This window comes from Dipodomys merriami, unplaced genomic scaffold, assembly GCF_024711535.1.
Source record: "Dipodomys merriami isolate MVZ:Mamm:240054 unplaced genomic scaffold, mDipMer1.0.p SCAF_45, whole genome shotgun sequence".
Classification (NCBI taxonomy): Eukaryota; Metazoa; Chordata; class Mammalia; order Rodentia; family Heteromyidae; genus Dipodomys; species Dipodomys merriami.
The window spans coordinates 8709819-8780095 of record NW_027206013.1 but is presented as its reverse complement, the minus strand read 5'-3'; the positions used below and the strand labels follow the sequence as shown (position 1 = coordinate 8780095).

Genomic DNA, 70277 nt, shown 5'->3' with positions numbered 1-70277 from the left:
CTGCGTCTTTGAACCCCGACCCTCAGATCTCAGCCTCCGGGATTACAGGCGTGAGCAGTGTTCCACTGGACTCCGCGGCTTTGTTGCTATGGTCTTCCCGTCTCTGGCGTAGACAAGGGTACCTGTGGCCCTCTGTAGAGCTTTGTGTGCTCTGTTCCTCCTGCAGATGCCCTTCCAGCCCCTCCAGCCCCCCTCCCACTCCAGCTCCTGCAGGGGTCTCTCCCCTGCCCCCTCCTCCAGCCTGCCCAGCTAATCTACGCACCTGTCCTCCTCCATCACTCAGTGCCCCACCCCCACCCCGGGGCAACGCCGGAGTTGGGGTGTTCCGAACTCCCTGCAGGCCCTGGGGTCCCAGGGGAGTCATCCCAGAAGCCTGGCCCGGGCCTGCTCCCCGCCTCCCCCCCTGCACCTGCTGTTTGCTGTCTAAAGAGACCCCACGGAGTCCAGTTCTCTAGGGTCCCTGCACAACCTGCAGGGGGAGACAAGGTTGAGATGACCAGAGAAGTGGAGATTCTTGCTTAAAGTCACCCAGCAGGATGGACCAAACCGGCAGACTGGGGCTCAGACCTCCCCTCTTTCGGGCACACGGATGAGGGGCCGAGAAAAGGAGAGGAGGGATGAGCATCTATCCAGAATGTGGAGGGGACCCTCCTTTACCCCTCCAAGGCTGGGTGAGGGAGGGAGGGTCTAACCCAGGTCTGTGGAATTCCCAGCCCAAACTGGCCCTGTGTGAGTTGAGCAAGAAAACACTAGAAATACCAACCACTGGTTTGAGGTAGTTGCTCAATTAACTCATGCAAAAGGAGGAGGAGAAAGGGAGGCAGAGAGGGAGGGAGGAAGGGAAGGAGAGAGATCAGGAGGGAGGGAGAGAGGGCTGGAGAAGGAGGGAGGGAAGGAGCAACTGCTCCCTGTCTTGGGATCAGGTCCCTGGTTTAAGGTTCAAAACCCCACTGGACAGAGGCCTGCCCACGCCCCCACCCACCCACCCCGCCCCAAAGCTGCCCCCTTCTTCTCTGGGCCTTCTGGCCTGGTGACCCCTGAGCAGAATGGGATGTTCGAGGCCCCGTTGGCCTCCAAGCAAGCCCTGGGCCTTGAGGACCCCAGCTCCAGCGAGGATGGGCGGCTCCGGGGAAGCGGGTGACCTTTCAACTGGACATAAAGGCCGTGTCTACACGCAGACAAACGACTTCCGGGCACAGGGCAGGGCCTGGGCCGTGGCCGGCCGGGCGGCATGGCGGCCATTCAGCCAGACCGGCCGGGATGGGCGGGGATGGCCGAGCATCAATCACAGCCGGGTGTGTTTGCAGAAGGGCGTGTGTGGCTGTGTCAGCCTGGGGTCCCCCCCCAACCCCCGGGCCCCTGGGGACACGTGTCACCATCCTGCAGGGCTGAGACTCCCAGGCCAGGGACAGGACAGGGTCCAGCCCCAGTCCCGGGACGCTGCCGTCCTGGGAAGCCCCTGATTTCATGAGCCAAGGTGGGGTCCGTGCACTGGGGAGGAAGGGGAGGCCGAGGCTGAGCTTCAGGCCTGGCCTGGAGTGTTTCTAGCTGCTCAACCCCTCCACCAAATTTGTTCTATGTGGTTCCGGCATCTGGTAGTGGCACGGTAAATGTGTCAGCCAGGTGTGGTGGCTTTATGCCTGTCATCCCAGCTACGCTGGAGACTGGGATCTGAGGATCACGGTTCAAAGCCAGTCTGGGGATAAAAAAAAGTCTGGGAGAGTCTTTATGTCCAACTCACCAGCAAAAGGCTGGACTGGAGGCATGGCTCAAGTGTTAGAGCCCTAGCAGATGGTAGATGATGGATAGATAAGAGAAAGAGATAGATGATTACTAGATGATAGATAGATAGACAGACAGACAGACAGACAGACTATAGACCGAGGACGCATGGATGGATGATGGGTGGGTGGGTAGATGGGTGGAAGGTTTAGCAATGCCTTATGCGGAGGGCTGGAGGGGCAGGGGGTCTCCATGAGGGATTCAAGTTTCCCAGGGAGTGCTCTCTTGCCAGTAAGGGCGGTTCTAGCTAGCAATCAGTGCCTTTTCCAAGACAGGAGTGAAACCGGGTGCCGGTGGCTCACACCTGTCATCCTAGCTACTCAGGAGGCGGAGAGCTGAGGATTGTGGTTCCAAGCCAGCCCGGGAAGTCCGTGAGCCACCAAAAAGCTAGAAGTGGTGCTGTGGCTCAAAGTGGTAGAGCGCTAGCCTTGAGCACAAATACTCCAGGACAGCGCCCAGGCCCTGAGTTCAAGCCCCAGGACCAGTGCAAAAAAAAGGAGGGAGGATTTGGGTGGAAGGACAGGGAACGGGCCCTGGGAAGGAGGCTAGAGGATGGACGCACTCCCCTGTGGCCTGGCCTGGCTCTGGATGCCAGCAGGAACAGTGCCAGGGAGTCTTTCCTGTAATCCCCACACCCTCCCGCTGCTCCCCCGCTCCGCTCCAGGCCAGATGGGGGCAGAGGTCAAGTTCTCTGTTACCCCTGGTACTTGACCCCCTGCTGGTACGGTCCCTGGGGTCATTGTGACCCCATTACCTAGATTTATCCCACCATGAGTCGGCTCACACGCTAGCCAGCTCACAGTGATTTCATCTCTCTCTCTCTCCCTCTCTCTCCCTCTCTTTCTCTCTCCCTCCCTCCCCCCCCCCCCCCTTCTATCAAATAGGAAATCCTCTATGAACCTGCCCAGGCTGGCTCCACTCCTCCATCTCTCCTCCAGGGAACCCTACAGGGAGCAGGAGCTGGGGTCCAGCCCTTCCTGCTCCCCGGGCCAGGGGCTGGAAGAGCAGAGCCCTCCTCACGCCCAGCCCACCCCAGGGTCTGGCTCCACCGTCCCCGGAATCTGCTCATTTTAGGCGAACGAGGCGATTTCCAGGTTTCCTGATCTTGTTAGCGCACAGGCCATAAAAACCACTTGAAATACTCCTGGCTGGTGTTCCGGTCTATTTTCTACTGCTAGAATGGAATGCCCGAGGGTGGGAAGTTTATAAAGAAAATAAGTGTATTGGGGCTTTGGGTTCTGGGGAGTGGGAATTACAGGAACACGCAGCGTCCGGCTGGTGTCCAGGGAGCAGGGCGGGGCTAACCCAGTCCTGAGGGCCACACTCCCCTCCCTCACCCAGACTCTTCCCACTGGACACCCCCACCCACCCCTGCTGCCTACAGGAATTACAGTGCCCACATATGTGTTTTAGGGGGACACACAATGCACACAAGCTAGACCCCAAGTCCTCTCTCATCTCCAAGTGGCTGTAAATCTGGCTCTACCTCAGGACCTTTGCTCCAGCTGTCCCCAGCCTGGAATACCCCTCTGAATGTCTCAGCCTGGCCAGCCTCTTTGCTCCTCCAATTTCAGGACAGACTGTTCCTTCGTAAGAGGAGGTGACCCCAGTACCTGCCCGAAGAATGGATGAATGGATGAGTGTATGTATGTATGTATGTATGTATGTATGTATATATGGATGGATGGATGGATGGATACTGGATGCATAGATGGATGGATAGATGGGTGGGTGGGTAGATGGATGAATGGATGGATTCATGGATGGATGGATGGTTGGATGTGTGGGTGGATGGGTGGATGGATGGATGTTGGATGTGTAGATGGATGGACAGATGGATGGATGGGTGGATGGGTAGATGGATGGATGGATGAATGGTTGGGTGGGTGGGTGGACGGATGGATGGATGGATGGGTGTTGGATGCATAGATGAATGGATGCTGGATGCATAGATGGATGGATAGATGGGTGGGTGGCTGGCTGGCTGGATGAATGGATGATGGATGGATGGATGGATGGGTGGGTGGGTGGATGAATGGATGGATTCATGAATGGATGATGGATGGTGGGTGGGTAGGTGGATGGATGGGTGGGTAGGTGGGTAGGTGGATGGATGGATGGATGAATGGGTGGGTGGGTGGATGAATGGGTGGGTGGGTAGGTGGATGGATGGATGGAAGCTGGATGTGTAGATGGATGGACAGATGGGTGGGTGGGTGGATGGATGGATGATGGATGGATGGATGATGGATGGATGGATGATGGATGGATGGATGGGTGGGTGGATGAATGGATGGATTCATGGATGGATGATGGATGAATGGGTGGGTGTGTGGATGGGTGGGTAGGTGGATGGATGGGTGGATGGGTGGGTGGATGGATAAATGGGTGGGTGGGTAGATGGATGGATGAATGGGTGGGTGGGTGGATGGATGGATGGATGGATGCTGGATGTGTAGATGGATCGACAGATGGGTGGTGGGTGGATGGATGGATGATGGATTCATAGATTCATGGATGGATGGATGGATGTGTATGGTTGAAAGCATTTCTCACCTTCCAATTGAAGATCTATAAACCTCCAGCCATGGTGCCCGCCCACCCCCTGCAGGTATGGGGCAACTGAGTCAGGGGTTCGGAACTGGAAGTGCTTGGCCCAGGATGGACAGCACTGGCGAGCTGCGGGGCCTGGATGGAAGCAGCCCAGACATCTGGGCTTTTCAAGGTTGCCCACAAGGCAGCTCCCGCCCTGCAGAGAGGAGAATGGAATCCATTTGCTGGGCGGCCTCACGCTGGGCTCGCCACAGCTCACTGAAGGATTGGGATGGGGGGGAGTACGGTTGGGGGAGCTTAGCCTCACTGACATGGGGAAGTGTTCATTTAGCACTTACTTTCTCCACAAATAGGGGCTGGGGCCCTGGGTGTGTGGGGTCCGGGGCCTGGTTCACCCTGAGCGCCATGAGCCTTCTCGCTCACACGTCCACGCTGTGCCAAGGTATTTACCGGGTTAGGCAACATGGCGGTGGGTGCGGAGGGGCTGCGTGCGGGGGCCAGGCCGGTGGCGGCCACCAGACAGTCCAGGGCTGCCAGGCCACGGCCACAGAACCATGAGTGCAGGCGTGGCGGGGCAGGGTGGAAAGCCAGGGCCGGATTCCACACTTCTTGAACTCAAATCCCAAGATAGAGTTTCCAGACCTGGGTTCCCCCCCTCCCTCCCCCAGGACACATCCAGCCCTGTGGCCCGGGGCTGTCCTGAGCCTGGGGTCCCCTTCCATGCCCCTCATTCTCTCTCTCTCTGATACTGGGACGTCTTGAAACAGTATCACAGAGACGAAGGGCAGACACAACTGGGGTAAGGCTGACCGCAGGACTGGGGGCGCTGGTATCAGAAGCCTGCCGCTGGGAATGGAGAAAGCTGACTAGATGGGCACATAGAACATTCTAGAAGCAGACTCTCACTGAGTGCCTGAACTGGGGATGAAATCCTCGTGCTTCAGCATATACAGGCCTTCGTTCCTTTCCACCCAGTTGAATTTCGTGGCGTGCTCACACATCAGTAATGCACGCGATGAAGGGTCTCTGTGTCCTGAGCCGGGGGACCAGAGCCTGGCCACCAGCACCCCCTCAACCCTCCCAAAATGTGCGGGAGCACGGGAGAAGATGCCCAGTTTAGACACGCAGCCCTGGCTCTGGGGAGGAGGGCCGGGGGACCCCCCATGTCCTCCTCCAGAGGCCAAGGGCACCCGGGACATGGAAATTAAAAAGGAGGAGGCTGGGCCCAGCATATTAACCTGCTTAATCTTTCATTTCTGACATAGATTGCGGTCCCTCATTTCAAAGAATTTCCAGCTAATGTCTGCAGGGCAGAAAAATCTATTTCCCAATACGCAGCCGCCCTTCCTCCTACAATCAGCTGGCATTGATTTTTTCCCCCTTTTTTCTCCCCCCTCCCTCTCTCTCTTTTAATGCTAAAGCATCATCCAAAAATCTATCAATACAAACAACATCTTTGGAGAAAATGCCAGCAGGCTCCTCATTAACCCCCAAGCTGCTGGGCTGAGATGGGGATCCCTCAAGGACACCCCCATCTCGGGTGGAGGAAAATCCAGGTCTCTTCCTTCCTTCCTGGCGTGGCCTGTTTAGAAATCTCTAGAACTAGGGCCACGGAGGTTATGCAAATGTAACTTAATTAACTTGAGAGACAATTAAGAATTCAAACCAGGTCTAGTGGCTCGAGTTTGTAATCTTAGGGACTTAAGAGGGAGAGACAGGGTTCAAGGCCAGCCCAGGCCCCTCACCTGCAAAAAAGTTGTTTTTAAGGTTTGGGAGACTCCATCTTAACCAACAGCTAGATTCAGTAGTGCAGCTCTGTCATCCTAGCAAAGGAGGGAAGCAAAACAGGAGGATCACGGTCTGCACTGATGTGGACCTAAAGTGAGACTCTCCCTCAGAAATAACCAAACCAAAAGGGACATAAGGCGTGGCTCAAGCCGTAGAGAGCCAGCCTAGTGAACACAAGGCCCCGAGTTCAAACCTCAGTACAGGCAAATACTTTAATTGAGTTCCCTCTTAATACTGAGTGTGGCTTACAGCTCTTCTAAGTTCAGCAAAGGCCTGGACCATCCTCATCCTCACAGAAAGTTCCAGAGATGGCAACTGCTTTAGAACAGATCTCTGCAAACTATCTCAGTAAAGGGACAGATTTTTTTTCCTTTGGGGGAAATGGGAATGGAATCCAGGGCCTCATGCATGCTAGACAGACACTCTACCACTGAGCTACATCCCAGGGGTTTAACTTTACCCATACACAGTCTCCGTCAAACCCCTCAAGTTCGGCCATTGTAACGCAAGTAGCCGCACATATGCCATGTAAACTCACAGGCCTGTCTGCATTCCAATAAAACTTTATTGACAAATAAACAAACACACCCAGCTCCCCACCTCCACCTGAATTATTTGTAAGGGTTCTATTGGTTCACAGAACCTAGTACGCACAAAGCCCTGAGTTCAAATCCAGCTACGACCAGCACCACCAAGAAAAAGTGAGAATCAGAAAACGAGGCAAGAGGAGAAGATCAGCAATCAGAGGAGAGAGAAGGCCAGCTCCTTCTTGGAGTCTGCCAGCCTCTGCACTGAGTCTTCCAGTACTTCAGCCCAGTGCGAGCAAGCAGGACAGACAGCCAGGGCCAGGTTCTAGGGCCTGAGGACCCGGTTTGCTGCTCAGCTCTGGGGTAGCTGATACGCTGGGCTGTCCCAGGCTTCTTGGTGCCTCAGTCACTCTCTCTGTGATCTGAGGGTTGTACCCAGGCCCCGCCTCATAGGATGTGTGTTGCTAAAGTAAAAAGACCATAATCAGCCAGGCACAGTGACTCAGCCCCATCAACCCTGCTGTTTGGGTGGCAGAAATCTGGGGACCACAGTTCAGGTAGCCAGCGTGGGCATAAACGTTCTCAAAAGCTCCATCTCAACCAAATGGCCCAGCATGGTGGTGCACACCTGTCGTCCCAGCACAATGGCTGGGCATAGCGGTGTGGTATCCTGCCATCCCCAGTGACCCAGGATGGGGACGCGGGGAGGAGCGCAAACAGGAGAATCGGAGCCCAGGAGGAAAGCGAGACTCTACCTCAAAAAGCAACCAAATTGAAAAAGGACTGGAGGCGTGGCTCAGGCGGCAGAGAGCCTGCCCAACAAGCAGGAAGCCCTTGAGTTCAATTCCCAGAAAGAAAAAGAAAAATAGCCTTGGGTCTGTCTAGGGAACGCCCCACCCACCCAATGTGCATCGCTCCTATGCTTTCCTGCGCTGGGTAAGACCTTGGAGAATACACCCCTTGGCGCCTCTCTCTCTCTCTCTCTCTCTCTCTCTCTCTCTCTCTCTCTCTCTCTCTCTCTCTCTCTCTCTCTCCCTCCCTCAGTGCACAGGTGCCAACCATCCAAGAGTGGGCAGAATAGGAGCAGGTGCAGTCAGGGAGGGCTTCCTGGAGGGGGTGATCATTACTCAGAGGCCTGATGGCTGGGAAGGACCCAGACATAGGCCGCTGTGGGCACGAGGCATTCTGGACAGACAGAGGGACACGGGGAGAGTGAGCTGGAGAAGGAGAGAGCCCAGAGCCCTGGAGCTGAGAAGAGCCGCAGCCCACAGACACACCACACTCTTCCACCAAGAACGCGGGGGCCGGCCCTGGCCGGTGTCTGGGTTCCAATCCGGTTTCAACCTCCCTCCTAGCTGAGCAACCTTCACAAAGGTCAGCCCTCCTGGGCCTCAGTTTCCCCAGGGCGGGGGTGGGAGAGGGACAGAGGGTCCGGTGACATTTTCCAAGAGGGCAGAGCAGCGCAGGCGTGCAGAGAGCCCAGCTTGGCGGCCAGCGCGCCGGGCGGCCTCACCTGAGGTCAGCCGGGACAGCAAATCCACCGGCCCTGACGCCAGGCAAGGCCTAATAATAGACGTGCAGAGATCATCGTCCCCTCCACCCCTTGTGACCAGGACAAGGGCCAAGGGAGCCTGGCAATGAGAGAGCTCTGTGGCCACACCGTCTCTGTCCCCGGCTGGCCACGCCCTGTCCACCTCTGGTCTGGCAGAGTCTAGCCGCCAACTGAGGGAGCAAGCAAGAGTCAGGCCAATGAGGAGCCAGAGACAGGAGTCTCGGGTTCCCTGTCTGCTAAATGGGGCCTTCTGTGGGGCCGGCTTTCTGGAGCTTTGAGAAGAGCAAAGGAGGGGGGTAGGGGGGAGGCCCAGTCCCCACAGCTCCCCCTCCACACCCCCAGGACCACAGATGTGAGGCAGATGCGTCTCCCTTGGGGCCAGCTTGCTTCTGTTCAATGAATACCTCTTACCAGGTCTTTCGATGTGGGTGGGGCGGACTCGGTCGGTGTGAAACCCCACCAACTCAGGACACCCCACCACGGCTCCCAGGACCTTACAGAGGATGCGGGGACCTGTTGGATCAAACAGGAAGTTCCAGAAAGAGCCACCCCCCATCCCTCAGGGCCTGAAACAGCCAGCCCAGCCTGCAGGCCCTGGGGCCTAGAAATTAGCCGGGGACACAGCTCCGAAAAGAGGACCCTGGAAAGGGCCTCCAACATGAGCCCCTTCACCTCGAGATCGGAGTTCAAGTCCCGCATCTCCCCGTTTCTTCCCTCAGAGTCTCGGGCAGAGCCTGGCACGATGGAAGGGCCTCAGTTTCTCCCGCACGACCTCAGGAAGGGCATGAAGACAAAAGGCTATTGCCACGGCGATGGCGGGTGGACAAGCTGCCTTTGTCATCATCCGTGGGGCACGGGGGGGGGGCCCAGCGCCTGCCCCCCCCACACTCATGGGGGAGACACAATCTCTGCACGTGGCACACTCAGACCCACAAGGTGACCGAGTGCACGGTGCTCACATCGCTTAGCCGGTGTGTCCCGCCCCGTGACACCCCATCTTCCAGCCGAATGGAGGACATCGAGGTTGAAGACAGAGGCGCCTGGGGACCCAAATGGCCCTGTAGAGGCCCCAGCGGGGAAGGGGGGGGTCTGCGGCATCGGTGGAGATAAACGCACTCCGTGCGCATGCGCGCGCGACCTGGCAATGTCAGTTGTCTGTGTCGGATCTGCCATCGCCCGGTCACCAGGAGATGGCTTAGGGCAGCTCCTTCCAGGATGCTTTCAGCTTCAGAACATTCCAGATCTACCTCCTACCCCCCTGCCCTGCAGCACCTGCTGTGTGCCAGGGCCCAGGCCCCGCCCCTAGGATGTGAGGAAGTGGAGGAGGGGCGGTAATACTGGAACTTGAACTCAGAGCCTTGCACTTGCTAGGCAGATGCTCCACGGCTGAGCCAGGCTTCCAGTCCTGTTCTGCACTGGTTATTTTTGTTGTTGGTGGTGGTGATGATGGTGGCATCTGTCCTGGGGTTTGAACTCAAGGCCGGAGAGCTGTCCCTCAGCTCTTCAGCTCAAGGTGAGCGCTCTACCACTTGAGCCACAGCGCCACTTCCAGCTTTCAGGTGGTTCCTTGGAGATAAGAGTCTCATAGACTTTCCTGCCCAGACTGGCTTTGAACTGTGCTCCTCAGCAAGCAGCCTCCTGAGTAGCTAGGATGACAGGCGTGAGCCACTGGTGCCAGGTTCTTTTTGACTTGGTGGGGGCTGAGGGAAGGGGGGGGGTCTGTCACTTTTTCCTGCACTGAAAGATTCTCCTACCTGTAACTCACACCAGGGCAGAGGGCAGACACGTATCACCATCCCCAGCTTGTTGGTTAAGATGATGCTCGCTGACTCCTGACCCCCTCACCCCTCACCCCCCTCCCACAAGCTAGCCTGGAGCTGGGGTCCTCCGAAGCAGGTCCAGGATTTCTCATCCTTCTTGGTGTCACAACCTCTTGCTTTGGGTCAGTGTGAGACTGGACCTCATCTTTTGCCAGCTTCTCATTCTACATGGCCCCACTCCCTGGGTACCACCATGACTGACCAGGATGTGGAGACTCCCAGGGAAGGCTGTGTAGCATCTGTGGCCACCACTAACTCCATGACCATGGTGTGGGGTGTCTCTCCTCTCCCTCCACCTGTGCTCCACACTCAGCCATGCAAGTAGTTCCCAGAAACAGTTGGTGGGGGTGGGGAGGAAGAGGATTGAAGCGGGGTCCTAGCTGGTGAGGGCCAGCTCACACATTCTGGAACGAGCTTATCAATATCAGAGTGAGGCAGGGCGCGGCGGCTCACGCCTGTAATCTCAGCTAGAGGTCTGGGATCTCAGTTAGAGGCTAGCCCTGGGTGGAGGGTGAGGGGGGGGGCAGGGAGAATGAGACCCTATCTGAAACTGAACGAAAGCGAAAAGAGGCTGGAGGTGTGGTGGACGTGGTAGAGTGCCTGGCTAAGCAAGAGAGAGGCTCTGGGTTCAAATCCCAGCACTGCCAAAAATAAATAGGGGGAAGGAAGAGACAGCAAAACAGGAACAGATGAGCTGTCATGGACAAGTTTTCTTCCAGCCGAAGTCCCCGGTCCATGCTTTCTGGGTCTCTGTCCCAGCGTCCCTCCCTCTGCACACCTTCCCTTTATATCTCAGCCCCACCCAGCCGGTCAGGAGTCCTCTCCACTGCACACCTGCGCAGTGCTGATCCCTCTTCTGTGCCCTGCCCTCCAGGATGGTCGGTGGGGGGCGAGCGGTGAGCCCGCAGCTCAGAGCCCCCTTCTCCTCCTGTCCTTCCCGACCTCCCGGGAGGAGCGGCCCCGCCCAGCTCCCCGCTCCACAACCTCATACCACTCCGGTCAAGACACCAAAACAAGAACTTGTCCTCCAGCCAGGGGACAGCTGTCCCCGGAGTCACGGCAGCCGTGAAAGCTGAGCCCCCGGTGGCGTGGGCTCCCCCATGCTGGGACAGGACAGGGTGAGGTTCCCCCAAGTTCCCGGCACCAGCCTGGGTGACGTGTGCAATCCCTACTCCAGGGATGGGGAAACTGAGACCGGAACGGGACGTCACCCATCCAGAGACTTCCAGGTGGGACATGGCAGGGCCACCGGTCTGGGTGGAGGGGGGGGGAAGGGGAAGAGCGTGGGTTTAGGGAAACGGAGCAATGAACATCTTTTTTCCTAACTCCCTAACAGCTGGCGCTGGACGGGTAAGGCTCTGGCTGGCCAGACAGACATTGTCAGCACAAGGCCTTTCAATGTCACCCCAGCCGGCCACCTCCTCGTCCTTCACTCCCAGCCTCTTTACCCAGCATGATTCCCCCATCCTGACACCTTTCCTCCAACCTGAGGCTCAGAGGACAGTCACCCAAGGTCACGTAGCAAGGTGTCCCACCTAGCCCAGCCTCCCCACCCCACAACCTCTCTCTCTCCCCCCAGCTGGAAGAGGCTAGAGGAGCCCCACCTCCACCAGCTCCCAGGTTCCCCCACCACTGGGGAGGGCGGGCGGCCTGCAGCCCTGCACCAGCCCATACATAACCCGCTCCCCACATTAATAAATGGGGAACCGAGGGCTCATAAATCCCGGGGCTGCCAATGTCCCCGGGACCAGCTCTTTCTCTGGCCACGCACTACTACTTTTTACAACCCATTAATTAGTCCCTCTAATAAAGTTTGACAAAATGATAACTTGCCCATGAAAAGTGTTGTAATAAATACATTTTCCCTAACTCCGACCACTGGAGCATAGCCACGTAATAAACCCTCCGCCACGGTTCACCGCCTTATTGTCTGTCTATATTTCTCCATCGCCGTGCAAGTTCAGGGCCTGGGGCCTCATGGATGCAGGGCAGACCTAAGACGCGAACTCTGGGTACCCAGCACCTCCAGGGAGCCAGCCACAGACGGTGCCTCCCCTGCTCCAGAACCTTCCATGGTTCCCAACTCCTCCAACGATTCTCAGATCCAGTCTGTCTTTCAGAATCCTGTCGGATCCACTGGGCAACAGAAGGAACTATTTCTAGAGACTACGTTTCCTTCAAATCTATTCCCTCCTGTAAAGACATTTAGCAACGAATTATATCACTGCAGGAAACAAAAATTAAACACAAAAGGAACTCCAAAAGGATGTCACTTCATTCCAGATGACCAGGGTGGCCGCTCCAAGCCTCAAGTCTCTATAGGAAGTCATCCTGGGATAGGCAGATGGGGAAAGATGTTAAGGATGTGACTGGACACCAGGTCCCTGAGTCCCACCCAATCAGTTGGGTCTGGGGGTGTGGCTTGGGAATGGGCGTGGCCTCAACCAGAAGCTCCAGGTGCAGGTTTAGCACCTTGGGAAACTGAAACAGATCTCCCCCAACACACACACACACACACACACACACACACACACACACACACACCTTTTACAGGAAGTTCCCCAAAATGAGCATTCTCCAGGAGGCAGAGGAAGAACTCGAGAATGATTTGTGGAGGTGCAAGTGGGGGCGTGTCACAGTTCCCTTCCAGCCCCCCTCAAATCATTTGTTTCTCCTTCTCCCCATTTTTAGCCTGACACCTGGGCAGCTCTGATCTCCCAGGCCCCGCATCTCAGCGCTGCTGTCTGCTGCTTCACCCCAGCTGCAAGACCAAGGCCTGGCCCCACTGTTGCCCACGGTGTCTGGTGTCCCCCCCCTCGCTCAGCCTGTGGTCCTCCCCACAACCTGTAGAGAAGGGGCCACGGTCAGACAGTCAGATCTTGGGAATCAGCAGGTGAACAGGTATCAAATGTCCGGTGACAGATAAGGAGACCACATTTCCAGGGAGTCCCCAGCAAAGCCCAGACCCTCCTGGGCTGCTCCCGCATCTGGCTTGAGGCTCTCTCTACTACAGCCACGAAAGCCACTAGGGTGTTTTGGCCCTGATTGCAGCCCAAGTGTGGTCGAAGGCAGTTGCCTGGAACCTGTATGGACAGCCCTGGTCCTGACCAATCATGTTCAGTCCTGGCCCCAGCCAATCACGTACAAGTTATGCTCCCAACCAATCACACCCAAGCCCTAGTCCCACCCAATCATGTGCTGGGATGACTAAAAGGGGTGGAGCCTCTTCTTGCCTCTTCTGGCTTCTCATTGGCCTCAGGGCCTTGTGGGGTTTGTGACTACTTTGTCCCAGCTTCTGCCATGTTCTTTTTCCTTCTTCTTTTAAAAATATTTGGCTGGGCACCCGTGGCTCACACCTGTAATCCTAACGACTCAGAAGACTGAGATCTGAGGATCAAGGTTGGAAGCCAGCCTGGACAGGGCAGGAAAGTCCTTGAGACTTTTATCTCTCCAATGAACCACCAAAAAAGCCAAAAGTGGAGGCATGGCTCAAGTGCTAGAGTGCTAGCGTTGAGAAACAAACAAACAAACAAACGAAAGGTTCAAGGACAGCATGCAGGCCCTAAGTTCAAGTCCCAGAACTAGCAAAAATAAAAATAAAAAGACATTTGAAGTATCCTCGGATTGAGAGCCCCTTAGTCCCCGATGGTCCCATCTCCCAATCACTAACTAGCTTTCAAAATAGTCACACCCAAAGACATCTTTTTTAGGGTCACTATGTACCCCGCTACTCTTGCTATTCATACCAGGGCTGAGGATGTAGATTCCTGCTGTGTCTTACTCAGGCTAGCACCCACCTGCTGCCGGTACCACCTGGGTGGCCTCTGGTAGGCCCTTGTGCTTGGGGCCAGCAGGCTCCCATGAGTTGCCCCCCCACACCCCGGCTTTCAGGATCTCTGTCCACTTTAATCAGGATGGAAGCCTGAATCTGCTCTGTGCTACAAGGCATCGGCACCTGCCAAGGGGGGGCTCATCATCTCTTTGAAGGGATTTATGGCCATCATTTAGTGAGTGAATTATGCCTGCTGGCATGGGAATTACCAGGGCACATTAAAGTCACCCGTTCTTGATGCTGAAGCCCCTAGCGGAGCCTGCAAATGGGGATGGCTAAGAAAGGGGGTCCCCGGGGAGCAGAGTGTGGGAGAGCAGAGGCCGGGCTGGCTGTCCAACGCGGCCTTGCTGGGGACTCCTGGCGCCAGCCTCTCCACAGTGCCAGGGTGGCCAGGGACCAGCAGCATTAGCATTCATGGGCAGTGGATAGAAACGCACTTTCAGAAACCCGTGGGGCCCAGCTGTGTGTTCCCAGCCCTCCTCCAGGGATATGTGGTCGGTCACACAGGCGGGAAGTACAGGACAGAGCCCCATCTTGATCCACTGGGGCTGCTGCGGTACGATCTTACACACTGCTTATGAACAACAGGAATTCACAGCTCAGGGCCAGGCATGGTGGGGTACTGCTGTAATCCCAGCTCCTGGGGAAGCAGAGGTAGGGCAACGGAGGGCTGCGGCTGGTCCCTGGGCAACAGCGAGATTGGGTTGCAGAACGAAAGCAAAACAGGATGTGTGTGTGTGTGTGTGTGTGCGCCCACGCGCACACATGTGGTTCAGATGTCAGAACTCCTGCCTAGCCCGTACAAGGCTCTGATTGCACTACCCAAACAATAATAATAAATCCACAGCAACTCAAGCTGCAGAAGCCAAGAAAGTCCTAGGTTGGGATTCTGAGGGACTCGGAGTCTGTTGAGTGATGCCTTCCTCCCCAGCCAGGGTGAGGTCTAGAGATGTCCTTCGTGAGGCTGGTGTGTACCCCATCCTGCCCTTCCCCACCCCATGGGAGCCCCAATGCCTCTGGGGAGATAGGTTGTTTGGAATTCTTCACCGATGCAATTAGCAGGTCCCAAACTGTTAATTGTGCATCCTGAGGCCTGTGCACACAGAGGGGATCGATGGGCTCTGGGATGTCAGTTAATTGGCAGCTTGTATCCTGGAAGGTGGGGGCAGAGGGGCAGGGAGGAGGTGGCTTGGGTCCCGAGAGATCTTTGGGGTCCCTTCCCCTCCCCCCCCAACCTGGCCTCACCAGCTGTGGGTCTTTGGTGGGCAGTGAGATCTCAGGCCAGAAGCACCTGGGCCAGTTCGCTGGGCGTGGGGGTGGGGAGCAGAGTTCTAGCATTGAAGGGTTGAGGTGCAGGTGTCCCAGATCTGCACGTGGCCCAGGTGTGGAAGATGAAGGCCGGGTGGGGGAGGGAGGAACAGTAGAAACAAGGGCCCCAGGCTGGATGGGGCTCACGCATGCAATCCCAGCTACTCAGGAGGCTGAGAGCTGAGGATCATAGTTCAAAGCCAGCCTGGGCAGGAAAGTCTGTGAGAAAGTCTCTTATCTTCAATACACTGCCATAAAGCTGGAAGTGGAGTTCTCAGGTAGAAGACTGCTAACCTTGAACAGAAGAACTCAGATACAGTGCCCAGAGCCCTAAGTTCAAGCCCCAGGACCAGCACAAAAAAGAAAAAGAAAAAGAAATAATTGTCCTCCTTCTACAGGCTGGAAAGGTTAATGCCAAGGCACCTGCTGACAGAGATCACAGCTGCTGTGACCTCTCACAGAGAAGACAGAGCCCTGAGCCTTCTTCCTACTTGGCTCACCCTGCCAGAGGCTCCACCCTCCTTATTGAGACTCTGCCCACCTGAGTGAGACTCCGCCCTCCTGACTGAGTCTCCACCCTCCTGAGTGAGACTCCACCTACCTGAGTGAGTGTCCGCCCTCCTGACTGAGTCTCCACCCTCCTGACTGAGTCTCCGCCCTCCTGACTGAGTCTCCGCCCTCCCGACTCATCTCTGCCTTCCCTCAGTTCAGAGTCTGAGAATCATGCCCATGTGTGACTTGTGGAAGGCGGGGTAGGGCCCAGAGGGGAGGGGAGGAGGGCAGCACTCTGATCGCTGCTGGTGACGGTGTAGATGCCCGGCCCTCAGCTGTGGGAGGGTCCCTGAGCCCTGGTGTTCATTCAGTGTGGTCCCAGGACACGCTGCACATTAGATGTGCTAGGAGCAGGTGTCACTGCCCCACAGAGCCTTCCCTCCCCTCTGTCTGGCAGGGGGAGGTGGGCAGGGAGGGAGCAGAAGCCTCACCCAGCTCTGCACATGCAAAACTTGTACGGGAAAGATGCTCTGAGCCCTGTGTGCTGCTGAGCTGGGTATGCTTGCTAGCACGGCATAGCTCGGCCTGGCCTGACCCCTGACTCAGCCTGTCTCTCTGAGTTAGAATCCTGTCCTCCCTCTGGGGCTGGGGGAAGGGGGGAGCTTTCTGGGACACAAGTTCTCTGTGGCTGGCAGCTCCAGGGTCTGTAACTGTGGCCATGGCTGTGTCCCTGGGTGGCTTTTGCTAGCCATGCTTTTGAGTGACAGACAAACATCAAGGTTTCTTCTCCTCATTCCTGAGGTCTTCTCTCTCAGCCCTAATTTCTTCCTACATTATCTCAAAGGAAAGAAAGAAAAGAAAAGAAAAAGTGCAGCCAGGTACCTGTCAATGCTAGCTACTCAGGAGGCTAAGATCTGCAGAGCGTGGTTCAAAACTAGTCTGGGTAGGAAAGTCTATGGGATCTTTTTGTCCAATTAACCACCAGAAAACCACAAGTGGAGCTGTGGCTCAAAGTGGTAGAGTGCTAGAGCCTTGAGCAAAAGAAGCTCAAGGACAGAGCCCAGGCCCTGAGTTCAAGCCCCAGGACCAGGAAAAAAAGAAAAGAAAAGAAACAAAAAGAAAAGACAAGAATGAAAGAAAGAGAGAGGGGGGGAAGGAAGGGAAGGAGGAAGGGAGGAAGGGAGGTACACAGAAAGAGAAGGAAAGAAGGAAAGAAGAAAGGAAGGAAGGAAGGAAGGAAGGAAGAAAAGAAGGAAAAAGTATAATCCATCCTTTGCAGATTCTGCATCTGCAGATTCCACAAACCAACGGATTGGAACTATTGGAAGAAAAGAATAACATCTTTAAGGAACATGAGCAGTGTGACTTGTCCTGTGGTAGACAGGATACCTGGCGAAGACAGTCCGCATGACTTGTGTTGCACTTAGCTTCTTTGTGAGCCCCGTAACCTAGAGAAGGAAATTGTCCCGGAAAGGGGGCTAGTTAGTCAGCAATTATTGACCGCTGAAGTTAGTAGGTGATTTTTAACGTACACATTGATGGAAGACCTTGGAGATCTGAGCCATAGATAGCACTCAGGTCCCCAGCAGCCATCCTGCACACATGGCAGACATCACTAATTGATCACTGCATGAGTCCCTGGAGTTCTGATTTCAGGCTTTTTTAAATTCTCAAGTTGACCACGCAGACCTCCTTCTTCAATCACCATGGGGACAGGCAAGTTCAGCCTGTCTAACATACAGGTGAGAACATGGGCGCAAAAAACTGTGATCCTTGGGGGAGTTCATATGGACCGGGTCCATGCTTTCCGGCTGCCTTCTCTCTCCATCATTTCTGGAGACGCCATGGTCTCTCTGGGTGGACAGGAGGGTGCTGGGGGGAGGGAGGGATGGGGGAACGCGGCTGAGGCGCTGGCAGGGGCCCAGCCCACCCCCGATGCCCACTCAGGAAGTCACCACCTCCTCTGAGCCCAACCCGCCCGCTGCCCACAGCTGCTCTTTGGAGACCCTGGTGTGAGAAGTCTTCGTCCCCTTTCAGGCTGCGTCCTCCCCGGCTTAATTAACGGTATTGTCAATGTGGGGGGGGGGGAGTCACCAGAGCCACTGGGACCGTGACGGGGGCTCAGGACGGAGGGACAGAGGGACAGAGGGGCTGTGGACCACATGGGGAGGAAGCAAGGCTGGTATCCTCCCACACTGCGCCTCTCTGCCCCAGCCCAGCTCCGGGTCTTCGTTCATGGCTGACAGCGGCCGGGCCGCGTGGGTTGAGCCGATTGGCCGGCTCAGCAGGAGCCAAGGACAGTGAGACCTTGGGAGGGTTTCCAGTGAGGGAGGACCATCATCACCTGCTGGGTGCTCCGTCACCAACCCACGCCCTCCCGGCCTAGCCTGGAACTGTGATCCTCCTACCTGAGGTTTCCTGCAGGGCTGGGATTACCGGCATGAGTCGCCAGGCCCAGCGTGTTGGTTGATATGGGGTTCTCATTGGTTGTTGTTGTTTTTGCTCAGGCTGGCCTCAAACTCTGATCTTCTTATCTCCACCTCCAGGTTAGAGTCTTTTGAAGAGGGAATTGGCCATGGTGGGGGTGAGGGGGTGGGGGGAAGGCTAGACTACAGGAGTTCCGTTCTTCCCAAAGGCAGGGGAGAGGTAGAACTCTGGGTGCTCTGCGGGGGGGGGGGGGCTGCCCCCTAGTCCCAGGTTGGGAGGCCAAGTGGAGGGTCAAAGGTCATGCTCCCCAATCAACACCCGCAGGCCAGTTCCCAGTTCCCGGGGGGGCCTCAGGGCCGGGGTGGGGTGACGTAGCCTGACACCCGCTCAGACTCCCCTCCTCCGCTTCCCCGGCAGCCTTGACGCGACTCTTACGTGGTGACTTTGACATGGACGTGTTTCCACTATAAAAAGCAGGTTTAAAAATAGCCACCCCTGTCATGAGGTCCGGGGAAGAGAGAGACACCCCCTCCCCAGGCTCAGGAGCGAGGAGGGGCGTCACCGGGCTTCCGGGAGCCACACCCGTCACCACCCACCCACCCCCCAGCCCACGGGTCCCACGCGGCTTCGTGCTCATTTGCTGCAGCCTGCCAGCTTCCGTCCCCCTCCATCCACGCCCCCCGCCCCCCAGGCTCAGCAGGCCTGAGCACAGCTGCTCCGGCTTTCTAGGAGACAGCGGCTGCCTGCTGGGCAGGGCTGATAGACCGGCTGCAGACCCCCGGTGCTTTGAGTTCAAATCCTCTCCTTCTTCCTTCCTTGCTGTGCAACCTTCAGTGAGTGGCTGGATCTCTCTGGGCCTTAGTTCCCATAGCTGCAAATTGAAGCCCAGAACACGGGGAGAACTGGGGGCGGTGGGGGAGGGAGGGGTCCCCTGGATCCCCTGCTGAGATCCTGTGCTGAGGGCCACGGGGGGGGGGGGGGAAGATGGGGGGAGCAGCCCAGGCTCTCCACAAGGCTCTGTAGATGATGCAATGAATCACTTGTTCCCGCAAAGCCCCCTGGGATTGGGCTAAGCCTGCAGCTCCAAGGGGCTGGACTCGATCTCACGTCCAGGGCTTGCTGCTTGCTGATCTAGGTTGCTCGGCCGGAGGCTCCCAATGTTTTGGCCCCATCCCACAAGCCTACTGTCTACCAGCAGGGTAGCAGAGGCAGGGAGAGAGACAGGCTGGAAGAGAGAGAGCAAGAGAGAGACAGACAAACAGGAAGAGAAAAAAGAGACAGAAGACAGGAAGCGAGAGGAGAAAAACAGACAGCTAAAGAAGAGAGAGACAGACAGACAAGAAGCAAAAGATAGATATCCAGAGACAGACTGGAAGAGAGACGGACTGATAGATATCAAGAGGCAGTAAGGGTCAGCCAATGCTGCCTGCTGAGTACTATTCAGCCAGGATCAAGGACAAGAACCTGTTAAGTAAAAATAAACCAGGAGCAGCAATCGTACACGTGGAATATACATAAGTCGCTCTTGTAGAGCTTAAGGTAGCACGGTGGCTGGTGGAGGCGGAGGGAGGGAGGAGGAAAGCATACACACACAACATGACGAGTTAAGGAGGTAGATTTGCTTCGCCTGACTTAAATACAACACCATGTATGCATGAATAGAAGCAGCACCCCCACCCCCCATAAACATCTACAACCTTTATCTCTGCGTGGACGTGTTCAAAATTAACGATGTATGTATGTCTTTATTTTTGAAAAAAGAAGAAAATGTCACAATGGAAACGCATCAAACCCCGCCCACCCTCAGAGTACCCCAGCTGAGCCATGTAGCACCCCTGTCGAGTCTCAGCTCTTTCCTTCTGGTGACTGAAAAGCTGACTGAAAGCATTTCTGGAGTAGGCAGGACTGCGTAGCCCTCAGCCCCGGGACCGAGGATCAAAACTTGCACAGTTGAAGGCTTGGTTCTACACGTGGTATCTTGCTCTCCTATTTGCCACCAAGTAAAAAAAAAATAAAAAGCAAAAATAAAACGTAAGGCAAACCTTCCCGAGTTGGGGCGCACTTGGAGATCTGGGCTGGGGTCATGAAACACACAGGTACCTCTGTGAAGCCCCGAGCCATTGGCCTACCTCTTGGTCCTCCATACTGCCTACCTAGAGAAGGAAGATGGGGCTTGTCCGGCTTCCCAGACAAGAAAAGCCTTTCTTATACAGGGATTAGGACTGTCAGCGAGAGAGAACCACGGGCCACACAAAAGCCGGGAAAGCGGCAGCCCTCAGGGCCACGCCAGGCTGGAACCCCAGGCTGCGTGTTTTGCTGTCACAGCCTCTCTGCTGGTCTCAAGCTCATTAGGAGATTACGGCCCACCCACCAGGGAGGAGCTGGTGGATGGCGGGTGCTGAGTCTCCCCTAAGTTGTACCCTCTGGCAGGGGTGAACTCCCTTTCTGTTGTCTGTGTTTAGGGTTTTTTTTTTAATGCCAGTCCTGGGGCTTGAACTCAGGGCCTGGGCACAGTCCCTGAGCTTTTTAGCTCAAGGCTAGCACTCTACCGCTTGAGCCACAGCTCCCTTTCCAGCTTTTCTGGTGGTTCATGGAAGACAGGAGTCTCGTGAACTTTCCTGCCCGGGCTGGCTTTGAACCACGATCCTCAGATCTCAGCCTCGTGAGTGGCTAGGATGACAGGCGTGAGCCATGGATGCCAGCTTTTTCTTTTCTTTTCTTTCCTTTTTTTTGATCCAAGACCGAGACTTGAACTCTCTACCTGATGTTTGCTTCTGCTCATTGGCTGGTAGTGCTCTACCCCCTGAACCACACCTCCAACCCCCTTTTCTGATTCTTGCCGCCAACACCAGCCAGCGGAAGCTCTGAGGATCGTCCATGGTAGGTAGGGACGCTGTATGGGTTGCTGTTCTATGGGTGATGAACCTGAGGCTGGAGCAGGAAGCGTGGGGGGCCGGCAGCAGAACCAGGGCCAGGCTGTACCTCAGAGGGCTCCCCCCGGGCCTCCCCCCAGGGAGACCTCAGGTCTGAGCGTCCACAGGGATGCTCTCGTGAGAAGCCCAGAGGTCCGGGTGTTAACACGGTGGTCCATGTCCAAACCCCCTCTGTGCTGGTTACCATGTGACTCCAGCGTTCTTTCCAGCTACACCCCTGCCCTCGCCTGTCCCCTGGCCTGACTCTCCTTCCCCAAACCGCTCAGCGACGCCCTCTGCCCCCAAGGACCGCTCTGTCCCAGCTCGGCCAGCCTGTTTAGAGGTTTCTACCGTCTTCATGGGGTGTGTGCGTGTGAGTGTGAGTGCGTGTGTGAGTGTGTGTGCGCGTGTGTGCGCGTGTGAGTGTGTGCATGTGAGTGTGAGTGCGCGCGTGTGTGTGTGAGTGTGTGTGTGCGTATGTGAGTGTGAGTGTGAGTGTGTGCGTGTGTGTACGTGTGTATGTGAGTGTGTATGTGTGCGTGTGAGTGTGTGCATGTGAGTGTGAGTGCGTGTGTGTGCACGTGTGTGTGCGTGTGTGCGTGTGTGAGTATGTGTGCGTGTGAGTGTGTGCATGTGAGTGCGTGTGTGTGTGCGCGTGTGTTTGCGCGTGTGAGTGTGTGTGTGCGCGTGTGAGTGAGTGTGTGCGCATGTGTGTGCGTGTGAGTGTGTGTTTGCGCGTGTGAGTGAGTGTGTGTGTGGGTGTGTGTGCGTGTGTGTGTGTGCGTGTGTGTGAGTGTGTTTGGGTGTGGGTGTGTGTGCGTGTGTGTGTGTGCGTGCGTGTGTGTGTGTGTGTGTACCTGTGCGTGCGTCTTGCTCAGCCCCTCTCCCGGCCTGTACTTGTGGCCCAGCCACACTAGGGGCTGCGGGAGCCTAGAGCCGCTGGGCTGTGGAGCCGGGTCCTGGAAGCCATTGCCCACACAGTTTTGGCTGTGCCGGGCAGCGCCGTTGGCTGTGCACACCCAGGGAGATTGGATCCATATGCACCGAGTTCCACACTCAGCTCACAGGGGCCAGGCCCTGGCACAGAAGAGCTGCGGGCTGTGGACAGGCTTCTCCTCCCTCCCGGGACCGGAGCGCGCTGCCCGTGCCAAGGGGATGACAGCCCTGGCTGCGGGGCGAGCGGGGCCTTCGGAGGCCCAGCCGCGGGGTCAGCGCAGGACAAGGCCGGGGAAGGAGAGCGGGCCGGCCTCGGGGCGCCGGGGCCCGAGGGGAGGCGTCCTGGCACAGCTTCTGCCAGGCACTTGTTGGGGAGCTATGGCTCAGTCTGTTCCCTCACCCCGACTCTGCCTTTTCCTGGCTGTTTAGCAATGGGCAGGCCTCAGTTTACTCATGTGAAATCTGTGCCAAGTCCTGTGGGCAAGTGTCCTCACCGCACCCCGTGGAGATGAAGGGCAATGCTGGCTGGTACCGGGCTGTCCTTTGAGCCTTTACCCGCTCCGGGTTTCGTTGCTGGGAGCACGCTGGTGAGCAGGGGTCCACCTCAGGGTAGCAAGGTTGCTCGGGCCCCCAAGCCCATCCAGGCCGCAGCCGGGAGGGCGTGGCCCGGCCGTGCGGCGGGGCTGGGGGAGAGATCGTGGTGCTGACCGGCTCTCTCCACTGCTCTCTTTTGTTACCCCTGGGGGCCCGGCCTGCGGGATGGGGCTGCCCACATTCAGGGTGGTCTCCCCCCCGCCCCCCTGCCCTGCACCCCCTCCATAGTTAATTGTCTGGAAAACGTCCCCAGACACACCCACTGGAGTGCTTGCCAATGTCCTAGGCACTTCTCAATCACGGCGACAGGGACAAACATCAAACATCACCACCACCACCATGATCGTTACCAACCCCTGAACTGCGGTCCTTCTGATCACAGTCCCAGAGCCTGGTGGAGTGGAGCAATCTTCCCCGCCTCCTTCCTCCTCTAGCCTCCCTCCCTCCCTTGCTCCTATCAGAGCCTCCTGCGCCCCACAAGGTAAACCCCAAGCCCTCGTGTGGGTCCCGGCACCCTTCTCCTGGGGCTCTCTTCCTCCCCGCCATGCCGGGTCCCCTCGGGCTCCCTCCCTGTGGTCTGCAGGGCTGGCCGCAGGCACGCAGCTGAACCCCACATGCGTGCTGCCTGCAGAATGTTCTGCTGCTGCGGAGGGAGGCGAAGCTGGCGTGGGGGCGCGTGCCTGTAGTTCCAGCCACTCGGGACGTACATGCAGAGTGGAAGTAGGTTTAACATCAGCCGGGGCCAAGTTCACAAGACTTGTATTTCAAAACTACCCACAAAAGGGCCGAGGGCGTGGTTCAAATGGTAGAGGCCCCGAGTTCTAGAAACTCCAGTACTGAAATGGGAGGGGGTGGAGCCCCCCCAAGGGTCTTGCCTGCCTGCAGAGGAACTGGAAGAAGCCCTGTGTCTCTCGTGGGAAGTGAGGATGGAGACCTGGAGGGTTGGGCTGGGGCTCGGTGGTAGGGGGCTGCAGGAGACCTGTGTGCTAACCCCAACCCCTCCTAAAACAAGAAGCAAACGAGACTCAAACGCTGGCGAGCATGGGAGCCCTCCCTTCGGGCCACCATGCCCAGCATGCCTAGGACTGCTGCCCCTCTGTCCCCTCTGAGCAGGGCCGGCCTTCTAAGAGGTCCAGTCTCCACGGGTGGAAGTGACATCATTTGTCCTTGGCAGCAGACATTCCCGCCCCGCCCCGCCCCTTCCTGTCTGTGGGCAGGACTCAGTTTCCATGGCTGGTTGTGCTGAAGGACCTCTGGAGAGTCCTCCCGTGTCCCTAGCAGGAGCCTGCCCCGCAGGGTGGACAGTGTTCCCCCTGCCCCCTGTCCTCCCACCCCAGGAATCTGGGGATGGGAAGTAAAACCATGGGGTTCATTCAGTGCAGCGATCACACCACGCCACACAGCGCCACACAGCACCGGCTTGTTTAGAACTCGCTCCTTTTGTGCCTGTGAGGCTGGTGATTCCACTCAAGAGGAAAACATGGGGGTTCTGTGTACTTTTGGGGGGAAGGAGAGAGCTGAGCACTGCACACACGCCCCTGAGCAGTGCATGCATCCACGCTTCATCTTTCTTCACAAAAGACGAACACATGCAGGGGAACCTGCAGAAGCAAAACATAAAAAGTGAGATCTCAGCCTCTCTTTTCATTGTTTTCTTCCTTTAATTCAGCGCTGGGATTTGCATTCCAGGCGGGCGCTCTGCCCTGGACACCACGTTTCCACACCAGCCGCTCACACTTGAGTGGGGTTTGAAACAGGGCCTCGGACGGAGGTTTACCCAGGACCCTCCTTCAGGACCAGTGCTGGCCATGACCTGGAGCTCCTACGTCTGCTGCTTCCTGAGCTGGGATTACAGGCGTGAGCCACCTATCCCGGCATTTTCTCTGAACTGGACTCGGCACACCCTGCAGCCAGCCGGCCCTGAGATGTCAGAAGCCTGGTGTGGCGGGTGAGCCGTCCCTCCCTGCTCGCAGTCCAGGCTCACAGGCCCTGGGTGGGAGGGCCACCACCAGCCCCCTCAGGCTAGGATTCCAGACCCCACATCCAGCAGCTGGAGCCAAAGCCTTGGGGTGTGTGTGGGGGTGTGGCCTCTAACCCTACGCCCCCAGCCCTTTGGGGGAGCCCTGCTTCAAAGCTGAGAGAGGAAGCTACTTCCTTCCCAGCGCCCCATAGCTATTGGCCTTGGCTCCTTCCAGGAGGCATCTGAGGGGGTTCTCTGGTCCCACTGAGGCCCTCAGAAGCAATCTGGCTTCTTCTAGCTCCCACCGGGAGCAGCAGGTCAGGCAGGATTCGAACCGAGGTCTGTCCAGCCTGCAGCACCCACCCCTGCAACAGTGTCAATAGCAGTCAAGACACCACCCCCCCCCCCGCCCCGCCATGTGATCATCAAGGTCATAGCCTGCGTCGGGGAGCTCACGGTGCAGCATCACAGGTGGATAAACTGAGGTAAGGTCCTGGCACCCCGTGCAGAGGGAGAGAGGGAGCAGGTTTCCCCTCCCACCCTCCCCCACCCGTGGCAGCTTGGTCAGCTGTCAATCATGGCGCCCTTCCCGCCCCTCCCCCTCCAGGCCTGACTCCTCAATGAGCCCTTTGTCCTGCAAGCAACTGGGAGCTCCTGGGGGTCCCTCCCTGAGACAAAGGGGTAGGGGGGGCCCTGAGGGGGCCTGAGGTGCCCAGCAGGGCTTGCGGAGACTTTGATGCAAGCAATGTGTTCCTGGGGCCAGGAGTTCCACAGATAAGACTCCAGCCTGCTGGGAGGAGAGGGGGAGGGGAGGAAGGGGAAGGGGCCCCAGCCACACCTGGAGGAGGAGCCTGGTGGGGGGGCGGGGAAAAGGCCCCCAGGAGGTCCCAGCAGGCAAGGGCTACAGGTGCACCTGGCCCAGGTCCAGCCCTGGCCCCCTCCCCTCCTCCCCGCTGAAAGGAATAGCACAGGGCCGGCCCAGCCTGGCTGGCCTCGCTGTATGTAAGGTGTAGCGCAGGGCCGGAGAACAGGGATGTTGGTCCTTACACAGAGAAAAGCTCTCAGCCCTGGGCCCTGGGCAAGCAATGGTGGTCTCTGAGGTCTACCAGATGCCATTATGTTACAGCATTGAGCTTTTGAAAGGAGCTTAGGATCTTGAGACATCAGCTTCCTGGATGGCGTAAATGCCTTTCTCAAGAGTCTGCCCAGACAGGGTTAGGTGACTCAAGCCTGTAATCCCTGCTACTGGGGAGACACAGACAGATTTGGGAGGATTAAGGTCCAAGCCCAGCCTGGACTTCATCTCAATCAACAGCTGGGCTTGGTGGGGTAACGCATGAACAGAAAGATCACAGTCCAGACATGCTGGGGGAGGGGGGCGGTGGAAGGAGGGATGGGGAAAATCCATCTCAAAAGTGACAAAAGCAAAAAGGATCAGAGGCATAGCTCCAGCGGTAAAGCTCCAGCCTGGCAAGTGCCAGGACCTTGATTTCAAGCCCCAGGAGAGCCGGAATTTAGAAGAGAAAGGAGAGAAAGAGAGAGCGAGACTGTGTCAGATCTTAGACTGGACTGGGTTTCAGGACTCTTAGGTACAGATGCAAAATGAGATCCATGTGCCCAGCTTCCTCACAAGGTCCACGCCAGAGGCCAAGCAGATGAGGCTGCTGGGTATTGTTTGGTTTTGGCAGCCCGGGGTAGGGGTGGGGTGGGGGGGTGTTGAACTTCTCCCTGGCTTCTCCATGCTAGGCAGGTGCTCAACATCTAGCCACGCCCCCGACACCAGAGCCATGCCCAACACCAGAGCCACACCCACACCACCGGGCCACACCCCATTACCAGAGCCACGCCCCTGCAGCCGGGCCAGGCCTTCAGCTGGGATCTTTGAACCTTAGCTCTAGCTTGGTGAGCTAAATAAACCTCTTTATATAAAAAGTTATGACCTCTGGCGTTTTGTAAATAACAGAAAACCGAGAAACAGCCAGAGAGAACGAATGAGCACGTTTGTTTGTTTTTATCCCAAGATGAAAACAAATACAAATGAATTCTTTTCCTTGTATGTTGAAAAAATGTTAAATATATATATGTTAAAAATATATCCAAGTGATCGTTGTAGCCTGTAATCATTAAGCAAAATTCTAATCTTCATTAGTTCTTAATATTTTTTAGTTTCCCATACTAAACTTTCAAAAGCCCAGTGCGTGTTTTACACTTAGAAAACATCTAGCTGGGTGCCGGTGGCTCACACCTGTCATCCTAGCTACTCAGGAGGCTGAGAGCTGAGGATCGTGGTTCAAAGCCAGCCCAGGCAGGAAACTTCCGTGAGACTCTTATCTCCAATAAACCACTAGAAAACTGGAAGTGACGCTGTGGCACAAGCAGTAGAGCGCTCACTCACCTTGAGCTGAGGAGCTGAGGGACAGCACCTCAGACCAAACAAACAAATCTCCATTGGGACCAGCCAACTTCTCTCAGACTTGAGACTCAGGTGGCCAGGGGTGACAGGATTGAAAGTCCTATGGACTCTTCTGGCCCCAGCAAGCGTGAGGCCCAGAGTTCAAATCTCAGTGCAGGAAGGAAGGAAGGAAGGAAGGAAAGGAGGGAGGGAGGGAGGAAGGAAGGAAGGAAGGAAGGAAGGAAGGAAGGAAGGAAGGAAGGAAGGAAGGAAGGAAGGAAGGCCCACCTCACCCACAAACATACCAGTCACCATTTACGTCATATTTATTGTTATTTAGCTGCTCAGGAAAACATATACAGGTATATACAATATGCATGAATACAGAAGACTGCACTTTACATATTTTTTAAAAAAGGAAAAGAAAAAAAATAACACTCAATTTTGAGCTATTGTCACAGTCTTCCAACCAAGCATTTCAGAAATGAATTTCTTTTTTTTAAAGAGTCAAAAAAGATGACAGGATTGCTTAACACACAGCAGAGTTAAGTTTCCGTATTTTTACATGTGCAATAACGTTGCTTTTTTTGTGTTTTTTTTTTGTTTTTTTGTTTTTTTTTTGTTTGTTTTTATTTTTTTCTCTCCCCAGACTTAATGCAGTAATGATCACCAGTGTTTTGGAAGTCTGGCAAGTTAGACACGGTTCTCATTTGCATTTATGTTTTTCATTCAACCAAATTTAATGAAATTACAACCTCTTTGCTTAAGGCTATTTTAAAAGCTGTTCGATTCTGGGGTCATGGGGAGCAGAGAAACACTTGGAAAATAAAAATAAAATAAAACAACTTCAGGGGCTTCCAAAGTTTAACCAAAGCCGCAAGTCCATGGCCAAGCTGGGAAATTTCAAAGACCCAAGTTAAAGAAGACACGTTGCTGGGCCTTGTTTCTGTGTAGATGGAGACAGCCGTTAGGCTGCAGGATCTGAGGGGTGGGGTGTAGGGGGTGGAGTGTTGCTGGGATTGTAATGTTCGGGACGGGCGGGGGGGGGGGGTGTAAATGTGTGCCCTGCTCTCTGTCACAAGGCCCAACACAAGGTGGCCTGCTGTTGTCCCCTGTGGGGGCTCGGCCCCTGAGGAGGTGGGACCCACCCGCGGGCATCCTGGGGGTGGGGGGCTCTGGTCTCAGCCCAAAGGATCAGCCAAAGGGAAAAGGAGGGAGAGGCGGAGAACAAGGCCTTTCTGGATGTGTCTATCTCTTGGCTGAGAAGTTCCTTAAAATAAACAACATGGGCCCGGTGGAGTGAGCCCCAAACCTGCAGGTTACTTGCTATTAAAACATAAAATAAAAAGTCTAGGCACCGGGGAAGGGCTGGCTCAGTGACACACGCTGTACCCCAAACATGGAAGCGAAATGAGTCGCTGACTTCCACGCCTTGCCTGACCCATTCAGCTGGAGGGGCCTGCCCCTGCGCACCCCCAATCATTCCCTGCTGCCCGGTTCCATCTTTTCAATCGTAGTGAGATCGAATCAAAAGAGCAGGAAGAGAAAGACGGGGAATGGAGCTCCCTCCTTCCCTTCTTTCCCAGCGCTCGGGGCGGTCTAAGCTAGAGTCCTGGGGAGACGCGCCAGGTGGGAGAAGGGGGGACCCCCCTCAATCCCCCTCTCCCCTCCCCATCAGGACTCTGGCCCCCACCCGAAGAGCCGGGGCTGAAGCACCTTCCTCCCCTGTCCCCCTCCCTTTGGCTGCAGCTCAGGCCAGCACCTCATGTCCCCCAAAAGGAGGGCAAAGCTCCCCGGCTAATGAGGGGCCCTTCTCTCCAAGGCTGGTTTACCGGCAGGAGGAAAGAGAACGGAGGCCCAGGGCAGGCTGGATGGAAGCAGAAATAACAGGTCTTATTTTCTTCATGAACAGACAAAACAAAACAGAACACCAACCCAGCAGCAGGCGGAAGGCAGGGGTATTCCCTCGCACCCCTCACCTGCCTGGACTGAGGGCTTTGGGGTATCGATGTAGATCCCGGGATAGTAACATGGCGCTCACCCGCTGGTATTCCACGAAAACTCTTCTTCTCCAGAATTCCCATTTTTTTTTTAATAAGAAAAAAAGAGGGGGGGAGGGAGGAGAGGGAGAAAAGAGGAAGAGAATTTTAAAAGAGAGAGAGAGAGAGAGAAAGACGCCGCTCTTGTCTCATTATGAATTAAGAAATACTTGGACATAGGAGGAGCCTGAAACTTAAAAACACGTCAAGAAAGAGGTGGTCTAAAAATGTACACAGGCCGGGCGCTGGTGGCTCACACCTGTAATCCTAGCTACTCAGGAGGCTGAGATCTGAGGATCGCGGTTCAAAGCCAGCCCGGGCAGGAGAGACCGTGAGACTCCTATCTCCAATAAAACCACCAGAAAACCGGAAGTGGCGCTGTAGCTCAAGTGGTAGAGTGCTCGCCTTGAGCTGAAGAGCTGAGGGACAGCGCTCAGGCCCAGAGTTCAAGCCCCACGACCGACAAAAAAAAAAAAAATAAAAAAAAAAAATAAAAAAATAAAAATGTACACAGGCCAAGATTCTAGAAAAAAAAAAAAGCAAACAAACAAACGAACGAAAGAAGGAAAACAAAACCACAGGAGACGGGAGAGAATTCTCTAGCGGGAAAATGGATTCAGCACGTTTGCTAACACTTGCGGCACTTGCAGACCGGTGGGACTGGGTTGTCTGGTGGTGGTGGTGGTGGTGACAATGGTGGTGTTGTCATCTTCCTCCCTGCCCCTTGAAATTAACCCTTTCCCGTCCAAATGCCACTATGCAGGTTCCGACCTAGACCCAATTTTTTAAAAAAAGAAGAAAAGAAAAGAAACTATCATCCACGCCGCCACAGAGGCCCTTTCCAAGGAGTCGTGGGAGTTGGGGCCGGGTGGAGGGGGGGGGAACTAAGAAGGGGGACAGGAGGGCCTGATGGGGGAGGGGCGGTGGTTCTTGTCCCTTCAAGTCAGAGCTGCCACGAACGTCCCGAAGCGGCTGGAGATGTCCGAGTGCAGGGACCGCCAGGTGGGCACGGGGGCGCGGGCCTTGGCCTCTCCCACGTCGTCCGTGCAGTGGACAGACAGGCACTGCAAGTGGCTGCCGGGCTGTGGGGCTGAGGCCTTGCTGGCTGTGAGGTCGTGGGCTGTGGAGAGAGAAGGGTAGATTAGTGGCAGGTTGGGCATCATGGCTGCCGAAGCCCCTCTACCCATGCTCCCCGCCCCCGTCTCTGGGCTTCAGTTTCCCCCTCCCTCCCCCTTTGGGAAAGCAGGGCTTAGCCTAGCTGGGAAGGATTCGTTACCTATGAAAAATAACCAGACATGAGGTCAGGTTTGCAAAGGTGTCTACGCTGGGGCATTCACGGATGCATAGGAGTTCACCGGATACACAGAAAGATGGAGGGGAGGACTGCCCAGACCGGTTCTTAGGATGCTCTAGACAAACTTGCGGAGAGCCTACTATGTGCTCATGGGGCCCTACTACGTATCAGCCCCAGGAAATAAAGACAGCTGTGCCACTACATCATAGCCAAGAAAACAGGCCCAGAGAGGGAGACAGGCTGACTCGGGTCACACAGGAGACAATGAGCAGCTGGCTGGGGAAACCCACAGTTCCCCAGCCCCTCCCCCTCCCCCCCCACCCCATGCCCTCTTCCCACCTTAGTGTGTGGGAGGGGAGGGCAGTGAGGCAGGGGCCTTCTGGAGACCCGTGTCTCCCCATTGTGTTACAGAGGAGTCCGCATCTCAGAGAGGCACAGACACTTGCCCGCAGACACACAGAGCCAACAGGGACGCATCAGAGCCTGAACTTCTAAGGGGCAGCCAGGTGGAGTCCTTGCCCGCCCCCCCCCCCCACGGGAAGTGAATGAGAGTTCCAGGCTCCCCGGGCCTCCACAGGGAGGTCACTGCGCCAACCCAAAACTGCTGTCCCCCAAAGGGCAGAAGGAGGTTTTGCCTTCCTCCTAGAAGGTCCACTGGGCCCCACCCGGCTCAGCCCCCCAGATCAACACCACCACCACCATCCTGCCTGATGACAGAGGGGCCGGGAAACCACTCATACCCGAGTATGAACTAGAACCCAAGTCCCCAGGAAACGGAAGGAAAAGAAGGGAGAGGCGGGAGGTGGATCGGAAGCGGAGCTGGCGGGAGTTTCTAAGTTGGCATTCACAGGGGTGCACACCCAGATACTGAACTCCAGCACCCGCCCCGCCCCCTCCCCCGAACCCTCGGGGAAGCTGGGGTTCAGGCCTGCCTCACCCACTCCCCCGGGGATTACGGGGGGGCCTCCCTCCGGGAAGCCAGGCCCCAGCCTGCAGAAAAAATGGAGGGGCACAGATGGAGGGCGGGGTGGGGGTGAGCTACACCCCCAGCCCCGGAGGAGGAGGAAGACATTGAGGTTCACCAGGCCCCCCACCCCAGATCTGCCAGGTGATGTTTACAGACCAACCCTTCCGCATGAATCCACCAGCGCCTGCCAAACTCCAGCCCAGCAGTCCCGCGGACGAGTCCAGGGGCCCAGCACAGGCCGGCAGCCCCTTCCCCGCCCCAGGCTCCCAGAGAGCCAGGGGTTCGCCCCAGATCACACAGCCCAGCCACGGGCCTGACTCCCCAGCCCTGGTTTGGGCTCACTACAGGGCAGGCTTTTGGTGTGCGCCCCCCCTACCAAGGCAGATGAAGTCTGTAGCGTTTGACAACCAGAGCAAGACCGAACGCATCCCTTCCCCGGATTCCTTCCAGCCGCGGGGACCCGACACACCCGTAGATCAATCAGCCCTTGGAAGCCACTCACGTCCCAGCCTGTCCATGGCCAGAGAGGCCCCCGCAGCCTCTGGGGGACCCCACCCCCACCCCCAAGGAGTGACAGGGCCCCTCGCTGAGCCCAGGGGCTGGAGGACGTGGGGAGGGGCGGCTACTCAGCACCGGCCCTGCCTGGGATGCAAATCTCCAGCTGACCCCACCTGACACTGAGAGCCTCCTGTTCATGCTTCCCGGGTAGCTGGGACGGCAGGCAGGCACCCATAAGCCCAGCCTAGGCCCAGGCATCCGTGCCCGATCCTATCTGAGAAATAAGGAGCAGCAGAGAGGGCTGGGAAACGGCTTGGCGGCAGAAGCCTGGGGCCACAAGTTCAAACCCCAGTTCGGCAAGCAACATCCTCACGCCGTGTCCCCCCGTCACGCTGCATCCTGTCCGTTGAGATGCGGAAGGGAGTCCCCCATCCCTCCTTGGGGCTGACCTCCACCTCTGATCCTCCTGAGCCCTGCCTCTGCAGCAGCTGGGATTACAGGCATGAGCCACGATGCTTGGCTGTTTTTTCTTTCCTTCTTAAAGTCCTAAAGGGATCGGGGCAGACAGTCCTGCTTGCTGGCCTGGAGCAGAGCAACTGTGCCAACTCAGAGCGGGGCCTGGACCAGCTGGGAACCTCACCTGGCTTCTCTGAGAATCTATAAGAAAAGGGGTCCCCCCCCCGTCCCTGGGGAAAGCTGGAGGCTCCTAACCGGCTACTCGCAGCAGCCACGCTCGGGGAGCTGGGGCGGGGGCTGGAGCCCCAGCTCTGCGTCCGTCCTTCGTGTCCGTCAGTCCATCCGTGGGTGGGTCCCGGGGCTCCCCGCTTCCTGCCTGCCCGAGGCAGGCGTGGGTTGAGGAGGGTTTCCTGGGTTATTTTTAACTCCCGGCTTATGTAAGCCGTGTGGGCCCCGAGGTTCACCTTGCAGGCTCCGCACGGAGGCGGGTGTATTTTGGGGGTTCCTTTATTTGGACCCCGGAGCAGTGGGGAAGGAGACACCAGCCTGGAGGCAGCCGTCCATCAGCAGAGCAGAGGCCGGTCGGACAGCCGCGGGGCTCTGTCCTCACCCGGGTGTCCCTGGGCCTGGAGAAGGGCCTGGGGCCGGGGGCGCCTGCGGCCCAGCCCTGCCTGGTGGGGAGGCCTTGGGCACCAGTCATGGCTGCCCCAAGTCTCCGGGGCTTTCTCCTCTGGGAGATGATGATGCTGGCACCGGGGCACGCTGGGGGCTCAGGAGACTGACAGCCTTGTCCTCAGGGCAAGTCATGGGGCTTGAACTCTGGGCCTGGGTGCTGTCCCTCAGCTCCTCAGCTCAAGCCGAGCGCTCTGCCACTTGAGCCACAGCGCCACTTCTGGTTTTCTGGTGGTTCATGGGAGATAAGAGTCTCATAGACTTTCCTGCCCGGGCTGGCTTTGAACTGCGATCCTCAGACCTCAGGCTCCTGAGTAGCTGGGATTACAGGCGTGAGCCCCTGTGTCTAGCACAAAACTTGGTTCATAGAGTGCTCAGACCTGTGCCCCAAAGCCTGCTGCAGGGCTGCAGGGGACCTGTGGTCAGCTCCCCCAACCCAGCAGGACCCCCTCCAAGGAGACCCCCCCCCCGGCCCCGGCCTCACAGTCAACCCTCGGTCCTGGGAACTCCTCTACCCTGGCTTCAGAGGCAGGGGGACAGAAAGAGGCCCAGAGAACCGGCAAGGCGGCCTCTGCCCTGTCACCCGGAACACACACCACACACACACTCAGCAGTATGGGACAGCCCAGGGCCTGAATTCAGAGCCCTGGGTTCAAATCCCACCAGGGCCCTGTCCCCCGGCAGCTCTAAGGTCTCAGCTAGGTATGTGGTGAGCCTCAGTTTCTCCATCTGAAGAAGGGGATGGCCCTCCCCATCGTCCCCCCAAAATGTCACCGGAGCCCAGCTTGGAGGCCGGAGGACAGACACCCCAGCCCGTGGACGCCTCTCTGCCCTCAGGCACAGAGTGGGGGTTCTGGCGAGGAGTTGCTCCATGTTTGCAGGAATGACAGTCTCCTCCCAGCTTGCTGTGTGACCCTGGGTAAGTCCCTGTCCCTCTCTGGGCCCTGTGTGGTCCTCTTCTAAGTGACCAGGGGTGGTGGCCGTACAGCCCTTCCAGCCGCTGGCAGTGATCAGGCTGTGGGCAGGCGTCTGGGGCAGGAGCATTCCCAGAGTGAGGGACACCACGAGGCCACCCTGACCCCCCACGCGGCCAGCAGCCCGCGTGACTCTCCATCCCGGGGCCACTGAGCGTCTCCTGCCCGTCAGAGGACTGGCCACCATCGCCCAGCCCCCCCATCCGTGGCCCCCCACCCTTGACCTGTGACCTGCGCCAGCTCTGCCTTTCCTATCACCATGACAACCGAGAGAAACAGGAAAAGGAGAGTCAGCCGCAGCCCGGTCCCTGTGCCTGGCAGCGTGGGGGAGGGGGAGGGACGGGGCAGTGACCACAGAGGCCACGCCAGTCTCCCTGGGTCACCCTGACACCAGGATGAGACACCCATCCCCCCCCAGGGAGGAAGCCGAGGCTCCAGGCCCCGGCACCCGAGGCTGCCTGTGGCTTTATCAGAGTCCCTGGGAGAAGAAAAACGCCCCTGGGTACAAACCCTTCCTAACCAGCCCCCCTCCCCTGTGCAGGGCTGGAGGGTGGACGGGGGGGGGGGGGGGGGGAACCATCCAGGCCGTGGGAGCCGTGGGGATTAATGCAGGCTGGCGAGGGCCAGGGCGGCTGTCACGGAGATCGAGAAGCTGCTGGAGGTTCACAAGGGTGACACCAAGGCCACGGCGTGGAGCCGGGGGACGTGGGACCAGGGGGGAGCCAGGCCCCCGGCTAGACGGACAGCCAGGGCTCCGGTGGGGGCCGAGGGCCACCCCCACCCCAGCTTCTGGCTCCTTGGAGAACGTGGGCCCCACCCCCACTCCCAGGCCAGGCTGTGTGACCTCGGCTGGGAGGCTGCACCTCTCTGAGCCCCCCCCCCGGAACCATTCCTCCTCGGGGCTGAGCCCCCCAGCCTCCGGTCCTCCTGGGAGTCTGCCTTTGCTCCTGCAGCTCCCCAAGAGTCTCAGCTCAGCTCCTGTCTGCTCAGCCCCTGGGTCTCTCCATTCTCCTCCTCCCACAATGGACATGGCTGCCCAGCCCAAGAAACTGAGGCCCGAGGAGGAGTGGGCGGTGACCGGGAAGGTCAAGGGTCAGCCGTGTGATACCTTTCAGGGGCCCCATGTGCCACCCAGAGACACGCACCTGGTCATCTCCACAGCACCAGATGCAATGAGCGCCAGCGCCTACCCTACCTCCCTATTTCTTTCTTTGGGGGTGCTGGGGGTCGCACCCAGGGCCCTGCGTTTGCTGGGCAGGCACCCTGCCCCTTTCTGACCAGGTGAGATCTTATGCAATCCTCACTAGGAGCCCAGCGCGGCTGGCAGCGCCTTTGTCCCAGCCTCGTTCCACAGATAGAGAATCTGCCAGGCTCAGCAAACCGCAGCCCATGAAGTCACGGCCGGCCCACCGCTGGTTGGTGCCAATAAAGTTTTACTGGCACGCGGCCAAGTCCACACATGTCCATCTAACGGCTGTTTTCACTGAAGTTGCCACAGAGACAGCCAGGCTCCGTCAGAGCTTTCCGAAGACTGAATGGTTAAACCAAATATCTGGGCACCCCCTGACCCAGTCAAGTTGACAAAGAGAACGAACGGACTTAATGTTTTGTGAGACCCACAAATGCAAAGTCTCTCTCCCAGGCTCCGAGCAGAGAAAGCCTGCTGAGACTGTCCAAGTTCACAGGAAGGAGGAAGGCCCAGCCAGGTATGCAGTAGGTGCTCGATACGTGCTGCGGCTTCTTTCCTGGGCTCCAGTGGAGACCTTCCTGCCCTCCTACTTAAAAACCAATACGACCTTCAATCGTGTCTGGGACAGAAGTTTGCTGTAAAAATGTTTTTTAAAAAAACCATTCCAGAACATTTTGCCAAATGCAACGGGAAAGAAGAAGGATGGTTGTCAGAGGTGAAGCGAGTCTGCTGCGTCATAGCCCAGTGAGGATCGAGGTTACCCCCGTGGGAAGGGACTAGGCTGGATTTGAACCCCCAGCCTGTGCTACTTTAATCAGCCTTTCCTGTCTGCCATGCTTGGGGAAGACAGGTCGGGGGAGGGAGCTGATCTGCACTTAGAAGGAATGGCTGGTCACGATCACTACGATAAGGTAAGAACCCACACCCGCGCGCGGTTTAGCCCACCCAACCTCAGCCCCCACTTCTTGAGGACTCTGCACCATCCAGCCTTTGGGCTTGGAAGAGGTATGCCCACCACAAACACCCCCGGCTTGATTTCCCTCTACAACGGACTCTCCACTCCCCGCTGCAGGAAACCAGGACCAGGCTGTGTGGCCTCAGGTGCATTACTTGCCCTCTCTGGGCTATTATCCTCTTTGCAGGTGGCAGGGGAGCCGGCTGCCCAGACGGTTGGCTCCTGTGGCCCTAAGAGGTCACCCCCAAACTGTCTGCCCCAGGGACTGCTGGGAATTGTTCCCTGGCCTCTCCCCGGGCAGGACCGCCGAGCCCTCATGCAGTCTCAGTGCTGACCTGGGAAGGTGGGGGGTGAGGCTCCCGGGGAAGGCAGGGGTGTGGGAAGGGGCAGGCAGGGGTGAGGAAGTGACTCAGTCAGCCCGGCCTCCCCGACGCCACCCACACCCCACCTCTCGGAAGAAGGATTTTGTTTTTTGTCTCCAGAAAGGAGAAGCAGGATTAGAACCCAGAGCTCCTCCTCCCCGGGCAGAGGTCACGGCCCTTGACACCCTGTGGTGAGAGACCTGGGTGGTCAGTGCCGGACACCGGGGAAACCAAGCTCAGAGGGGGGCCAGGTGGGAGGTGGGCCCGAGCTCATGGCTGGTCCACATCCATTCAGAAGGTTCCAGAAGGTTCTAGTATGGGGGTTGAGGTAGGGGCCACAGCTTCCCCTGGCCCCTTCGCCTGAGTGACAGGCCTTAGGGGAGGCCCGGGGACCCCCTGTAACACTTGGGATGACATGCCCCGATCATCCTGCTGTGGGCCCAGACTTGAGAAATGAGGTCCACAAAACAGAGCACTGTGTCCCGAGTCCTCACTGTGGCCCTGGCACATAGTAGGTCCTCGGGCCGGAGTGTGCAGAGGACAGGACTCCTGCTGTCCCGTGCGGCACAGGCCCTGGGCTTCCCAACAGGCCCCAAATGGACTTCCCAGGGCTTGCTGGCTGCCTGTGCACGGGCCTGCAGGGCATTCTCCTCAGAACTCCCAGGTCGGGGCGGTGACCCCCCCAACACCCCAACGTTCCCCCCGCACCCCTTGCCCTGAGACAGAACCCCCAGCCCCAGCCTGAGGCTAAGCCAACTGCTGGCATGAGCAGCAACTCCAACAAGGGGGTGTGGTCAGAGAGGCCACGCCCACACGAAGGGGCGGGGACAGCCTCTGGGGTGGGGCCATGGATAGCCCCACCTCCCTGTTGCCAAGCAACAGCTCCCACCCTTTTCAGACAGAGGGCACAACCCTCTCCCAGAACTTCACCCGGGCAAGTGCTGGTCTAGAAGACTCGTCAAAGCCTCGCCCCATCTGGCCGTCACCTTTAAACAGGAAGGTTTCCCAGACGGAGGTCCCAGAGGGAAAAGGAGGAACTTTTCTAGAATTATCAACCACGTAAATTGCCCACCTTGTGCCCTAGGCAGACATCATTCATCAAGCACAGCACGCTTCTCAGGCAGATCCCGGCCTCCGCGTCTCTCCTAACAATACTGCGGGCAGCCATGACTAATCCATCCAGACTAGCACTGTGTCTATCCAGGCTGTCATCGACCTGACCACAGACAGGGAGAAACTGAGGCCCAGTGGAATGACATGACCATCCCAAGGTCGGAGGGGGTCAAGAAGGCTGGGATTAAAACCTGCACCGCCCCCCTGCTTCATTTTCCTTCTTGCATCACTCCCCATGGCTCTGGATGGAAGAAGTAATTCAGACTGAAGCCCAGCAGGTAGCGGCTAGAGCTAACAAGATTGAGGACGCCAACGGTGACCAGGACAACAGTAATAATTAAAAAAAAGAAAACAAAAAACAGTGGCGTCGGGCACTGTGGCTCGCTCCGGTAATACTAGCTACTCGGGAGGCTTGAGATCTGGAGGATTTGGGGTTCAAAGCCAGCCTGGGCAGGAAAAGTCCCAGAGACTCCATCTCCCAACTAACCGGCAAAATGCCAGGCTGGAGGCGTGTCTCAAGAGGTGGGGGTGCCAGCCATGAGCAAGAACGCAGACAGACATCGGAAGGCCCTGCGTTCACACCCCAGCGACTCCACTTCACCCAGCACCTGCCTGGAGCCCTGAGCCTCACCGCCCAGGTCACGTGGTCTCGGCACCCGGTGGGGGCCATTCACCCCAGAGCAGAGCACTGAGTCCCCACCCCTCACCAGGTATCCTCAGCTTCCTCCACAGCCCTGGGGACCAGCACAGCGCCATCCACAGCCACCAGGCAGTGCAGAGGCCGGGCCAACAGAACCCGGGCTTTAGAGCCACGTGAAGCACGGCGGGTCTAGTGAGAGAGCCGGCAGATGATAGGGGCGCCCAGGAGAGAAACTGAGGCTCGGAGAAGGGAGGACCCAGCCTCCCAGGCCACCGTGCCCTGGGACAGACAGACAGCAAGTGAGCTCAAGCCCCTCCCCTGCCTTCGCCCAGTGGCGCGGCCTTGGCCACGCCCTTTCCCTCAGGGCCTTGGTCTCCGGGAAGTGAGAGTAGCAATCCAGCCTGGGGAGGTGGGGAGGCTTCTGCCACCTTCAGAGCCAATGACAGCACACACAACAGACCTGGCAGGAGCTTCGGTGCTCAGGGAAGCTGCAAATACACCGGTATGCCTCCACCTCCACCACCACCACCATCACCACCATCATCATCACCACCATCATCATCACCACCACCACCATCATTATCACCATCACCACCATCACCACCACCATCATCCTCACCACCACCACCACTGTCATCATCACCACCATCATTATCACCATCACCACCACCATCCTCACCACCACCATCATCCTCACCACCACCACCACCATCATCACCACCACCATCATCACCACCACCACCATCAGCATCATCATAACCACCACCACCATCACCACCATCACCACCACCATCACCACCACCATCATCACCACCACCACTACCACCACCACCACTACCATCACCATCATCATCACCACCACCACCATCATTATCACCATCACCATCACCACCATCATCATCACCACCACCATCATCATCACCACCACCACCACCACCACTACCATCACCATCATCATCACCACCACCACCATCATTATCACCATCACCATCACCACCACCATCATCACCACCACCATCATTATCACCACCATCATCACCACCACCATCATCACCACCATCATCACCACCACCATCACCATCATCACCACCACCATCATCACCATCACCATCATCATCACCATCATCACCACCACCATCACCACCATCATCATCATCACCACCACCATCACCACCACCACCATCATCACCACCACCATCATCACCACCACCACCATCACCACCATCATCACCACCACCACCATCATCACCACCACCACCATCACCACCATCATCACCACCACCACCATCACCACCATCATCACCACCACCACCATCACCACCATCATCACCACCACCACCATCATTATCACCACCATCACCACCACAATCATCACCACCACCATCACCACCATCACCACCACCACCATCATTATCACCACCACCACCACCATCATCACCATCACCACCATCACCATCATCACCACCACCACCACCATCATCATCATGACCATCACCGTCACCAGCATCGACACCCCCACCATCCATCACCACCACCATCATCACCATCATTGTCATCACCACCACTATCACCATCATCACCATCATCACCACCACCACCACTGGCACCAGACGCTGTGGCTGGCTGGCTAAGGCTTCTCTCCCACCAGGGCTGGTTGGGAACTGGGCTTGAGTGGGGAAACGTCAGCGGATGCTGCGGTGGCCAGGCTCCCTGAGGCTCGACCAGCCCTCCCCCGGCACCCAGGAGCCTCTGCCCCTCCCCGGCCCTCCCTCTGGGAGTCCCTCTGGGGGCCCGGGGAAGAAAAGGAGGCCTCTCTCCCACAGCTGTCACCCCCACCCCGGGGGGAGGGCTACAGCCACGCTGAAAGGCCGCCGGGCCCTGGGGCTCATTCGGCTGTTTTCGGTGGCTCCGATGAGTTCATTTTACTGCGACAGAATATTAAGCAGCTCCCGGGAACAGATGCTGGGCTGCAGCTCCGGGCGAGGGGGGGGAGGCCAGGCCGCGGGCCGGGGGAAAACTCAAGTCCTGCTTCACGCCGCCCAGAGCCCGGGGCTCGGCGTGGCCTACGTCCTCATCACCCCAGCGACCTGTGACCAGGACCTCCCAGGGGCCCAGGCTGCTCCCACGGCCACCCCGGGCGGCAGGAGCCCCCACATCTCAGAGACAGAGGGCAGCGCTGTGCCCCACTCAGGGCTACAGAGGTGTGCGCACCGGGATTCGAACCCGAGCCCTCTAACATCGTGTGGCCCGCGTTCTGCTGCAAATCAGATCGCAAGCTGTGGCTCCGACGTCCGCATTTCCTGGCACCAGACCAGCCATCGCCAGGCTGCAGAACATGCTGGCTGTGTGGCTTCCTCTGTCAACGGGGTCTCCCTGTTCCACATGGGGAAACTGAGGCCTGGCCAAGCAGGACATAAGACACACCAAGGAGGCCACGGATGACCCGTCCACCCTTGCGTGGGCCCAGCGGTACCGGTACGCGGGGCTCAGGGCTGGGAAAGCGACACCCCGATTCCATGCCACTGCGCCTGAGTGGAACCCCCGCTGTTCTCACACCACACATTCAACCCCAGCCCCCGTGACAGAGCAGTGCCCACCACAGCACTCCCGCTGGGGAGATGGCGCCCGGGGAAAACCCAGCCCCGCGGCCCACAGAGCCCCGACCCACAGAGCCCCACGGCCCACAGAGCCACGGCTCCTAACTCTGGGGAGGACTGGGGAGGATGGCCCTGCATCCAGGGCCCCCCCCAGAGCTAAGTGTGGGTCTGCTGTCCATGGACACTCATCAAAGAGAGACACAGACAGACAGACAGACAGACGGGCGGACGACAGACAGAGACAGAGGAGAGCAGAAGGAAGAGAGAAAGGGGGAAGGAGAGAGGGGAACAGAGAACGAGAAAGAGAGGTAGATAAAGAGAGGGGGAGGACACACATACACACACACACACATACACACACACACATACACACACACACATACACACACACACACACACACACACACACACACACACACACACTCACGGCTGTCTGGAGTCTGACCTCTGGCATTTCTACACCCAGACATCCTTGTGTTCATAAAAAAAGGGGGGGATCCTTTAGCAAGGACAGATGTGCTGGGGAGAAGCGGGGGAAACGCGGGAGGGGGGCTTTATCAGAGCTTCACTCATCCCCCCAAAACAAAAACAAAAAATCTCAAGAACAATCTAGAAGGGAGGCAGAAGGGGCACGGGTGAAGGCAGAGGTGGCAGACAGGGTCCCCGGGGTCCGGGAGCAAACGGGCGTTCTGATTAATGAGGCCTGAAAAGGGGCTGGGGGTCTCTCCAGCCCTTCTGGGGGTGCCGTCTGCGGGGCCGGGAGGCCCAAGGTGGGGGTGGGGGTCCTGGGGGAGGGAGGGGGCTCAGTCCGTCCAGGGCCAAGCTGTAGTTAATGCTAAGGATGCGAAGACATTTATTAAATGGGAAGTGTGTGGGGGGGACCCTAATTAAGAGGTTCATCCCAGATTCATTGCCAGTAAAAGCTAGGCAGGCCGGGCGGGCAGGCGCGGGCCGACGGCTTCTCCACCTGACCTCATTAAAAAATCATAATAACCAAATAGAATACAGGGCTTCCCTGGCCCTGGGGGCCGGGCTGGCCCCCGGGCCCTGCTCCCCTCCAGACTGGCAAACCAGGAAGATCCATCACACACGCATGTCTGGCCTCCACGCGAGGTGAAGACCGGCCAGGTCATGGGGGGGGCAGGGGGGAGGGGGGGGAGGGGCGGGGGGAGGGGCGGGGGAGGGGTGTCTGGGACAGGGAATGAGAGACAGCCAGCCAGGGGCCGGCTGGCATGATTGTTCATGACATAAAATGGAGAGGAGGGGGGAAAAAGGAAAGGTGAGTATCTGAGAAAGGGGGTGGGAGAAGTAATCCCAGCAAATACCTGGGCACTCCCCACCGAGAGACTCCCCCCCTAACTCTAACCCCCACCCAGGACAGGCTGTGGAACATCTGGGTTCTGGAGGAGCTGTGAATAAGAAGCAGTGTCGGGCTAGGTGGGCATGGTAGGGCACACCTGTAATCCCAGGTTGAGGAAGGAGGCTCAAGAGGTTAGCCTGAAAGACTTGGTGAGCAGATGAGGCAGGAGAAGGAAAAGGAGGGGTAGGGAGAGGAGGAGGAGGAGGAGGAGGAGGGGTAGGGGGAGGAGGAGGAGGGGGAGGGGGAGGAGGAGGAGCAGGAGGAGCAGGAGGAGCAGGAGGAGCAGGAGGAGGAGGAGGGGGAGGGGGAGGAGCAGGAGGAGGGGGAGGAGGGGGAGGAGGAGGGGGAGGAGGAGGAGGAGGAGGGGGAGGAGGAGGAGGAGGAGGGGGAGCAGGAGGGGGAGGAGGAGGAGGAGGAGGGGGAGGAGGAGGAGGAGGAGGGGGAGCAGGAGGGGGAGGAGGAGAGGGAGGAGGAGGAGCAGGAGGAGCAGGAGGAGGGGGAGGAGGAGGGGGAGGAGGAGGAGGAGGAGGGGGAGGAGGAGGAGCAGGAGGGGGAGCAGGAGGGGGAGGAGGAGGGGGGAGGAGGAGGAGCAGGAGGAGCAGGAGGAGGGGGAGGAGGAGGGGGAGGAGGAGGAGGAGGGGGAGGAGGGGGGGAGGAGGAGGAGGAGGAGGGGGAGGAGGAGGAGGAGGGGGAGGAGGAGGGGGAGGAGGAGGAGGAGGAGGGGGAGGAGGAGGAGGAGGAGGGGGAGCAGGAGGGGGAGGAGGAGGGGGGAGGAGGAGGAGCAGGAGGAGGAGGAGGGGGAGGGGGAGGAGGAGGAGGAGGAGCAGGAGGAGTAGGAGGAGGGGGAGGAGGGGGAGGGGGAGGAGGAGGAGGAGGAGGAGGAGCAGGAGGGGGAGGAGGAGGGGGGAGGAGGAGGAGCAGGAGGAGCAGGAGGAGGGGGAGGAGGAGGGGGAGGAGGAGGAGGAGGGGGAGGAGGAGGAGGAGGAGGGGGAGCAGGAGGGGGAGGAGGAGGGGGGAGGAGGAGGAGCAGGAGGAGCAGGAGGAGGGGGAGGAGGAGGGGGAGGAGGAGGAGGAGGAGGGGGAGGAGGAGGAGGAGGGGGAGGAGGAGGGGGAGGAGGAGGAGGAGGAGGGGGAGGAGGAGGAGGAGGAGGGGGAGCAGGAGGGGGAGGAGGAGGGGGGAGGAGGAGGAGCAGGAGGAGGAGGAGGGGGAGGGGGAGGAGGAGGAGGAGGAGCAGGAGGAGCAGGAGGAGGGGGAGGAGGGGGAGGGGGAGGAGGAGCAGGAGGAGGAGGAGGGGGAGGGGGAGGAGGAGGAGGAAGAGCAGGAGGAGCAGGAGGAGGAGGAGGAGGGGGAGGGGGAGGGGGAGGAGGAGGGGGAGGAGGAGGAGGAGGAGGGGGAGCAGGAGGGGGAGGAGGAGGGGGGAGGAGGAGGAGCAGGAGGAGGAGGAGGGGGAGGGGGAGGAGGAGGAGGAGGAGCAGGAGGAGCAGGAGGAGGGGGAGGAGGGGGAGGGGGAGGAGGAGGGGGAGGGGGAGGAGGAGGAGGAGGAGGAGGAGCAGGAGGAGCAGGAGGAGGAGGAGGAGGGGGAGGGGGAGGAGGAGGAGGAGGGGGAGGGGGAGGAGGAGGAGGAGGAGGAGCAGGAGGAGGAGGAGGACAAACAAGATTGTCTATGGACGGCAGGTGGCCGTCTACATTCTTTTACACTTCACCGGCGTCCTTGTGGCTTTCTGGAAACGTTTCCAGCACCCTCGAGGGACGGCTTCTCCAAACCTGGCACCCACAGTGACCTGGGGCAAGGCAGGCACCCCACGCACCGAAGGGGGTGGCTGGAAACGTCAGCTCCCCCCCAAATAAGCAGGGACGAACCCCCTATTCCTGCAATGCCTCCTCTCCAGTACCTTTCTGACATCCAGTGAGCCCAAAAGACAGATGAGGAAACTAAGGCAGAGGTGTGGAGGGGGGGGTGCTGAAGGCCTTGGTCTCAGAGCTCAGGGATGCAGACTCGGGGCTCACTGGGATTTGGAGGGAAACCAGCATGGAACCACGAACAGACAAGCAGACCCGAGACCGCCCCCCCAGGCCGTACAACTCACCCACAGGGTCCCCCCCAGGCTGGGTTCTGCCCCATGCCTGGTGGGGAGGGGCAGGGTCGTATCTTGCACAGTTGCTATGGGAAACGCTACCCAGCCTCCCACCCCCAGCCTCCCGCCTCCAGCCTCCGCTCAGCCAGATCGGAGGGGGCGAGGGATGGGGGGGAGGGACTCGGCCTCCCTGAGCCTGTTTCCTCTTGGGTCCAGCAGGGCTTAGCCTGCAGGATGTGAGGGGGGGCGGGTACAGGCTCTGAGGGCTTCTTGGCCAGGCAGAAGATGGAGATCAGGCCAGTCCCACGCCCGGCACACCTTTCTGCGGCCCCGGCCCGACCTGGGCCTTCCTGACCCTTCCCGACCCACGGCCTCTGCCAGGCCGGCAGAACAATGCCTGGGAGAAGAGGACATGACAGAAGTCATGGCCGCCCAGCCCAGACACCCCGCCCCCGGGCCCCCAGCCCCTCATCCCCAGGGAGTCCCCCCCACCCCACCCCACCCCAGGCCAGGCGGGCGCTGGTTGAATAAATGTCGCCCAAGCATTCCCGCTCAGACTTCTGCACACGTTTCCATTCTGATTTCCCTGGCTGGAGGCCGCCCTGCCCTGTGCTTTAGCACCCCCGGGGGGGCGGGGGTTCTCCACAGCAGACGCATTATCGCTGGAATTACCAAGTGTCCCCCTGGGATGAGGTCACCCCAGGGGGGGACCACAGGACCCCCACTTGCTCCGGAGATTCCAGCCTCAGCTCCATCTTCACTGTCCCCCCTCCATGGGCACTCTTGAGCCTTTGGCTTCCGCCCGTCATCCTAGCTACTCAGGAGGCTGAGATCTGAGGATCGAGGCTCAAAGCCAACCTGGGCAGAAAAGTCCCTGAGACTCTGATCTCCAGTGAAGCACCAGAAAAAAAATGGGAAGCGGTGCTGTGGCTCAAGTGGTAGAATACTGGCCTTCTGCAAAAAGGGAGCTCGGGGCAGGCCCTGAGTTCAAGCCCCGCGACCAAAAATAAAAAGATTAGACCTGTTTTTCACGCATTGAGAATGAGGCTCAGAGAGACCAAGGACTTGCCCAAGGACACACAGCATGCAAGTTAGCAGAGCTGGAATTCCAAGCCAGGCTTCCGTGATGTCTACACCTTTTATCCTCAGCCTGGACAGCGTCCGCCTCTCTCTCCCTCTCCCTCCCCCTCCTGTCTCTCCTCTCTCTCTCTCTCCCTCTCTCCCCCCCCCCCCCCCCCCGGGCTTCCTGAGTGACTGGCTGGCTGGGAGGTCAGCCTGCTCCCTGCAATTCCTCCAGCCAGAAGGGAAGGCTGATGGCCACCCCGGGGTCCCCGGGACGCACAGCCCCCACGCGGGAGGAGCCCTGGGCCCGACTCACCTGCCAGTGACAGCCCCAAACGCAGGGGGTCTGCACACGTCCCTGCCCTCCACACCCCCAACCCCAACACAGGCCCTACAGGGAGGCTTCCGGCCCGGCCCGGCCTTAACACCGCGCTGTGCACACTGCTGTGCAGCTCGGCCTTCTCCAGCTTCTGCCACACACAGACCACGCCATGCCTCAGTTTCCCTAATCCTCAGCACACCAGATACACAGGACAAGCAACGAAGTCACGCAGGCCGGAAGCTGATCGGGGGTTCTGGCACAGAGTAGGTGGTCAATAAAAGCTGGGTGAACAAAGCCCTGGCTGTGTAGGAGCCAGGCTTCTGAGAGGAGGAAGTGGAGGCGCAGAGAGGCTGAGCAGCTTGGCCCAGGTCACACAGCCAGGAGCCACCGCTGCTGGGGTTTGAGCCTGGGTTTAATCACATTATCACCGAGGCCCTATTAAATCTTCATCCTCCCCCCCCTTTTTTTCCCCCAATTTTGTCAATGAACCAGAAGCGATGCAGCGGCCTGGCTAAAGCCACACAGGCTGAGAGAGAGCAGCGCTCATCGAGAGTGGTGACACCCCGCTGGCTCGGGGACCCAGAGTACAACATTCCCCTCCATAAAGGAAAGGGAAATTGGGCGTGGTAGCTCAGGCCTGTAATCCCAGCCATTACGCAGGAGAGGTGGAGATCAGGAAGATGGCGGTCCCAGGCTACCACCACAGGCCAAAAGACGTAAGTGAGCCACCCATCCAAACAAATATCTGGCTGTGGCCACTCACGCCTATAACCCCAGCTATTTGGGAAGTATTTGCAGAAAGATCCGGCTCAGAGGCTGGTCCTAGGGGTGGGTGGGAGAGGCAGGCTCTATCTGAAGAATAACTGAAGCACAAAGGGCTGGGAGCGTGGTTCAAGGGGCGGTGCGTCTGTCTGGCCCTCGTGAGGGCCTGAGTGCAAACCTCGGTGCCACCAAGGATGGGGGTCGGGGGAGAAGGGAGGAAGTGCTGCTATCACCCGGAGAGTTCCGAGCTCCGGGCTTACGACCCGGCTTTGCAGGTGGAATCAGCGAGAGTCAAGAGAAAAGAGGGGAAGGTCAAGGGTCAGCAAACGCCCAACTCACCCTGTGCAGTGTGCTGTGTGACCTTGGCCAAGTTGCCTACCCTCTCAGGTCCCCAGCTAGACGACACTGTAGGAAAGGCCGCAGGAAATGGAAGAAGGTCTTTATGATCTAGGAGTTCACTCAACTTTCCCCTTCCTGCCATTTTGACCCCCGCAACCACCAGCAGACATTTAGGAGGCTCAGAAGTTCCAAGGTCCCTCCTCCACCGACAGGCCAGGGCGCCCTACACACCACAGGCCTTGCCTGGCCACACGGGGACCGAACCAGTGCCTCTCCCATGTGTGACAGAAAAGGGGGACACTGAGGGACCCCCGGGGTCTCCCTACGATCCCCAAGACTAACGAGAGAAAGACACACACACACAGACAGACATACAGATGGACAGACACACAGAGATGGACAACACAGAAGCAGACATACAGATGGATGGACGGACACATGGATAGACAGACGCGCAAACACACACACGCGCGTGGATGGACAGACACAGACACATAGATGAGACAGACACACACACAGGCACAGAGAGAGATACACAGACAGACACACACACACAGGGGCACAAACATAGACAGACACACAGACAGATCCAGAGACCCCTGGACACCCTCCAGGCCCAGCGGCCCACCACACCCCCAGACTTCCAAACTAGTTTCTGTGTTGAAATCACCAATAGCCTGAGACCCTACTTTTAAAAGGGGGAGGGGAGAAAATCCCCAAATGTAGGGAGGAGCCCCCCAAGCCAGCCTTGGGGAGGGGGCAGTCAGAGCCACCAGGCCCCAACTTCCAACCCCAGGGATGGGGAAAGCGGGCATCTCGGCCGCCGCCGCCGCCAGGCACCCGCCAGATCCAATCCACCCTCAAGCTGAAAATGAAACATGCTCGTGTTTGGAAAAAGAATTTCATTAGGGGGGAAATATCACATAAAAATACCCATTCAGAAAGAATGTGCTATTAATTCTTAGCACTCTATGCAGAAGGGAAAATTGCATTTTTATCTAAGTGGTTTTTCTGCATAAAGCCATTTACAGTATTCCCCGGCGCTGGCAGGGGCCGGGCCACGGTGAGTTCAGGGCCAGCCGGGCAGCGGGCGGCTCACCACGCGGTCTCCACGCAGCTCCTGCACGCACCGGCCCGAGCCCGCTCCCACGGCCGCGCCCCCTCTGACGGAAGAAACCAATGTGGGGGAGGGGCGAGGAGGACGGGGCGGGGGTCCACGCAAAAGCCAACGCGCTGCCTGTGTCTCCTTCACAAGTGGTAAAATGACCATCACTTTGGAGCAGCGCTGACCCGGTCCCCGCACCGGGTGAGGCAGGAAGGAGGGCTTCGCACACACAAAACGCACCACACACACACACCACGCACCACACACACACCACACATACACCACACACACACACACACCACGCACCACACACACACACACACACCACACACACCACACACACACTCCATGCACCACACACACACACCACACACACACCACACACACACACACCATGCACCACACACACACACCACGCACCACACACACCACGCACCACACACACACACCACGCACCACACACACACACCACGCACCACACACACACACACACAGACACACACCATGCACCACACACACACACACACAGACACACACCATGCACCACACACACACACACACCACGCACCACACACACACACCACACACCACACACACACACACACATACCACACACACACACACACCACGCACCACACACACACACACCACGCACCACACACACACACCACGCACACACCACACACCACACACACATACACACACACACCACGCACCACACACACACACACCACGCACCACACACACACACACACACACACCACGTACACACACACCACACACACACACCACGCACCACACACACACACACACACACACACCACACAGGCAACATACACACACACCACGCACCACACACACACCACACACACACCACACACACACATCACACACAACACACACATCACACACAACACACACACAACACACACACATCACACACAACACACATACACACCACACACACACACACGCACCACACACACACGCACCACACACACACACACCACACACCACACACACACCACACACACACACACCACACACCACACATATACCACACAGGCAACATACACACACCACACACACACACCACGCAACACCCAACACACACACCACACAGGCAACACGAAGCACTTACAACATGTTACAAGCAACATACAGCACCCGCCCACACAACACAATACACAGGCCCTCGAGCCACATAGAACACACCTACACACAACACACACCAACACAACACACATGCGACGCACAACCAACACACAACATGGATTCACGCACCACGGATATACGTGATGCACACAACACCTAGACACGCGTGCACACGCGCATACACAGAACACAACAACACACAAGACAGAAACCACGCACGCAGACACCGCACGGGGCTCCCGACACACAGGCAAACAAGCCAGGGATGAGATGTGTGGAATATCAAAACAAACTATTTTTAAACATTCAAGTCAACACAAGCCAAGATAGCAAACGCTGCTATTTTCCCATTAAACCAACTTTCTCTGCACTCAAAAAGCGAGAAGAATCTAAACAAGTCTTCTCAACCCTCCGGCAGAGCCCGGGCACGGTGACCCCCCTTCTCCTGGGAGGAAGAGGAAGGTGGGCGGGCAGGCGGGGACGGGGGGGGGGGTGGGAGGGAGGGCAGGCTGGAGGACCCCCCCCACACACACACACATCCAGGAAACCAAGTCCTCTCAAACTCCACAATGCAGGACTTTTGCTTTTCCAAAATGCTAACGCTATGTATTTTTAAGTCTCATCATTCCTTCTCCTTGGATTCCCAAAGTAACTCCTTGGCGCCCAATGTCAGCGCCAAATTAATTCATGAAGGAGACCTGAAGGCACCCCCATAGGTGCTGGGGTGGGGGGGCTGCCGAGCCGGGAGGCCTGTGGAACCCATCCATTCCTCCCGGAATCCAGGAATCCAGCGATGTCATAATTAATCGCTGATCTGGGGAACAGGTGTGCTTCCCTCCACATCCCCCCCCAGCCTCTCCGGAAGATTTACGGTCCGGCTTGGGGTGTCGTAATTGCAGGAAACGACTCTGGCCTTAAGGGTTAAAGACCCTCTCCAAATTTAAGGCCAGACACCAACGTCCATTAGACTTTAACGGGGCCACATAAAATAAGAAATCGCATGTCGTCCCTGGACGTGCCCAGGCCCTGCGCGTCTCGAGTTCACGCCAGGCTGGCGTGGCCCTGCCCGGCTCGGCAAAGATGGCGGGGGGGTGGGGGGGCGGCGGGGGAGGGGGCAATGGGGGGGGACACGGTGAATGGTTTGGCCAAACCGCTCTGCCTCAATCTGACTTGGGGTGATGGAAGCAGAAGCTGTTTTAAAAGGCGGAATTTTCACCCATCCGTCTGGAAATGGAGACAGGCAGGCAGGCTGTGGGGAGCCCAGAGGCAAAGTTGGGGGGTGAGGGGAGGGGGGTGAGGGGAGCAGTCAGAGCCCTCGGAAATGACACCCTCTCCACTCGACTCAGTACTGGACATGGCCAGAGCGGGAGCTGATGGTCTTGCCTGATTTTTCTCCCTTCCTTTTTGTGTTTTTTAATCCCCTCCAGCTTCCCAGACTTGCGCAGACTTTTTTCTTCCTTCTTTGGAAGTTAAACCATGCCTGTCTTGAAAGTTACACACGCGCACACACACACGTATGCTCGCACACACGCATACACATATACACACAAGCCACTGTCCCGAGGAAGCGTGCCCTGAAGTGGCTGGCGGTTGAGAACCATGGTGAGCCGCCGTGTCCTGTCCACCTAGGTGTCTAGCTCTCAGTCTATTCAGAGTTGGAAACTTTTGGGGCGGAGTCCCCCAGATTGGGGGTATCAGGGAGTTTTGCCTTCTCTGGCCACTTCTAAAGCTCCGGAGGCTAAGACTGCTGAACAACTGGCGTGGTGTCCCCCCCTCCAGGATCAGGGGTGGTTGTCGGGGGGCACTGGACCCTCTCCCTGACCATCCAAGAGGGACGGTGGGAACAGAGATGGGGGGGGCGTTGTTATTCAGCGACCACTGAGCAGCCCTCATTAATGCGCACATGCACCCCACAGGCAGTTCTAATCTCCGAGGAACGCTTCTCACAAACCGAGCACCGAAAAGAAATGCTTACGAACCAGCCTGACCCCCAAAGGATGAGACACGCAAGTCAAGTCGCCATCCCTCGCTCCCGGGAGCCACGGTGGGAGGACGGATTTGGCAAAGATAGACCCCCCCAAAAAAGCTTCAACCCCAAACTGAATGTGGCCAAAACTTTGTCTGAGCCTCTTCTTGGGGAGAAAATGGATTTTTCCCCCTCATTGAGTTTGAAGACCTCTCTGGCCTGAGCATAGGTGTGCAACGCTCTCTCTTACACACACACACAGATGCACACGCGTAAGTAGAACCCAGCAGGAGGTGTGAGAGCAGTGCCCAAACAATTTAGAAATCGCCGCAGCCTAAGGATCGTGAAATTGCTCCCATTTACAAAAGCCAGACTTTGGTCAACAGCCTCCCTCCCTGGGCCTCCCTCTCTCGGCCTCCCTTCTCTCAGAGGTCATGCGGTGGCCCACGGGGACACCCTGGGGGCAGAGGGAGGGCAAGATGGTCCATTTGTTTTTGCCTCTGGGTAGCTGGGCTGGGAGGGCCCACCCCAGACATGACCAGGTACCCGGAGATTTCCATTTCCACACAAGGCACTTCCAAGATGGGGAAAGCTGCCTCCGGCTGCCGTGGGTCGGGGGCTGACCTGCCTTCCCTTCCTGCTGACCCTTCAGAAGAGGGGCCCATGCACGGCCGGGAGGGGGCCCCCTGCCCAGCCGACGGGTGGGGTGGTGGTGCGGAGACAGAACCCTCCAAACCACAGCAGGAGTCGCCAGGGGTCAGGTCACCCCCTGTGCCCACCCCCACCCTCCCTCGTCCACGGAGAGATCGGGGCACAAATTCCAAGTTCACTGTGGCCCAGCGGGACCCCCCCCCCAGGGCCTGCCTCAGCCAAGAGCCACAGGGCCACGGGAACTGGTGTTAACCAGTCCTCTCTCTAGTCCTGCCTGACTGCTTCAAATATATCTATTTATAGATACACACACACATATATATGTAATACACAGACAATGATACATTATAATTACCTTATATGTAACATACGTATTGTTACATGTATCATGCAACATAGAATGTTGTATTATATATGTGCTATATGTAACATCTACAGTCTATGCATACATATGTGTGTATTTGTATGTGTCCCTCATCTGTCTGTGGTCCTGTGGGTGCAAGCATCCCGGGAGGGTGAACAGCCAGAAACTTCCTGTCCCCCAGGGACGGCTGGCACGCGCTGCCGGGGCACCCGGCCACCCCTCCCCAAGGAAGGCTTTGATAAGTGACTGTCACAGACAACCCCCAGCCCTGGTAAAGAACATCTCCGGCCGTGGGTACAGCCCCCTTCTCTTCCATCCCTCCGCCAGGTTCTTCACCCCAAGAAACTAAACTGCTCTGTACATCACAATAAAAAAATTGTTTTAAACCAACTAAACTGTATCCAATCTCCATTCAGTCCTTCTAACTGGGGACCGCCCCTCCTTTTCCTCACTCTTTCTTTCTCTTTCTCTTTTTTGTCTTTCTCTTTCTCTGTCCCTCTCTCTGTCTCTGTCTCTCTCTCCCCCCCCCCCCAGCTCCCTCCCTCCCTCCTTGATCCTAGGAAAGGAAGGTAGGACAGCCCTGCAAGTTTTCCGGCCCTACCATCTTTGAGGTTCTTTTGGGGACACATTGCAGGAGCCTCTGCAGACAGTGAGCTTCGGGGGTTTCAAAGCAGACCGGGATTCCCGCAGCTCCCCCAGACCCCAGCCCCGTCGCCGGCCCCCGATCATAAGATGGCCCCTCCGAAGGATTTTATTCCCGGTGGTCACTGTCAATCATTGGACAATGTTATGTTCTCAGTCACTGAAAGGGTCTTTGTGTGTGTGTGTGTGTGTGTGTGTGTGTGTGTGTGTGTGTGTGTGTGAGAGAGAGAGAGAGAGAGAGAGAGAGAGAGAGAGAGAGAGGGACTGACCTTACCCTGTTTGGGATGATGGAATAAGCAAAAAACTGTGCATGTGTGTGTGTGTGTGTGTGTGTGTATGCGTGTGTGTGCGTGCGTACGTGCACACATGGCACAGTTCACTCATTAACTGTCACCTCACGTTCTAGGAACTCCGAAGACCAACCAGGGAAACCAGACAGACAGTGCACCCTGGGACCGTCCGCTCTGGGGACAGGCTGACTCTCCCAGTCCCCACAGCCCAGCCGGCAACCTCAGAGAGACCCCGAGACCGGGGTCCCCCGCCGAGCTTTCAGATCAAATGAAACCTTCATGGCCACAGACGCTTTAAATTCTTATCAGCGCCCAGAAGGAAAAAGTAATTTTAAATCCTCCAGATCGAACGCATCTCCGGGCCACTTAGCTGTCTGTCACAAGACTGGCTGCCGGAAAAGAGAACAAGAGGAACGGGCAGGAGAATGCCGAGCGAGTTTACAATCCCCCCCCCACACACACACATGCACACGCGTGCGCACACACACACACACGCACACACGCATACCCAAGGCCTTTCATGGCCCGGAGCTTTGGGCAGTTCTTGAGAGACAGACACGAGAGAAAAATAAGATCTGACTTGCACTCACGTTGTCATCAAAATACCCATCCTTTCTAAGACCCCGGCAGCCTGTGTCCTCCGCCTGACTTTTCCGAGCCCCCCTCAATCCAGCCTCACCCCCAGAACACACGTTCTGGCAGGGCAGGGGGAGGCGTGACAGTGGCCAGCCAAAGGCAGGAAGGGCGTCACTCCTGCGAGCTGTGGGAGGGGGCGCCGCACCAGCCCCCCCCCCCCCCGCACCTCTGAGCCAGGGAGACCAGAGCACACAAACCCACCTCCCCACCGTCCCTTACGTGTGTGCCGCATGCTGGTACTGAGATTTGAACTCAGGGCAGGGCCTGTCTCTTTTTTGTTTTTCTTTTGCTCAAGGCTGGTGCTCTACCCTTTGAGCCACATCTCCACTTCTGGACTTTTTTTTGGGGGGGGGGGAGTTTCATTGGAGAGAAAAGTCCCATGGATTTTCCTGGCTAGGCTGGTTCTGAACTGCGATTCTTAGATCTCAGCCTCCTGAGTCGCTAGGGTGACAGGTGTGAGCCACCACGTCCAGCCAGTTTCTATTGGGATATTTATTAGGCAGGGGTGTTTTTTTTTTTTTCCTTCTGTATAAGATGTCCCTGTGGGGCATTATGAGAGAGAGAGACAGACAGACAGAGACAGAGACAGAGACAGAGACACAGAGAGAGAGAGAGAGAGAGAGAGAGAGAGAGAGACCTCCACAGTGAAATTCAATGGCTGTGGTTTAAAGGTCATTTGGGCCGCCAGCTCGCACACTCGGGGAGCGGGTTTATAGGAGGATGGCTCGAAAGTTCCCTCTCTCCTGAGCTTTGCAAAGAAACCTGGACCTCGCCTCAGCCCAGAGGGAGAGTGGGGGGTCGGGGGGTTCCCTGTCTGTGGCACCAAGGGTGACCCATCCAACACGCCCGGGGAAGGACCAAGCTGGACATGAGTGGAGGTCGGGGGGGGGGGGGGGGACCCGCAGGTCTGCCCCCTTCCCAGACGGCTCCAGGGCAGTCTGGTTTCTCAAACCTCGGAGGGAGGGGGGGAGGATGATTAACGTGCAGGCCCGCAGACAAAGCAGCCTCACCCAGCCTCCTGGAAGGAGAGGAGGTCGCCTTTCAAACCCCCTCTCCCCTCCCCCCAGCACGCCCGCTCACATCCACGCAACGCCCTCTCCTCACTCTTCCACTCCCGTCCACAAAGTAAGTTTGGAGTTTGGAGCCCTCCAGATGTGGACGCCAGAAAGGGGTGTGCAAGCAGCACCCCCCCTGGCCCTGGGGGGTGAGGCGGAGTAGCGGATGAGTGTGTCACCAAGAATAACAGTGCGACCGGTGCCAGCCTCTGCCCTGGGTGACCCCTCCGTCCACCCACCAGAAGGTGCCAAGAGCCCAGAACCACCCGCCAGCCCCCAGCCGGCCCCCCACGCACCGCGTCCCCCCCCTCCCAAGCTCCTGAACCAGGGGAGCTGGTGGACCGTTCATACACCAAGACACACCAGGGTCCCCGCGGGCAGGCCGGGTGGGACCATGACTAATGCTTAAGCCCAGCGGCGTCCCCGCCACGTCTGTTGGTACCAAATGATGACAATAAAGGAGAGGAATTTCCATAAATGAGAAGCAGCGTTCGCTTCCCACAATTTGGGGGGAGAGTGGGGTGGGAGATGGGGAGTGGAAGAGGGAGGGTAGCCCCGTGCGTTAAAGATGCCTCTTCTGGAAGGGGAATGGTGTTCATCAGTCAGCCAGAAGAGACACCTCCCTCCACACGCGCTCACACGCGGACCCGCAGCGACGGACATGCCTGTGAGCGGGCACACGCGTGCACACACACACACACACACGTGCCCCCTGCCATGAAACCACTCCAGATCAAAGTCACCCACAGACCCGAGCTCTGGATTTTTTTTTGAAAATCCGCCCTCTATTTTCAGGCCTCATCTTGAAGCCTTTGCAGCAAGACGCCGGCCAGCCAGGGCCATAGCGCACGACGAAGCTTTCCCCTCTGTTCCCTCCCCACTGGTCAAATGAAGAAACAAACTGGCCAGCTCCACAGATATGTCCGATCTGTGTTTCCTGGGGTAGCGATGGGGGGGAGGGGGAACAGGGGGCACAAGATGGGGGAGGGCTGCACTCCATGCTGGGCTGCCACACAGGGGGGACAATGTGACACCCCAATATAAGTCCCGTGGGGGCTGTATTCTTTCCAGCCAGCTCCTCCTCATGCGCCTTGCTCGCCATGCATGTGAGAAAAAGGGCAGGAGAAACTCGAAACTTTTCTCCCCAAGGGGACACCAGCAACTCCCCGGCCTCCAGAAGCCAACCCCACCCACCAGCCCGTGCACCCAAACTCACCCACAACCCATGAAGACACTGTCCCAGCTCAACACACACCAGGCCAGGCCAAAACGCGGAGACAACAATGGCAAGGGCTGGAAGCATTTCTGCCCTACTGTGCACCAAAACTTTAAGGGAGGGGGAGGTCAGGGGTTACGCAGCGAGAGGTGAAGAGAAAGGCCTAGAAGGTGTACTTGTGTGGAGGGGGCCCCGGCGAGACGTGGAAGGGTGTTTTTATGTCTCTAGTGATCATTCTTTGCACACCCTCTAGACATCCGATCCTATTATATAAAGCTAGAGCCTTTTAATCTCTAAAATTAGCCCCACAGAGGTAAATACAGTATTCCTTACTGACAGTATTTATCTCTCCTAAATGGTCTTTGGCAAAGCAGATCTGCTCCCTGGGAAAGAGAAGAAAACACCACCAATCTATTGTGATTGTCACTGAAGTAGAGAGAGACTCTCCACTGGCGATGAACACAAGTTTTCAGCCACGAGTGACTTTTGGAAAAACAAAAACAAAAACAAAAAACCCTGTCTACTCGGCCTCTCCACACGGGGTGGATGTGGGGAGGAAAATCAGATCAGAAATCACAGAATTCCGTTGCTAGAAAGAGAAATTAGATTCAACAACCCACACGCTCCTTTCCAAGAACCCTCAATAAAAAAAAAAAGGGTGGGGGGAAATAAGTACCTTTTCACAGTTGGGTAGTTGTGTCTCACTTCCGGTCTGAAGGGATCTCCCAAGAAATCTACATGTAATTTATACAAAAGAAAGCTAGCCCCAAGGAGAGAGGCATTCACTCTGCAAAACTCGCCCGGACGCGGACGCTGATGAGAATAGTCAAGTATAGATTGCAAATTAGGGAAAGCGATCGCAACGTGAAGTCAACGCAGCCAAGAAAGAAGAAAAAAATCCTATCGCACAACCATGACAAGTTCTACTCCGCATACCCTCAGCCCCTGAAAACATACATGCACGCCCTTTATTAATATTTAGTGGAAATGTATAATTGCAGATGTATGCGAGTGTGTGGGGGGGTGTATGTCGGGAGGCGGGCAGCAAAGACAGGTTTATTACCGCCATGAAATATTAAACAAGCAGCCCAGAACAGTAGTGGTATGTCCTGTCCTCGTCAAGGGAGCAAGCATCTACACACACACACACACACACACACACACACGTCAGCTGCACGAAGAGAGCCCCTATCTCTTTACATCACACTTGATGAACACCTGCAGAGTTTTGGGTTACATCTTCCGGAGCTAGGGCGCAAAGGTGACAGAGCAGCAGGCCTGCAGGGGACCTGCCCCGCTCTGCACAGAAACGCATCTATGACAGTTCTGTACCAACCCCACACAAGTGGGAGGGAGCCTTTCAAATTCTCTCCCAGGCCGGGCATCGGCAGGAGGCCTCTACGCCTGTAATCCGAGCTACTCAGAAGGCTGAGATCTGAGGATGGTCAGCCTGGACAGGGAAGTCTGTGAGACCCTCATCTCCAATTAGCCACCAAAAGAAAAGAAAAGAAAAGAAAAGAAACAAAGCTGGAAGTAGATCTCAAGTGGTTGAGCAACAGCTTTGCGTGACAGGACCAAGGGGCAGTTCCCAGGTCCCAAGTTCAAGTCCCAGTAATGGCACATCAACATGCACACGCACGCACAGACACACAGACACATTCTGTGATGTAGGAAGCAAGGATTGGTGACTTTGAGAAACTGCTTGACCCTGAGGCCAGGATCTTCCACCCTTCACATCCTCCGAGTACACAGGCCCACGGTTCAAGTCAGTTCCTAGCCGCCTAATACTCCCCAGGGCTGCCTACCCCAACTCTCTCCGGACACTGGGAGAGGCATGGAATTCCTAGTGTCTCCGCATCACTGTCAAAACATCAGATGTCTAATTAAAGAAAAAGGAAAAAGGAAGAAAGAGCAGGGTTGGGTAGAGAGCCTACGTGGAGGCGGCCTTCTTTTCCCAGATGTGCTGGAGCCTCATGGAGGCTGATTGCTAAGACGTCAACCAAGAGAAAGGAAGTTAGGAACACAGCAAACTTAGAACAAACAGCACATGGCCAATTCAGGCTTCCAACACTGGTAGGGGCAGAAGAGAAAAAAGGGCACGGTTCTGACTTTCTTCTCCATTATCTATTTGTATTCTACTATTATTGTTGTTGTTGTTGTTGTTGTTATTTCTCTCTCCAGTTTCAAATTCCTCCATAACCACGCATGCCCACAGCTATTAGATAGGCAGACAGCATTGCACACTATTTTTAAATTCATGTCATCCTCTCTAACTTCAGAGATGTCTAAAGAGGCCCCCAAAGTCAGGCAGGGATTTTTTTTTTCCAACCTATTTATAATCTTACCCTTCCCCAACTTTGCACAAACCGAGCCTCGTGATCAGATGCCGTTTTGTTCTATAAAAATACTTCCATAGATTGTTTCCCCAAGTCAAAGAAAGTAGAATTTGGACAGGCTTGTTTTCTTAATGTAAAAAAAGAAAAAAAGAAAAGAAAAATCATAATCACAGGAGATCCTGGCTTGGAGTTTTTAAGAGAACTTGCTTGGCAAGTTTTTCCTTTTCCTTTTCTTTTTTTTCTTTTTTCCCTACCCTCCTAGGGGACTGTGGCTGCTTCATCTTGTAATGGTCCTGGAAGACTTTTCACACACTCCCTCCAATCTTAGACCAGATCGGATCATTCCGTTAAATACCGAGGAGCTTTCTGTCATCGGAGCGGAGAATTTCAGAAGCAGTGTTAATATTTAATCACATTAGTACTGGTGTGTTTTACGGCGTGACAAAATAAAAAATATCATTACAAAAATGGGCTTGGGCTGTTGGGGGAAGGGAGGTGGGGAAAGAGGAGAGGGACAGAGCTGGAATTTCTAGAAAAGGGGATAGGTAATGCCATGGGACATCTCAGGGTGGTGGGACCGATGGGTATGTGTTTGGTTGTGTGTTTAAAGGGAACTCAGCAGGATTTTTTCCCCCTGTACACTTCTCTATTTCCGAGTGGCACACTTGGCTGGTGATGTCTAGCTGGGGCACTGGGAGGCGGGGGTGCCTCTGTATACCTATTTATACAACCTGTACAGATGGACCAGCAGGGCGTTATCACAATGAAAACTGTAATCATCTTTATTTACTACTAGGAAGAGAGCTGGGAATCTACTGCAGCCCTCTTTCTAAAGGCCTGAACCAGCAGCCCTGGAGGCTGAGTGGAGGCTGGCAGCGTGGAGTGACCTCGATTCTGAGCTTTATCTAAGAAACTGTCTTTACCACATGGAAGGAGAAAACAAAGGAGGTCAAGTGGGGGTCCTGCCCGCCCCCAGCTGCTCCCTGGGGGAAGGCCTTAGCTTCCCACAGGGAAAATCAACCTGAAATTGACAACCATGTGTTTCCAGAAAAGATTTTTTCCCCCTTCTTCTTCTCTTTCTCACTGTGATAATGAAACAAAACAAAACGAAACATGTCAGGATATTTAGTCATTCCAAGTCTGGCTCTGTGTCTTCAGGGCTGGGGACGGGCTTAGGAAGACTCTTTTAAAAAATAATCTAATTTAATACCTCTCCACTTAACACCACTCAACCTAACAAGGCTCTTTAAAAGATCTGCAAGGGGAAGTAAGACTGATTTTCTTTATTCATTCTACCATGCAAAAAAACCAAAAACTTTTCTTAATTACTGGATAGGGATGGGGGCGGGGGAAGGGGAAGGGGGCAGCCAGGCCAGACCAGGTATTAGTGACAGGGGCTGAGATTTGTGCTAACCAGCTATCGATTGGATGGGAGCAAGATGTTGTGTACAAGAAAATAAAAGAGAAGGGGAGGCAGGCCCAGCAAGCAGGATGCTGTATCCAACTCCATTTTTTAAAAAGGAAAAAAAAAAAAAAAAAGAGGCTGAGGGTCCCAAACTAAGCAATTTATGGCTTTGCTTGGGAGTAGGCTACAGAATGCTGATGCTGGCCCAGCCCGGGTATCTGCTATGCATGCTAAACACCCAGTTTCAAATGAGAGCAAGGACCCAGGCTGGGCAACCGCGGGAACAAAGACCCGAGCAGCTAGGATATGCCGGAGCCTTGGGAGAGCTTGGAGAAGCTACCCACCAGGATGGGTGCGAGTTCTGAACCCCAATTCCCAGCCTGCTCTTCTGCCTCTCCTCTCCCCTCAGCTGGACTTCCCCTCACTCAAAATCCAGAATTGGGATGCTCCCTGGAAGATGCGGGAAAAGCAGAGGAAGAGCAGAGGGCGGACTATAAGAGAAGGCAGAAATCAAGAGACATCTTTTTCAAAAGGACCAGAGTTTGAATCCGCTAGCCCATGGGAGCTGGCGGGGTCAATATTCTAACCACAAAACCTAGGGAAATCAAGGAGGGCTTTTTGTTTGTTTGTTTGTTCTTAAAAGCAGAGGGAGACAGACTGGAAGAGAGATGACATTCTCTCATTTTAAGAAGCTTGAGAGTTATAGTCTTAGAATCCAAACCAAACCAGATATGAAAATAAAATGGATACCCACTGCAGTGGGTTGAAAAGAAAAAGAACTGTTACTACTGTTAACTTGGAACTGATGATCCCCTCCTACCCTAAAGGCCTCCAGGCCTGGTTTGGGACAACCTGGTGTTCCCAATCCAAAAGACCAGCAGTGAGTGACTGGACATCTGTCACCAAAGCCAAGCAGGACACTCACACAAGCGGGTCCTCTCTGTCTTTAGAATGCGTGCAGATTCACATCCCTAACCCCAGCCCCAGCTCTAGCCCCCCAACACCCCCCAACAAGGAGATGGACCCTGAAATCGCTGCTTGACTACTACAACCTTCACAGGTGCCCAGCTTCTTCTATGAAATTCCACAATCATTAGGAAAACACAGACCGGCTATGGGGGTGGGGGGGGAGGAGACAAGGGAGGAGGGCTGTGCACCCTGCAGGTACCTGATAACTTTTCCTGTAATGATGCTGTCACGCACTCAAGCTTGAGGCTGGCTAAGTAGGAAAGGGAGGGTGGGCGGGCGGGCAGTCAGAGAACAGACACAGCTTTGCAGGTGTCCAGCCCCAACAAGGGGGGCTCCCACCTTAAGCCGGGACCCCCCCTCCCAGAACGGTGAAGGGGAGGGGACGTGTCCCCAGCTCTGTGGCCAGGGGCGGGACTCTAAAGTCATCAAAGTTTGCATCACTCCCCCACCCCCTGCCCCCCCTTGTCCATCCACACGCGGGCTGGTGGGACCTAGAGACTGGGGGTGTCAGGACCCCCCTCCCGGCTGTGACCTGGGCGTTAGGAAAGCGGGTGCCCTCCAAACCCCAAGAGTCCCAAGGAGCCGAGACTGAGGCCTGCGCTGCGCCAGACAGACAAGGGGCAGGCGACAGGGAAAGGAGGAGAGGGCGCCCGAGCGCGGGTACCTTCTTTGCTGTTGGGGTTCTGGGGTTTGGCCTTCTCCCAGGGTGCCAGGGCCTTGTCGTCGTCCGCGCCGTCCACCAGGGCCTTGTCCCCCGGCATGTACCAGGTGGCGCTGTGCTCCGCCATGAGCGAGTCCAGGTCGATGGTGCTCATGGCGCTCTTGACGGCCTCGGAGCAGCAGCTGTCGCCGCCGCCGCCACCTCCGCCCTGCGCCCCCGGAGCCCCGACGGCGCCCGGGCACTCCACCTTCTTGCCGGCCTTGAGCCCCAGGGGCTGGTCCTCGGAGATGCTGAACTGCTGTCTCTGCAGCTGGATCTGAGCCTGGAGGATCTCCAGGGGGTGGACCTCCTCGGGCGGCGGCGCCCCGCTGCTGGTGGGGGTCCGGCCCTGCTCCAGGCCCGGGGTGCCCGGGTGCCCCGGCCCGCCGCCGCCGCCGCCGTAGCTGTCAGGGGTGGAGGTAGAGGTAGACAAGATGCCCAGGCCCAGGGCGGGCGGCGCCGCCTTCGGTCCCAGCTCGCCGGCGCCCACTCCCCGAGACGACGGGAGTTTAGGGGAGCCGGTCACCAGGGGGCTGCGGCCGGCCTTGGCCAGGGCCGGGGGGTTGTCGGAGCTGGACGACACCTCGTCCTCGTTGGCGTAGCTCGTGGTCACCTCCTCCGAGGCGAACTCCCCCACGGGCGGGGAGCTCCCGTCCGACTTGGCCGCGCCGTCCAGGGTGGCCATGAGGTCCGACTGGTCCCCCAGGAGCAGCTCGGCCCCCTTGCCCCACGACGGCGACGTGAGGGCCTTCTCGTGGGGCGTGGGCGCCCCGCGCGGCTCCCCCGCCGCGCCAGCCCCGACGGCCGCGCCCGGGCCGGGCGGTGGCGGCGGCGGCGGCTGCTGTCCCGGGCTCACCCCGGGGCCGCCCCCGCCGTCCGGGGCCGCCGAGTACTTGTCGAAGAAGGTCCCCGGGCTCACGTGCCCACTGTCCCTTTTTCTGCGGCCTCGCCCCCGGCCGCCGCCCCCGGGGACCGGCTTGCCGTCGTTCCCCGACGTGGACTCCAGGGTGTAGTTGGGGGACAGGCTGGTGCCGTCCCCCTGGCTGGACGGGTTGCACGGGCCCGAGGCTTTGGAGCCGCCGCCTCCGGTCCCCGGCGGGGCTCCTCCGGGCCCCGGGGTCCCTCCCGGGAAGTAATCCGAGCCCGGGTGGCCGGGTCCCGGCGCCGCGCCCTCGCCCTCGGTCTGGCTCAGTTTCCTCTTGCCCTCGGGCGGGGTCTTCTTGTTGAAGGTCACGTTGAGGTTGGGGGCCCCCAGGCTGGCGATCATGTTCTGGCAGGCGGTGGAGAGCGCGGCCAGGCAGCTCTGGCCGAACAGGTTATCCTTGGAGCTGGGCTTGCTGAAGGAGCCCAGGGAGAGCGCGCCCAGCTTGCTGGCCGAGGAGCGCGGGCCCGCCTGGAAGTCCGGCTGCGGGGGGTACGCGCCCCCGCCGCCGCCGCCCGCGCCGCCCGCGCCGCCCGCGCTCGGGGGCGAGTTCACGCCGGGGCCGCCGTGCGCCGGGGCCGGCCGGCTCGCCCCGCCGCCGAACGGGAAGCCCGGCTGAGCCCCCAGCGCCGGCCCGGAGAAATCCGGAGGCGGCGGCGGCGGCGGCGGCGGCGGCGGCGGGGCTCTGCGCTCGGGGCCCGCGCCGGGCAGCCCCACCCCGGCCCCCGGAGACTGCAGCTGCCCCAGCCCCGCCAGGCCGCCCCCGAACTGCAGCCCCGGCGAGGCCAGCGCGGGCCCGGGGCCCTCCCCGCCCGGCATCCGCAGCGGCTCCGGCAGCGCGCCCCGGAACAGCACCCCGGAGCCCCCGGGCGGGGCGGGGGGCGCCAGGCCGGGGTCGTGCGGGCCGCAGTCGGCCGGCAGCCCCGAGGCGCCCAGGCGGCGGGGCAGCAGGTCCCCGGGCGGCGGGTGCGGGCCCGGGAACCACGCGCTCTCCTGCGCCAAGGGCGGCTCGAAGGCGCCCAGCCGGCCCCCGCCGGCGCCGCCGCCGCCGCCGCCTTCGCGCTCAAAGCTCGGTTGGGCCAGGCCGCCCACCGGGCCGCCGTGCACCAGGCCCCCGGGCCCCACGTCGCCGGGGTGGCCTAGCTGGGCCAGGCTGGGCTGGCGCAGCCGCTGCTGCTGGTTCCGGGACGCCATCTGTTTGATCATGAGGGCCGCGTTTTGGCGCTGCTGCTGCTGCTGCTGCTGCTGGTGTTGCTGTTGCTGCTGCTGCTGCAGGGATTGGTGATCGGAGGCCGGGTGCTGCAAGGGGGGCCCGGCGGGGAAGCTGTCCGGCACGGGCGGGGTGAACTCGCCGGGGAGGCCGGGGTAGGCGGAGGGCGAGAGGTGGTTGTCCAGGGCGCCCCCGCCGTGCACGCCGCCGCCGGCGCCGCTCCACGCCGCGCAGCGCTCCACGCCCGCGCCGCCCGGGAACTCGAAGCGCGGCCTCTTGGCCACGTTCATGTAAGGGGCCGCGTCGAAGTGCTGCAGCCGCTGGCTGGGCGCCTGCGGCGGGGGCGGCGGCGGCGGCTGCAGGTTGAAAACGTGCTCGGAGTAAGGGTGCAGGCTCCGGTTCTCCAGCCGGTGGATGGGATACTCGAACTGCGCGTGCTGGCCGGGCAACATGGGGCCCCCGTCCTGCAGGCCGGCGCCCGGCGGGGCGCCCGCCTCGCCCGGCTGGGGCCGCGGGAGCGCGGACGGGCACGAATTCTGCCGGACGAGCAGCCCGGGGGGCGGCGGCGGCTGCGGCTGGGGCGGCGGCGGCGGGGGCGGCGGCTGGGGGGGCGGCGCGGCCTGCTGGGGCGGCTGCATCAGCGGGTGCCTGGAGCCCACCCCCGGCTCCAGGTTCACCGGCATCTTTCGGGTCCCTCCAAACCTCTCGAAGAACACGCCGTGCTGCTGCTGCTGCTGCTGCTGCTGCTGCTGCTGCTGCGCCGGCGGCGGCTGCTGCGGTGGCTGGGCGTGCATCTTGGACAAGTCCACCATGCCCCCGGCTCTGGGCATGGCCGGGGCACCCGGGAAGGCGGCCCCCGGGACCTGGCGACCCGCTGCGTAATGAGGCAGCTGCCCCTCGGAATCGGAGGGGGAAAACATGTCAAAATGTCCCGAGGACGCCTCGCCCGGGTAATTGTATTCCAGCGAGTCGACGGCTCCTTGGTTCGTGACCCTCCGCGGCTCGAGGCTGTGGGAATCGGCGGCGCCGGAGGCCGGCAGGCCGTGGAACGAGGCGGCCCGGTTCGGGCTCTGGTCCAGCGGCAGGCACGGGGCGGGCACGGCGTGGCCCGAGGCGCCCGAACTGTGGAAGTCCGGGAGGTTTCCGGGTCGCTGCGGGCCGAAGCTCTCCGGGCCCTGGCTCTCCGTCATGTGCTCGTAACCCTCCGCGAAGGGCGGCTGGCTGCCCAGGCCGCCGGCTGCGCCCCCGTAGCCCAGCAGGCGCCCCCCGTGCAGACACGAGGCCCCCGGATCCGGGCCGCCGAAGTTGCCTCCGAAGTGGGGGTGATGCTGGTGGGGGTGGTGGCCTCCCGGGTGGCCGTGGTGGGGCTGCTGGCCGCCGAAGAAGCCGTGCACGGGCTGCGCCTGCAAGCCCCCGGCGTGCAGCTCCGAGTGGCCGCGCGCGTGGAAGCCGTAGGGCTCCATGTTCATGCCCAAGAGCGGGGGCTCGCCCAGCGTGCCCATGGCAGGGTCCACGGGGCCAGGGGGGGCCCCGGTGTGGAAGGCGGGGGCCTTAAAGTGGGCGTTCATGCTCAGTCCGGTCTCGTTAAAGTTCCTCTCGCCCTGGCCAGCGTTCCTGCTGTTGATCTGGGGTTCGAACTGGTCCAGCCCAAACATACTTGGCAGGGGGCACGGGGGCTCAGTAGGACATGGCAGCAGCCTGCTCTCCACGGCGCGCCTCCGGCCGGCTGAGACTCCTTCCAGCCCGGGACCGGGGCGGTTCGAGGACGCTGGGCACGGCGGGGGCGCAGCGCGCACGGCCGGGGCGCGGAGAGGCTGGGGAGGGGGGGGGCGCAGCTCCTCTCCCGAAGCTCTGGGTCTGCCCCGGGCGGGCCTCTCACATCTTCCGAGGCCCCGGGGCCTACAGGAGCCGTGCTGGGGGGCCCATGCCCCGGGCGGTTGGCACAGCCGCGGGTGGGTTTGCGGGGAGGGCGGCGAGCCGCGGGCGAACCGAGACAAAAAAAAAAAAAAGTTCAGCCGGGGGAAAGGGGGCGGGAAGGAGGGCGGGGAGGCTGGGCGATCACCTTCTTCGGTCCGGTCGGGTCGGTGGGGCAGCCCCCAGGACGCAGCCGGCGGCCTCCCGGAGTCGGCGGTGGAGCGGCCGAGGGCCGGCGGGGAAACCCTGGAGAGCCGCCGAGGCTGGAGCCCGGGCGCCGGCCGAGCGCCTCCCCCCCTCCTCCCGGAGTCCCAGCGCCCCGAAGCCGGAGCCTCTGCCGGGCGCGATCGGCTCGCACGGTCCCCGTCGGCCCCGGGAGAACGGCGGCAGCTTCCTCAGCGGGCCGGAGGACCGGAGGCTCCGCTCCGCATCGCCGGTGCCGGCCTCCCCGAGCCCGGGAGGCGGAGGGGCCGGGGCTGGGGCGCAGGGTCAGGAGGCAGGCGAGGTCCCCGGCTCCCTCCGCGGCGGGTGCGCCGAGCCCCGCGCGCCGCTGGGCCCCGGGCGGCTGGGTCCGTGAGTTCGCGGGGTGTCGGCGCGGGCGGGCGCGCAGCGGCTCCGGGCCCGGCCTCCGCGCCGAGGCGCTCCGCGAGCCCCCCTCGGACCCGGCGGAGGGGGGGCGTCCGCAGGCTGGGGCGCCAAGCCCGGCGAGCGCGCGAGCTCCGAGCCCGGGTGGGGGGCGGGGGCGGCGCTGGGGGGTCCGCGCGCCCCTCTCCGGGCCGGCGGGGCGGGGGCTCCGCGTGGGGCGCTCCGAGGGTCTCGGCTCCCCTCTCCGCGTCTGCCTCTCGCCCAGCGCCGGGAGAAGCAGCAACAAGTTTTGCATTTCAGCAATCAATTTCAGCCATTACATTTGCACCAATCAGCGCCGCCCAGGCTCCGGGCTCGGGGCGGGGCTCGCTCTTAAGGTGGTCCCGGGTTCTGGCCACCGAGGTTCCCCCGCCACGAACCCGGCACTGCCTCCGCTCCGGGGTCCCCTGCCCCCGGTCTCGCTCGGCCCCCGGGGTCCGGCGAGCCGAGGGGGAGCTCCCCGACCTCGGGGCGCCCCGGGCTGGAGAGGGAGCCGGCCAAGGGGGGGGGGGAGAATGGCGGGAGCGAGGCTTTGTTCGGCCCCCGCTCGCCGTCGCCCGGTGCGCGGCTCCCCACCCCCCGCCGCAGCCGGACCCGCCGGGTGGGCAGGGGGCGGGGAGCCGGGCGGCGAGCCGTGCGGGGCGCAGACAATGGGGTCGCCCGGCGGGGGCCCCCTGGACTGGCCGCGGAAAGTAGCGAAGTGTCGGCTGCGCTCGGCCCCGGGGCTCGCACCCGTCGGAAGGCAGCGGGCCCCGGGATTTTCCCGGAGGAACCCCGAAGTTGACGCTTCTCCAAGAGACGCCCGGGCGCGCTCGGGTCTCCGCCCGTGCTGGGGCGCGCGGGATCGTTCCCGGGGTCCCCCGGCCCGGGGCTTCCGGTTCCCAGCCGCCGCCGCCGGCGCGCGCTCGGCCGCTTTCTGGGGGACACAGCGGTGGGGTCCGGCGGCCCGGGGGGCGCGCGGAGGGGGGGGGTCCCCGCTGGGCCGCAGCGCAGGCCCGAGGCCCGGCGCGGGCGCCAGGGCGGCCTCCTTAAGAGCTCAATTAAGCCGGGGAGGCCGAGCACGCAATTGGGCTGAGATACTAAAATCAATAGGCGTAATTTAAGATCTGCCCCGCTCTTTATGAAATATTTATCCCAATAATCTTAGTTAACATGTTGAGATCTTCCTGATCCCCACCGAGGCTGAAATCCATCTTGCAATTAGAAGTTGGAAGCTAGAGGTGATGGGGAGTCAGGGGTTGTGTGAGTGTGTGCGCCCGCGCGCATGTTTTTCCTCTCTTTAAAGTAAGTTGGGGAGGAGGAGGAAGAGGAGGAGGGGGAGGAAGAGGAGGGGGAGGAAAAGGGAGAGGAGGGGTGGAGGAGGAGGAGGAGGAGAGGGAGGAGGAGGGAGAGGAAGAGGAGGAGGGGGAGGAAGAGGAGGGGGAGGAGGAGGGGGTGGGGGAGGAGGAGGGAGAGGAGGAGGTGGAAGAGGAGGAGGAGGGGGAGGGGGAGGAGGAGGAAGGAGGAGGGGGAAGAAGAGGAAGGGGAGGGGGAGGAGGAGGGGGAGGAGGTGGAAGGCCTTTAATACTCCCAGCCATAAAATTGCAGGAGGATCTCACTGGCAATCCAACCTTCTCAGGAGAAGGCGGGGTGGGGGGCGGGGAGAGGAACTTTTGGTCCAAGTGCCCCTGATATCGTTATTAAATCTAAATAAAATTAAGCAGGGTGGATAAAACATGCCTTCCACCCCCCACGCGCGCGCTCACACACACACACACAAAAGAAACGTGTTTATCGCCCAAGTCTGTCTAGCATTTGCTAAATTGCGCATGAAATCTGAAATGAAATAAACGTTATAATAAAACCAACCCCTGAGCCCTTTTTATTTAAAAACCTCAGATTAAGCGCTCCATGTCGCCCGGCACGAGTTAAAAGTTCCCGGGTGCACTCTTGGATTCATGGCTCCAGCTGGAGCTGGTACCCTGAAAACCGTGCTGGAAAATGGGCTCAACTTAGGGGTGGCAGGAACAGGAAGCAGAGTCTCAGGGACTTCCAGGGGGAGGGGGGGAAATACACCCCAACACACACACACACACACACACATCAACCAACTTTAAAACTCAGAGAGCCGAAGCAAAACTCAGATCCAAAGGCCCTCGCTGGAGTCTACAGATTTTCTTTTTTCCTTCTCCAAATTAAAAATGAAAATGACTCCCACCAAAAATGGGTTCCATAAATAAGCATAGGAAGAACTATTTGTACAGGGCGGTGGAGTTTTAAAGGGATTTTTTCTGCAGGATCAGGTTGTTGGTCTGTGATTAAATATTGATTTTGTGTAATTAGTTTTCATGTGAACTATCCTCTTGCTGATAGCTTAGAGGTTTCACAACGAGAAAAGAAATGGAATTGGACATGGAAATTATTACTTACCAAAGTGACAGGCAAGTGAAAGCTGGAGAAAAGACTGGCTCGGCTGATTTAGGGACAAAGATATAAAGGATCTAGGTACCCCCCCCCCAGTGATGCCTGCCCAGGCCCCAAGAGGCTCAGACCAAAACTGGAAGACCTTGAACCTCCTGGCCAGGGCAGGATGGGATGGGGGGGGGGGTGCGGAAGGTCCTGCCTGGACTGGGCACCCCCACCAGGGCAAAGGCCTGACCCCAGATCATACAAGGGGGTGTTGGGGGGGTGCTCTGGAGGTGCTCTACTGTCTGGACAGAGGAGAGAGAGATGAGGATTTGCCAAGGTCCTGGGGTGGCTGGGAGATCGAAAGAAAGACTTCCAGGCCTGCGTTTGGGGGGTACCACCCCCTCCCCCAGGGAGGGACGTTGAGGTCTGACTGCACACATGGCTGGGCGGGGGTCCCCTGCACACCTGGGCAGATTTCCTGTTTGTGCTCTAGAGAGGGAAGGGGGTGTCAGAGTGTTTTTCTGGGGCTTATTCCAAGAGTGAGCTGCAAGGTGTGTGTCTGAAAGGAGGGAGTGTTTGCCAGTTGTTTTTGTGGGGAAGGGGTTGTCTGGTTCCCTTGCTCTAACACTAGGAATGTTGTGTCATGTGTGACGTGACTGTGTGTGTGTGTGTGTGTGTGTGCGTGTGTGTGTGTGCCTGGGTGAGAGGCTGGGTACCTGCGTGTGCACAGAGCTGTGTATTATCTGGGGCCCCCTTTTCGGGGGGGTGCACGTCTCTCTGTTTCCTGCTCGTGGGCTTTCTTCTGCATATGGAGGACACACGCTTAGCCTTGTCCATCGGTGCCCGTGCCGTGGGCACCGCCACAGCGTGGGAGCCCCTGCGTGTGCCTCTGTGTGTGTGTGTGTGTGTGTGTGTGTGTGTGTGTGTACACACGCGCCTGCAAGCTTCTTTCAAACAGACACACTGCCCCCTAGCGCTCACAGCGCTCCAGTCCCGCTGAGGCCTGGGAGCTTCCAGCCCTGGGGTCCGCCGCTGCTCCACCGGGCCTTCTCCTCCTTTGGCCTCCAGATCCAGTCCGCGGTGCCTCCTCCTGCCTCCCCTCCACGGAGCAAGGGGTCACAGGCCAGAGGACCTCCAGCTGAGAGACTGGGGTCGGAGAGCCCACCAAGGCTGGGATGGGGGCTCCAGCAAACTCCCCACACAACCTTCAACCAGGACACACACACACACACACACACACCATATCCCAACACACTGGCTACCTCTACCAACCAGGAAAGGCCCATCAGGTCCCTCTGGGGACTAGGGAAAGGGGGGGTCTCATTTTCCTCTTTCGGGTCACCCCAAAGGTGAAATTGTGGATGCATTTTACAGATGAGTAGACAGAGCCTCTGGCTGGCCAAAGCTAAGCCGGGACAAAGGCCGCCAGGGGTGGGGGGGAGCAGGGATCCAAACCCCTGATCAGGAGCCTGGCTGTCCCCAGCTCCCGTCTCCCCCGCCTCATTCTCTAGCATGCAAACTCAGGCCATCACGGCTGCCCAGAGCTTTCCTGAAGACAGAGCCCCCCCCCCCGGGGTGGGGGTCGGGGCTGGAGCAGAATCGGCTCCCCTGACACCTGAGGCACAGCGTCCCCAAAACCGCCTCCTTCCCAGGCTGGGCAGTACAGAGCCAGGTTCAAATCTCCTATGCACCAGTTCACTGCTGTGTGAGTTAGAACAAAGTCCGACCCTCTCTGAACCTCCCTTGGGGGAAAAAAAGGGGGAGATGTGCCACACACTCAGTAAGCACACATGCCTGGCGGTGGCTGCGCCCCTGTTATTCATTCATTCAGTCATTTATTCAGTCATTCATGATCGCTAGTCTCCTGTTTATTTTTTTCCATTCATTCCTTCTTTCATTTTATGGGTACGAAGGCTTGAGCGCAGGGCCTCTCGCTGTTTTGGCTTTCTTGCTCATGGCTGGCACTCTACCACTTGAGCCATACCTCCAGTTTGATTTTTTTCCCTTTTTATCTTGGAGAGAGAGTCTGGGGGAATCTTCTGCCCAGGCTGACTGTGAACCTAGATCTCCACCTGGATCTCAGCCTTCTAGTAGCTAGGATTACAGGTGTGAACTATCAATTCCTAACTCTTTCTTTCTTTCTTTCTTTCTTTCTTTCTTTCTTTCTTTCTTTCTTT

At 58.4% G+C, this 70277-nt stretch overlaps 1 protein-coding gene across 1 annotated transcript; it reads right to left on the bottom strand.

The window, feature by feature from the left end:
• Positions 1-29157: 29157 nt before the first annotated feature.
• Mn1 (MN1 proto-oncogene, transcriptional regulator) lies at positions 29158-65738 on the bottom strand. The gene is made up of 2 exons (XM_069994619.1): positions 61007-65738; positions 29158-30034 (listed from the first exon to the last, which is right to left on the bottom strand). Exons 1-2 carry the CDS (start codon positions 64827-64829, stop codon positions 29853-29855), a joined length of 4005 nt encoding a protein of 1334 aa, XP_069850720.1. The 5' UTR covers positions 64830-65738; the 3' UTR covers positions 29158-29852.
• Positions 65739-70277: the final 4539 nt, after the last annotated feature.

Excerpts from the sequence above, each read along its gene's own strand:
- Mn1 (XM_069994619.1), bottom strand. The coding sequence starts at position 64,829 with ATGTTTGGGCTGGACCAGTTCGAACCCCAGATCAACAGCAGGAACGCT. Across the intron at positions 30,035-61,006 it reads GAACCCCAACAGCAAAGAAG|CCCACGACCTCACAGCCAGC; the intron begins GTACCCGCGCTC and ends CTCTCTCCACAG.